Source organism: Castor canadensis, chromosome X (assembly GCF_047511655.1).
Source record: "Castor canadensis chromosome X, mCasCan1.hap1v2, whole genome shotgun sequence".
NCBI classification, from domain to species: Eukaryota; Metazoa; Chordata; class Mammalia; order Rodentia; family Castoridae; genus Castor; species Castor canadensis.
The window spans coordinates 16,643,400-16,715,488 of NC_133405.1; positions in this window are offsets into that span (position 1 = coordinate 16,643,400).

Below are 72,089 nucleotides of genomic sequence, written 5' to 3' on the forward strand. Positions count from 1 at the left end.
TGGAGGTTGAACTCAGGGCCTCTCACTTGCTAGGCAGGTGCTCTACCACTTGAGCTACTCCCTCAGCCCTTTTTGTATAGGTTATTTTTGAGATAGGGTCTCACTTTATACCTGGGCTGGCCTGGACCGTGATCCTCTGATTTGTGCTTCCCTGTGTAGGTAGGATGACAGGTGCATGTCACTGCATCTAGCCATTGGTTGAGATGGGGTTCTCCCAAACTTTTTGCCCCAGCTGGCCTTGAATCTCCACCTCCCAAGTGGCTGGAATTTCAGGCTTGAGCCACTGCTCCTTGTGGCACGCCAGCTCCCATCACTTTATTCCAGTACTGGGGATGCAATGCAAGGCCTCACACACGGCATCATTGAGCCATGGTGCCCCTTATCCAAGAGCCCACAGACTTGTCAAGTTCTGGCACTCAGAGCTGACCTGGAATCCCAAAGCCAACACTACACTGCTCACATACACAGTAAAGTGTATGTATTTGTGTGTGTGTGTGTGTGTGTGTGTGTGTGTGTGTGATATCTATATATTGTTTGGTTTTGGTATAGAGATGTCAGTAGTTGGAATAATATAGTAATGTAAGGTAAAACCCCTAGAGTTGGGCTTTGACTTACTTTTATTCCCTGACATTTCTCCAGGGCTGGAGGGAATGGCTGGTGTATAGTGGGCACTCCATGAGTGGTTGTTGAATGAATGAATGCTGTTTTAAACTTTTAGAAAAAACATCAATACTTGGGGACCATTACTTGCCTTTTCTGTCCCTAAATCTTCCATCCCCCTTCTCTCCCAGAACACCATCCTTGTAACCCAAGCAAGCCTGGCCATGGGGGCTACCCATGGGAAACTGTAAAAGACCCTGCAAAGATGGCAGGTACCCAGAGGTCTGTGGCTCTCAAGACCTCCCTTTAGTATTTACTTGAACTCTTTAAAGCGAGCTAGGTGTCCCACAGGTGGTGTCCTGTGGTGAACAGTAGTTGGAGACAAATGTCCCGTGTTTGCTTGAATCATGACTCCCACTTTCTAAATGTGTGCTTTGGGTGAGTTCTTTAACAGTCTCTAGCTCTTGGTTTTCTCATCTGTAAAATAGGAACAATAAGAGTACCTACATCACAGGGGTGCTGGCAGGCTTAAGTTAGTTTATACACTTATATAGTAACAGCTGTAGAAATGGTTTTGACGATTTTCACACCATTGGGAACTTGCTAAAGGCCAGCCTTGGGCAAATTTCCCCTCTGGGTATTCTCCCAAACTGCCGTGTGGCACATTCAGCATAAATTTGTCCTTCCTGCCTAGCTTTTCAGGGGCCATCTCAAAGGAGACGACATTTGAACTGAATCCTGAAAGAAAAAGAAGGAATTAGAACAAATCTGAAAGAGTGGTCAAGGAGTCAAGAGCCCTCAGATTCTGGGGCTCAACCCTGGGTTGAAATTCATTTATCAAGAATGGATCATGCTGGAATCTTTTCTATTTACTATGCACTCTGGCACACTTTATGTTTGGCAGTTTGAAGTGACTGAAAGTATCACTTTAAAAAATCTTTAGAAGCAAAAATACTGAATAATGACTGGCAGCAGTGTGCAGTGGTCATGAACATGGGGCTGCCTGGTAGAACTCTAAGCTCCACCATTGCTGGCTGTATAACCTTGGGCAAGTTCTGTAACCTCTCTGCCTGTTTTCTTCACCTCTCGAGTAAGGGTAATGGTACCTGCATCATGGAATCATCAGAAAGAGTAAATAAGTTTATACCTTGCAAAGTGCTTAAAACAGAGACCAGTAAGTATCTGATAAGTAATAAATGAATGGTGACAATACTCAATAGTAAAACAGAAATATAGAAGAAACTGTTTATGCAAAGAAACATACTAGCGTTAAACCAGTAAAATCCTACAAATGAAACCTTGGATATCTTTACTATCTCCCCACCCGACCCCCGGTACCTTGTCTGTATGTGAGGGAATGTCATTATCAAGACTGAATTTATTTTTAAGTTATTCTTAGTTACATATTAGGAATCTAAAAAAGTCAAATCAGAAGGGAGAACATGTCTTTATTTGCTGCTATTTTTGCTCACAAATGTGATGAGCCATCTGTGCAAATAGGTTTGGATGACTAATCAACTTGCTTTTACCTCTTTGTAAGAAGCAGTTCAGAAACCTGGCAACTGAGTAGGCAAAACGGTCTTTTATTAGTCCATGAAATGATCAAAACGAGAACAAAAAAAATCTATGAAAACACCAAATTTATTTTTTTACCACCACCATTACCTTTAGTAGGATGAAAAATACTAGCCAGTAATTGGCATAGTGTGAAGAAACAGCGGCTTCATTTACTTTTTATGCCCCTAAAATTATCCAACTGGGGCAAGATGCTATGAATTCCAGCACACTCTTGAGTCCACATGGTGTTGGCCTTCTAAAGCCACTGTAAGAGGTTCCAAATTTTGTTTTTTACCTTCCCAAATTGACTCAGATTGGAGGTCACACTCTGAAGTGCAGAGGGAAGGGCTGGGATACGTGAGAGGACTGGAAGCTTCTCAAACACTTTGTTGCCTGAGGAATTGCGTGCTGAATAGTTGGGGTAATTAGGCAGACTCCGGAAGTCAAGTTTGAAAGGCACATACTAAAGTGCACCCACAAACAGGTAAGCTCCCTTGTAACCCTGCAGATATCACTCAAATGCAAAGATCTGGAGAGAGTTTTCTTTCCAAAGCCAGCAAAGATATCACCGGAATCAAGTGTTCTGCCCATAAAAATAATAAAGCATCTGTTCTTTGCAGAGAGCAACAGCTGGGGACAGGGTGCTGATGGAGGGGGGTGAATCTTATAGTCAAGTAGAGCTTAAGTCTCATGAGCACGACAATAGGCAGAGCTCAATGCATTTGCTTACAAGGATGTAGTCATGCACTAGACCACCCACTCCCCCCACAACTATGCACCCCACACTGAGTCCACATACCATTGCTAAGCAAGATTTGTAGAACTGGCCTTGTAATCTATAGTAACATCTGTCTTGCTAGCTGGTACTGTGCCAACAGTAAGCATTGTGTTGCAGAAACCACGTTCAAATCACAAGGATAGAAAAATGGGACTGCCAGTGAATCCTGACTCTTTAGCCTGCCATGCTGACTTCATCGTGTGTGAGTATTCCGTGGGATAATGGATGAGGAAGTTACAGCCAGGTGTGTTAGTCAGCTTTTCATCACTATGGCAAAATAACTTGAGATAATCAATCTACAAAGAGGCAAGGTTTATTTTGACTGATAGTTTCAGAGATTTCAGTCCATGAATTGTTTTGGGCCTGTGGTGAGGCAGTATGTCATGGTGGGAGTGGCAGGTGGAACAAAGAGGTTCATCTAATGGTGGCCATGAAGCAAAAAGGAGGAAGAGGAGAACTTCCAAAAATCGCCTTCTAGGGCATGCCTCTAATAATCTAACTTCCTTCCATAGGCGCCACTTCCTAAAGGTTCCACCAGCTTTTGGTAAAGCCATAGGTTGGGGACAAAGCCTTTGCTACATAGGCCTTTAGGGAACCTTGAAGATCCAAACCATGGTACCCAGTATACATTGATGGCCAAGCATGAGGGGTAATGATTGTTAATACTTAGAAGGTTCTCTGCAAGAACTAACCCCATACAGACTATTAAGAAATGTCACTTCAAATAGTCTTGAGGCTACAATAGGTCTCTGTGGCCTTAATAGCTGTAAATAATATTAATTTATTACAGCCATCTGAAAATCAGCTGGCAGTATTAAATATTGCTTTGTTTCCTTCCTCTCACCATCACACTTCTTATATCCGTATTTCCTGTCTATATTTCTTTATACTCCTTTGTGGTTTGGTTCCTGCCCTCATAATCTTATTCAAAATACAGTATGTTAGTTATCTATTGCTTTGTAACAAATTACTCCAAAACTGAGTTAGTTCAGATAACATACAGTTATTATTTCACAGTTTCTGCAGGACAGGAAAGTGGGCGTGGCATCACTGGTCCTCTGGCTTATGTTAAGTCTTTTCACAGCTTGATTGGGGAAGGATTCATTTCCAAGTTCAGTCATATAGTTGTCGGCAGGATTCAATTCCTCATAGATGAAGATGAAATGAAGGCCTCATTTTCTTGTTGGTGGTTGGCCAGAATCCACCCCAGTTCTTTATTACATGGATCTCTCCACAAGGCAGCTAATAACACGGTAGCTGGATTTACCAGAGTGAGAAAGCAAAAAAGGCAAGAGACAGAATGCATGTAAGATGGAAGTCAAAGTCTTTTAAAACTTAACCTAAGAAGGAAATATGCCATCACTTCTGTTTTGTTCCATTCATTAGAAGGGATTCTGCTTGTTAGAAGCTAATTATTAGGTCCAGCCCACAGTAAAGGGAAGGAGATATAAGACAAGGGCATGTATACCTGAAAGCAAGAATCACTGGAGGCCATTTTAGAGGTCTGTCTACCATGGGTGGGTCATTTAGATTTCATTACCAAGTCCAATGAGCTTCTGCTGTGATTCATCCACTTCAATGTCCCCAGCTTGAAGTGCCCTCTTCTCTGGCACTGCATAGCACTTTACTTACCTCCCATCTTTATCACTCCTTCCTTATCTTCATTTCTGTTTCTCTACTCACTAAATTTGTAACTTAACTCAAAATAGGCACACTAACAAAAACTGCACATTGACTGAATAAGTACAAGTAGCTGCCAAGGGTTGGTCCTTAACTTTCACATCTTCATCTCCCTTTTTCAGTGTTTTTGTCCTAACAATCCTATCCTATCTCTCCTATCAAAAACAACCCAGCCTGTTTCACAGTCACCATGTTGCCCAGGTTGGTGTGAAACTCTTGTCCTCAAGCCATCCTTCTGACTCAGTCTCCTGAGTAGCTGGGGCTATAAAAGCATCCATTCAGTTATTATCTCTGTGGAATAAAGTCTGAAATCTCTATCTGCAATGTCAGTGTGTCTCCTGAGCTCCACTTCTGTCTTCCTCCCTGCCTGCAAGACATCCAAAAGCACTGTGTGCTGGGATCTCCAAGTCAGAATGCCTTTTCCCCACCTTTCTCAAACCCTGTCCTTCTCTTATTCCCAATTCTTGACATTACTGTCTATCCAGTCACCCGGACCTAAAACCTCAGCATTATATTTGATTCCTCCTCCCTGTCACATCCAACTAATTACTAAATCTCCTCTGTATCAACTGCCTCTTCTCTCTGTTCCTATGGACTACTATAATGGCCTCACAGTGGTGGTCTTGCCCTGGGCTCTACCCTCTCTTTTCCTTCAATGAGGCACTTCTCTGATCAGTCTACTCTTTGCTCACAGTTCAGCACTTGCCCACTGACTACAGAATAGAGTTCAAATTCTTTTGCTTGTCCTTCAAGGCCATCTGCCATCTTGTCCCATCCTTGGTCCCTACTCATTTCATGCACTGTGGGCTCTAATTGTGTGAAATCTCTATCTGCTTCTTGTAGAGTTCTCAGATTCCCTGCCTTCATGGCTTTGTTCTTGCTCTTTTTTTTCCTTCAGCGTGAAATTCTCTGTCCTCCCTTTTTATCCTAATTCTTCATAGTCAACTGTCCTTGGCCTACCTTAAATTACATTGACACAGAAGATTCTCAGAATATTTGCCCTCTCCCAAAATTTCACTAGAAGGTAAGGCTTCTGTGAATTCCCAGAATCCTTTGCTTCTCTATTTAAGGGCACCTTACCTAGGTAATTCTGTTTATATTTTATCTTTCCTCCTAGACTGAGTGCTTCTTGATAGCAGGGCATGTGCTAATCCTTTTTTTTCTTTTGTCCTCTATTCCCTCTATAACTTTGCACATCCTTATCATCATAGATTTTAAATCTTTTTATAATACCTTCATTAACTGTATGTATCTGTTTGCTTTGTGGTCACAGACGACAGAATATTCCTTCAATACCTTATAGCTCATTACTTTATTTTATGTTCTCCTTGATTACATCTGATTTTTTTCTACAAAGGATAAGCAATAAACATTGAGATTTTAAAGCATGATGTCCACATTGTCCTGTTAGAAATACTAATAGATGTATGAGCTCCAACTTTTCATGGGAAGATAATCATTATATTTATTTCTATAGTCATTAGGCAACTACAGTAGATGGGTAAGAATCAGTCAGTTACATAAATAAAATGTGGCAAATATATAATACATAATACACAATACATAAATACATATATAAAATGTGGGAAATACACACAATGGAATACTGTTTGGTCATTAAAGAACAAAATCTTACCATTTGTGACAATATGGATGGAAGTGGAAGATATTTTGATAACTGAAATATCACTCACAGAAAGAAAAAGACAGCATGATTTATCTTCTATAAGGCATCTAAAATAGTCAAAGGTATATGTTTTAGTCCATTTTCTGCTATTATAACAAAATACCTGAGACTGGATAATTTATAAAGGGTAGACGTTTATTTGGTTCACAGCTCTGAGGGCTGGGAAGTCCAAGACCATGGTGGCAGCATCTGCTTGGCATCTGGTGAAGGTCTTCTTGGTGCAGTCACATGGCAGAGGGTATCACGTGTTGAGACAGCAAGTTTCTACATTGAGTGTCCTTCCTCTTCCCAAGCCACTAATACCATTTTGGCACCCCATCCTCATCTAATGCTAAGTACCACCCAAATACCATTAGAATACAGCTTTGGGGATTAAATTTCTAGCACATGAATTCTGGGGGACACACCTAATCCATAGCAGTATACAAGTAGACAGCAGAATGGTGGTTCCTGGGAGCTGGGGGAGCAGAACACAGGTGGTTACCATTCAGTGAGCATCAGGGAATAGTTTTATAAGCTGAATAAATTATAGATATCTGATACACAATATAGTGCTTACAATCAACAACAAAGTATTGTACAATTAAAAATATAAGAAGATAGATCTCATGTTAAGTATTCTTTTTTTAAACATTTTTATTAGCATATATTAGTTGTACAAGAGGGTTTCATCCTGGCATTTCCACATGTGCTTATACTGTATCTTAATTAGATTCATCCCCTCCATCATTTTTCCTCATTCCCCTTCCCCTTCTTAGAACAATTTCAACAGGTTTCATTGTTATATTTTTATACAGGTATACAAAGTTCATCCACAATATTCCCCCTCCTTCACCCTCTCCTTTTGCCCTCCCCCTCCCACTGACATCCACCCCCAAACAGGACCTCTTTTACTCTCTTGTCCTTCATTTTTAAAGTGTATATTGATTGTTCAATGGGGTTTTGCCATGGTTCATATAGTGCTCTTATCTCACACACACACACACAAAATGGATACAAGGATTGTTGTGACAGTAGCAAAGATGTGTGTATGTCCCAAATCATCAAACTGTATACATTAATTTTGTTCAGGCTTTGTGGTTACAAATTACACCTCAATAAAGCTGGGGGAAAAGCCCCAGTCAGTTATAGAGGCTTGTGCATGGCCTCCTGTGGTTGATCTCTTTTACCTTAGAGCAATGATTCTCAGCAGGTACCCACACTGAGAAGCCTCAGCATTGCTGGGAGCTTAGGAACAATGCAGATTCTGTCCCCTCCCACCTACTAAGTTGCAAACCCCATTGGTGAGACCCAGCAGTCTGTCTTAGCCAGCTCCTCCAGGTGATTCAGATGCACACTACAGTTTGAGAAGCAATGACTTAGGATGTTACTCAATCTCTCCAAGTTCTCCCAGTGAGACTTGCTCCATCTTTAAACACAGCCCATTGGTCTTCAAATTGTAGTCTATATTTTCCTAGGGGTATTTGAGGTCTTTCCAAAAAATTTTAAGAGAATTCAGTTGCTGATCCTCAAGTTCAATATGTACTTTCCCCTGTAACTCATCTGCTTGAGAAATATCCTTGGTGAAGGCAACAAACCAATTTTCACCACCAGCCTTCTTTAACTTCACTAAAGAAAGGCTAAATCTCTGACTCTCCCTCTGGTGCTTTGCCCTGGGAATGTAAACACCTCTGGGAAAACAAACAAAGAGGCAATTTGAAATACTGTGCTGGTGCTAAAAAAGTAGAGTGTTCTAATCAAGACTGGAAACAAATCTCTTTGCAAGTAGGTGGTGTCCATTTTTTTCCTTTCAACAAAATTGAAGAAGGGCCTCGTTACATTTATTGCCAACTGATTGATCACTAAAAATAGGTCTAAAATGATAAAAATAACAATAATAATGGGACTTGAGTGCAAAAGAGACACAGTGGGGGGTATTCAACAGGAGGAGATGGAAATGGAGTGTGTGTGTGTGTGTGAAGAAGATCAAAGTATGTTACACATATATGTATGGAGATAGCAAAAAGAAAACCCATCAAATATTGTTTTTAAAACTAAGGGTGGAGAGAGGGGGGTTAAAGGAATTTAACAGTGGGGGTAGGCGTGCTCAAAATTCCCTGTATGCATATATGGGACTCTCATATGAAACCCCTTTGTACTAAATACTAAATAAAAATAAAATGCCTATTTACTGAAAAAATTTTTTCAATGTAATTCTGTGTGCTGACAGTGGGAATGTAAAATGGTGCAGCCACTGTGAAAGATAGTATGCCAATTTTTAAAAAATTATATATAGAATTACTATATGATCCAGCATTTCTACTTCTGGGTATATGCACAGAAGAATTGAAAGTATGTACTCAAACAGGTACTTGAACTCCCATGTTCACATCAGCATTATTCACAATAGCCAAAAGGTGGAAGTTACCCAAGTGTCCACTAAAAGATGACTAAATAAACCAAATGTGGTATATGCATGCAATGGAAAATTATCCCACCACAAAAACGAAGGAAATTCTGATGCATGGTGCAGCATGGATGGACCTTGAAGATATTACGCTAAGTGAAAGAAACTGAACCTAAAAGAACAAATATTGTATCATTTCACTTATGTAAGGTACACTTAGTAGTCAAATTCATAAGCAGAAAGTACAATGGCAGTTTCAAGAGGCTGGGAGGGCAGGAAAAGAAGAATTAATGTTTATTGAGTCTGAAGTTTTACTTTGGGAAGATAAAAAGTTTCTGGAGATGGATGGTGGTGATGCTTGCACAGCAATATGAATGTACTTCCTGCCACAGAACTGTATGTCAAAATGGTCACAATGATTAATTTTGTGATGATATTTTTACCATAATAAATATGCATCTCTCTATGATAATAATTAGGCAATTTGGGGAGTTTGTAATATGAAACAGACTTTTAAAAAGCAGGTGATATGGCACTAGCAAAATGCCACTCCTCTTTCCAGTTCAATATACTTATTTATGTAAATAAGGTTTCTTTGTACTTACAGCTATACAGACAAAAACAGAAATAAAAATCCATATTGAATCCTGTCTCATTCCAGGAGTAAGCAATAGTTATCTTGGGTACAACATCCATTTCACTGGCATGTTTTCCCAACAAAAATCTTCCTTTTAAAATTAAGTGAAGGACTGGTGGAGTGGTTCAAGTGGTAAAGTGCCTACCTAGCAAGCATGAGGCCCTGAGTTCAAACCTCAGTGGCACCAAAAAGAGAAATAAATAGATAAAATTAAGTTATTTATTAGAACCTGTAATATATATATGTTGTTTTAATCAACTGTGTACCATTAATAGTTTTAATAATAAATCAATCCAAAAAAAATTGACACCTATAATCTATGGATACACACATTTAAATATTTCTAACATAAATTTATTTGTAGCTGATGGATAAAAACTTAGTACCCATGGATTAATCTCTTCCCATCCCCACCTCCTCCTATCAGTAATTTTTACATTTTGATCTCTATATGTGTTTTTTTGTTGTTGTTGCTGAGTGGTATTGTAGGTGATTGGTCAGAATTTCAAGCTTAAAAATACAATAAAGCAAAATTCTATGAAAGATGTGGAATGTGAATTTAAGGAGAAATGGAACAATATAATATTTCTGACTGTAAATGAAGAGCTAGAATATATATATATTTTTGGATTCCTGTGAGTATGGAACAGTTTTATTTTCAAAGGTAATAATTTCCAACCTGCTGAAAATTGCATCCTTTACAATTCTTTAAAGTTATGAAGAAAACAGTTAAAGTCAATTAAAATATGTCTGAAGGATATTTGTTTGTTTTTCAAAATATTCAGAGAATCAATCAAGAAAAAAAAATAGAACATTTCTGCTGTGGGTCCTTTCTTGACAATTTCTCCTCACTTAGACTGCACATGCCCAGAACAAGTCTGAGTTGTTTTTCTCAGCTTCCTCTATCCATGGAAAAACTGAGTACCAGGCAGGCTTCTTGATTTCTGATTGAAACCATCACTAGCAGGGAAACTCACTGAAATTTCTGGATTCTGGAAGAAATGGTTTTCAGCAAGGGACAGCTTTGATTATCAATTTCTGGAGGCATTTTCAGTTGGGGTGACTATTAGGATCTAGTGGGTAAAGGGCAGGAATCTTCTAAACTTTTCACAATTTGCAGGAGGGCTTACTCTGAACAAAGAACTATCATCCTCAAAAAATCAATGGTGTAAACCTTTTGTTATGCACCTTTTGGTTGAGCAAACCTTTAAGGTATGCATTCCTGAATGAAGGCACAAATGAATAAATAAATGACTGATAGTGTGAATTAATGAACAAATGAATCAACGAATAAATGTTAGCTCAGGTAAAGTCTTGAACCAGTATTGTGGTAGGTTCTGAGAATATACTGGTACATGTGAGCAACCCCAGGCTGCTTTAAAGGGTCTTCTGGTTAAGAAGCCAACCTAACTCAGTGTCTTTTTAGGAGAGGTTTAAAGAGCAAATACCTTTCCTTTATTCAGACTTATATTCCTCTTGCCTATGGAGTGCTCTAAAAGCTCCCACTTTTCAATTGCTTAGGTTAAGGGGCAACATCTGGGTCACTTTTCCTAGGTAATGGCCTCAAGGCTCTCATTTGCATAACACTCCCTCTTCTGTCAAACACTCTCATGGTTCAACAGCATGACTCCTGAGCTGTTGCATTCCACCTCACTGGTTCCCATCAGCTTACTGCGAGGGAAAATCCAGTGTGATCAACCCAGGGAAAGGCTCTTTGCCACCAATGTCTCCTAAGAAGTCATATGCAAGGTGTATAACCTCCCTAACCTACTTGATCCCTGGGTTTTTAAAAACTACATTCAAAACAATGCCATCTGAAAATGTTCTTCCTTCCAAATAGTTGGTAAATAAGGTCGGCTGTTTCAACAGTAACTGTAAGACAGACACTTCAGGGCTCTAAGAGGTCTATGTTTCCTTTTGGCCTCCTGTCCCATCCTGAGTTCATAGGGCCTACAGATTCTATATTGATAGTTACAGGCTAATGAAATCCTTCTTCTCCAGGCTGTGCAAATTTTGATTGTCTTGGATTTTAAGGATATTGAGTGTGTCCTTAAAACAAAAAGTTATTAACTACCCTTCTCTAAGAAATATTTCTGACTCTGTTATAGTGAATCATATTTAATAGACAAGTTTAAGGTGCCGTCAACCCAGGGAAAGGCTCTGAAATGCATGTTACGAACACACTCTCCCTGAGAACTGCTTCTTACCTCAAGTCCCTGGTGAAGAGATGAGCCTAAGGTGTCCAAATGATCCCTCCCTCCTGCCCTCAGCTGACTGAGCCTAACTCAAGTTGGACCTATGCAATCCTGTTCATTGGAGTTTGGAATTGAGGTCCTCAGAAACTGTACCATGTAGCCATGAGAACCAGTCCTTTGAGGATCGTCATGACGCTTTATGTGCAGAGCATTGAGTGGACTGAGAATGCAGTTCTGTAGTGAAAGGTAGCAGATCAGTGGTGCCATGGGAGAAAGACCATGTGCTTTATGCAGTGTCAATTCCTAATGGCTTTCCAGCCCCTATGAAGCCTGTCTTTGGGTCGACAACCTCTTACATCATTTATTTTCAGTAATTTCACCTGTATTTGAATTAGATTGGATGAGCGTCTGATCCTTGAAACCAGGGACTTATGACTAAAATAAAACTTTCATTGAGCAGCTACCAGACAATCTTTTTTTTTTTTTTTTTTTCTTTTATTATTCATATGTGCATACAAGGCTTGGTTTATTTCTCCCCCCTGCCCCCACCCCTCCCTTACCACCCACTCCACCCCCTCCCGCTCCCCCCCTCAATACCCAGCAGAAACTATTTTGCCCTTATCTCTAATTTTGTTGTAGAGAGAGTATAAGCAATAATAGGAAGGAACAAGGGGTTTTGCTGGTTGAGATAAGGATAGCTATACAGGGCATTGACTCACATTGATTTCCTGTGCATGGGTGTTACCTTCTAGGTTAATTCTTTTTAATCTAACCTTTTCTCTAGTTCCTGGTCCCCTTTTCCTATTGGCCTCAGTTGCTTTAAGGTATCTGCTTTAGTTTCTCTGCATTAAGGGCAACAAATGCTAGCTAGTTTTTTAGCTACCAGACAATCTTACCAACTCTGGAGTATCCTGATCCACTCTGATTGACTCTCTGAGAATGGATAAAGCTCATGATTTGTGTCTTCCAAGCCAGTAGTCAGTTGTCTACTGTTATCATCCACTCATTTAATCAGAATATGGATTGGTTGCCAACTATGCACCCAGGGCTCAGAAGATCACATAAGGGTAAAATCTGACCCCTGCTTTTAACAAGCTTACAAATCCATTAGGAATTTTGAAGTCCAAAGCTGGAAAAATTGTTAGTGTAAAAAAAATGCACAGAAAGCAAGATTTCAGAGTAGGGTGCAATTAATTTTCACTTGAAAGTGTGGGGAAGGCTTCAGAAGAATCATCTGAACTAAAGTTTGAAGTATAAGTGAAAGTTTGGCAGGCAAAGAAAGTGGGAAAGAAGAGCAAGTTAGTCAGCTATTGTAGGGCCACAGTCTTGCTATGTAACAAACCACCAAATGACTTTAACTAGCAATCATTTATTCTCACTCATGCCTCTGCAAGTTGTCTAGGGATCCACAGATCTAGGCTGGGCTCTGCTGGGCTGGCTCCAATTTTCCAAGGGGTATGTGTGTGTGTGTGTGTGTGTGTGTGTGTGTGTGTATGTAGTCCAGCCAACTATTTTTAAAGTTACCCAGTTTTATTTTTTTCATTTTGTACTAGTATATATTTGTTGTATGAAGGGGTTTCATTGTGATGTTTCCATATATGTATACAATGTACACCAGTCAAATCCATACCATCTATTCCTCCTTCCCCTTTCTTGGAACAAATTCAACAGATTTCATTGCTCTGTTTTCATACATGTGTGTAGAATGCTTCGACCATATTCACTCCTCCTCTCTTCACCCTCCCTCCTCCTGCTTGTACCTGCACCCAAACAGTACCTGTTTACATTCTGTCATTCATTTTTAAGAACTAGAATCTGCATATGAGGAAGAACATGCGATATTTGACTTTCTCCATCTGGGTTATTTCGCTTAACATGATGATCTCCAGTTATGTCAATTTTCCTGTAAATGACATAATTTCATTCTTCTTTATGACTGAATAAAACTCTATTGTGTATATATGCCATATTTTCTTTATCTGTTCATCAGTTGATGGGCACCGAGGCTGATTCCATAGTTTGGCTATTGTGAATAGTTCTGTGAGAAACATCTCAGTGCATCTCAACTGCATGCTGACTTACATTCTTTTGGATAAAGGCCTAGGCATGGTGTAGCAGGATCATACGGTAATACTATTTTTAGTCTTTTTAAGGAACATCTATACTGGTTTCCATACTGGAGCTGTGCTGTGTGTGTATGTGTGTGTGTTGTGGTGCTGGAGATGGAACCCAGGAGCTTGTGCTTGCTAGGCAAGAGCTTTCTCCACCCTTTTTTTTTTCATGTTCTAAGAGAACTTCTGCCATGAGAGAACCACTACCCAAAGCTCTCCCCATGGCCATGGCAGAAGTGCAAGAGAGCAAGTCCAACCACTTCAGCACATTCACATGCCAGTTTTACCTCACATCTGTTAACATGCCATTGTCCAAAGTAAGGCTAACTGAGCCCAAAGTAAAAGAATGGGTAAGAATATCCTGCCCCTAGTGGAACTGCCAAGCCATACAGCAAAGGGGGTGGATGCAGGGAAGGCGAAAAATTTAAAACAATCTACCACAGAAATTCCAGACAGAGAGTTCAAACAGACAATCAAAGGCATAATCAGAGGTATGATTTTTTTTATTGGAAGATAATAGTGCTAAAAATTAAATGAAATTTAATAAAAATTTTTAAAGTTTCTGGAAAAATGGTAAAGAATGCTAAGTCATGCCACGCTAAGGAACATGAGCTTTATTCTGCAGATTCCAGGCAGCACTGGGATTCATGGATTTTAAATATTGAAAGTAAGGAAACAATTGAGGGACCTGTGTCATATAGTCTAAAAATGGGAGGAAGTAGAGGTGACATATTTAGGAGGTTTTAAGATACACACACAAATTATTTGATACTCCTCCTTTCCAGAGGTGGAGCTTCACCCTTCCCTCCTTGAGTGTAGGCTGTACCTAGTAACTATCTCTACTGAATAGGATATGTGTCACTTAAAAGGTATAAAGCATCCCCCGTGTCTCTTGCATCACTCACTCCAGTTGGAGCTAACTGCCATGTCATGAAGTCACTCAGGCAGCCCAATGGAGAGAACCATACTGTGAGAAATTAAGACCACTTGCCAATAGCTGGGGAGGAACTAAGGCCCCCTGCTAAGGGACTGCAGATCCAATCAAGCCTTTATATGATTATGTCTTCAGCTGCCATTTTGACAGTGATCTCCTGAAAGCTCTGGGTCAGAACCATCCAGCTAATGTGCTTTTGGATTCTCCAGTCACAGAGATCCAGTGAGCTAATAGATGTTTATGGTGTTAAGATGCTATGTTTGGGATCTACGCAGCAATAATATTACAGGTTGGATGTAGAAAGTGAAGAAAAAGAATAAGTCAAGGATGATTCCCAAGTTTCTGACTTGAGTCACTGTATGGGATGGTTTCCTAAGAAGGAAAGAAAGGAAGAAAGGCAAATTTGATGGATAAGGATAGGAGAAATAGAAAAAATGTTTATTTTTGGATAGTGTTATGAACTAAAATTGTGACCCCCTCCAGATTTCTATGTTGGAAGTCCTCACAGTCAACGTGACTATGTTGGAGATAGGGCCCTTAGAAAGTCAATTAAGGATAAACGAGGTCATAAGAGTGGGTCCCCAACCTGATAGGATTGGTGATTTTTGTCCTTACAAGAACAGGTAACAGCAGAGATGTCTCTCTCCATATGTGTGCACAGAGAAGAACCTATGAGAGTATACAGTGAGAAAGCAGCACAGTCACCTTGATCTTCAGTTTCCAGTCTCTAAGACTGTGAGGAAACAAATTTCTGTTGTTTAAACCACCAGACTGTGGCATTCTGTTGCAGCAGCCCTGGCAGACTAATAAAGATTTTGGCACTAAAATTTGGAATTTTGATACTGAAAGTGTGGAAGTGATGGGCAGAGGCTGGAAGGTTTTGATGCACATGCTAGAAAAATCTGAACTTGCCTTGAAGGGGCCGTGATAGGAATATGGGTGCAAGAGTGCTTCTGATGAGGTCTCAGATGCAAATGAGAAATATACTGTTGGAAACTGGGGGAAAGGAGATCCTTGTGATCAGCTGATGAAGAACTGGCAAAGGATGAAATGGGATACTTAGCTGAGGAGAGTTTCAAGCAAAGTGTGGAAGGTGTCGCCTGTCTTTTTCTTACTCTTTAGAGTAGATAGAAATAAATCTGAGGAATACTTATGCAAAAGAGAACCAGAACTTGAAGATATGGAAAATTCTCAGCCTATGTATATTGTAAAAAATGAGAACGCTTGCTTGGAAGAGAATGCCAAGGGTGGGGCTGGCCTATCACTCCATAAGGAGATTCAGTTATATCAGCAGAAAGCAGGAATAGAGATAAGATTGTAACAGCAGAGATACTGCCAATTGGAACCAAACAAAACAGAGATGACCCAAATAAATGAGTGCCTTTGAACTTCTGGAATTCTATATGGAAAGACAATATAGCTATTCAGTTGAGAGTATACTTTATCCCTCCAGAAAAAGGAAGAATGATCTTGAAGGAAATCAAAAAATCAGACTGGAAGCGTGGTTCAAGCAGTAGAGCAGCTGCTTTGCAAGCATGAAGCCCTCAAACCCCAGTCCCACCAAACAAACAAACAAACATCAGGGCTCCCATTTCCATCACAGGCTCATGTGGATAGATGGTTTCCTTCTTAGTTTCAGAGAGTGAGTATACCCCCAGTGTTTTAGAGGGCCAGGAAGTACTTGCTCAGTGTCTTGGGGCTAGGTCCCTTGCATGAGCTAGCAGGGAGGGGACGTGGCAAAGTACCCTGTGGGAGGGGCTGGCATGCAGAATGAAAGGTGAGAACTTCTGCCTGGAGCAATGAAGGGCATGCTGCTGCTCAGTGGGCATGGAAGGCAGAGTGTCCATCCAACAGGGATCATTTCCAAGCCTTAAAATCTAAGGAAACTTGCTTTGCTAGGTTTTAGACTTGGTTAGGTCCCATTGCCCCGTTCTTCTTTCAATTTCTCTCTCTGGAATGGGAATGTTTATCCTCTGATTGTCCCATCATTATATTTTAGAAATACATAACTTGTCTGGGTTTCACAGTTGGAGAGAAATTTTGTCTCATGCTGAATGCATTACTTATATCTGATTTAGTTCATATTTAGATGAGACTATGGACTACGAATTGAGCTTGGAATGGGTTAAAACTTGTGGGACTATTGGGATTAGATTAATTTATTTTGCATGCAAGAACATGAAAGGGCTGGTGGGGTTGCTCCCATGGTAGAGCATCTGCCTAGCAAGCACAAGACCCTGAGTTCAAGCCCTAGTGCCACGAAAAAAAGAAGAAGGAAAAAAGGACATGAATTCTATAAGGCCAGTGGGTGAATGTCATGAGCTGGGTCATGATGCCCCTAATTTGTATGTCAACTCCTTAAAGCCCAATGTGACTATATCTGGAAATAGGCCTACTGTGGGCATAATTAAGGTTAAATGTGGTCATAATGGTGGGACCCTTCTCCAGTAAGCCTGGTGTCCTTATAAGAAGAGGAAGAGAAAGCAAAGATTCTCTCTCTCCCTCTCTTTCTCTGTGTGTGTGTGTGTGTGTGTGTGTGTGTGTCTGTCTGTCTCTTGCCACAGAGAAATGACCATATGAGGACATAAGATGAAACAGGCCACCTTCAAAACAGTACAGAGAACCCTCACCAGACAAATAACGGTGTTAACGCCTTGATTTTAACTTCCAGCCTTCATAACTGAAGAAATAAATTTCAGTTGTTTAAAGCACACAGGCAGAAGTGCTTTGTTATGGTAGCCTAAGCTGACTAATACAGACAGGCTGAATTTGAGATAGCACGTCATTTACACTGTGGATATCTAATGTGCAGTTGCAAATACACCTAGAACTCAAAAGAGGCAGGCGTTTTGGGAGTCATGTGATCAGGTGGGTCAGAGAGAAAGAGAACATGGAGAAAAAGAGATAGGGGCTCCGATAGAATTGGGAGGAGGAATGGTATCTATAGTTGATTCAATGTGGAAGATAGAGTGATGGCTTCGAAGGTACTGTAAGAAAAGTAAAAGTGATCTGAAGCTCAGAAAATTCACAGAAGGAGACCAAAATGAGACTGCTAAACTTTTTAATTGGGGGTTCACTCGGAACCCTTGCAAGAGGTATATGGTTGGTTCTGAAAAGCTAATTATAGTAAGGTGTGGTAGCCACCTAGATCACATTTCAGTGAATTTGTTGCTCCATTGACAGGAGTGTTCTCTATGCATGGTCTTCAGCAGCTGGTCTCTTCAGAGATTGCTTCACCTCCTCCAAGGTCACTCCATGATAGTCAACTTTCTGATACTGTAACAAAATACCTGAGATAACCAACTTAAAATAAGAAAAAGTTAATTTTGGCTCATGGTTCAGAGGTTTCAGTCCACGGTCACTTGACCACATTGTTTTTGGGCTTGTGGTGAGGCACAGTATCATGGCAGGGAGCATGACTCTCTCATGGCACCTGGGAAGCAAAGAGAGAGATGACAAGACCAGTGTCCTACAATTCCCTTTGAGGATATACCTCAAATGACCCAAGACTTCCCAGTAGGACCCACCTCTCAAAAGATTTCACCACCTTTCAATACCATACGATAGGGACCAAGCCTTTGATACATGGGCCTTTAGGGTGGGGAGCATCCCATATCCAAACTATGGTACTTCCCTTTTCTGGGTGGTGCACATTTGATGATTGGTTTATATGGAAGTATAAAGGTGTCAGTGTAACTCAGCTCTGAAGGGCTGTCTTCCTCAGAAGAGCCCTGTGAGGTTGGCTGAGCCTGCATCACAGTTTATCTTCTCCCTTTAGTTAATCCTGCCCTACAGATGTGAATCCCAAGGAGCTCATTAATAAATATCTGGCATTCTAAATATCTCAGAACTGCTTTGTGGAGAATCCAATTGGAGATATATGGGTTGGAGGAGAGAAGCAGAAGTAGACCGTTCTTCCAGGAACTCAAAGAGTCAGTGTCAGATGAGCCATAAACCCAGGGCTAGGATTTTATCCTTTAACCTCTTGTCCATACTAGGCACAGAGTTGGACATGCAGTAGGTGGTTTTGCCTTGACTGCAGAACTCCAGGAAGAAGATAGAGTAAGACACTCAGTGGCCAGTTCTTCAGAGGTTTCCATATTTCAGTGGAACTTTCAAATATTTAAATGAAAATCCAAGGACAAGCAGTCTTCTTCCTTGCTCCCCATTCTACACACACACACACACACACACACACACACACACACACACCCCTCTCATATCTCCTAGAAATAACTTCCCGTTTGCTTCTTCTCTGTGACTGCATGGTCTATTTCTCACAGCCAAGAAGGTTACAGGGAAAGAGAAAGAAACAGATGAGTGCTGATGAAACAGGAGCAGCTTTTAGCATACCTTGGGTTCGATCTCCAGCACTATAGGAAAGACAGGAAAGGACAAGAAAAGAGAAAAGAAAACAAGAGAAGCTTTTTCTGCTGGGGACAAGTGAACCACTAAACTTCAGACTTGAGTCCTTTTAAACTTATTCCTCAGATGACAGAGACTCAGTCTGCTGGAAGTCAATACATGTCTGGGAAGGTGTGTGGGGGAGACATCTAGGAGAATGGTGGGGCAGGCCCAGACGGAAGCTATACTATTCTCAGCAAGCAGCCCTCCAACATGACAGACCCCAAGCCTCCTTGCTGGAGAAAATGGGGCAGAAGAGAATGCTTAATGAGGTGAGCTGTGATCACTGACGAGGGAGCTTCCCCACTAAGGCCCCAAACCTCCACTCAAAAGGCTCCCTTTTTCACGCAGTGCTCTGACTGGAAGTCAGTGGGGGCTCTGTACTTGAGTGCAAGAAACACGCAGGGAGACAGGTGGGGGCCATAGATGTCATGATTACTCGGCACCACAGCCTCATAATGCAGGCACTGGAACAATTTAGGAGGGGCAGATGCTGACTGCAATCTGCCTAAACCCGAAGTTAAGGACTCTGGAGAAGCAGAGCTAAAAGAAGACATACAGGAAAGAAAACAAGGAATTATTCCACAGGACACTTTGCACTGCACCTGCACAAGCAAAATCGTTAACCACTAGAAGCTTATTAAATGAATCACAAGGAAAGAACTGAGAGATGAAAGGCTGTAAGACTCGGGTATATTTAGTTTTAAACAATTCCCCCGGAAATGCTAAGGAGGAAAAGGACATGCTTCAAACATATTCCAAGTAATTCTCCTCAAAATATCTCTGATGGTAATGTTTTGTATTTGAAGGTTTGGAGGGTGCTATCCTAGAAAATGCCAATGTGCAATAGGTAGGAAAAAAAGACGGGCCAAAGCCACAAAAGCTGAAGGAAAAGGAATTACAACCCCTATAGAGATCTAAATGGAGTTGTCATTTCATATCTTTACACTTGGAGAAAGAATCCTTCATTCTTAGCAATTATCTTTAGACTAAAAAGCTATTTTTAAAAACCCCAAACCAAGAAATAAAACAAAAAGCATTTAACTCCAGGAACTAAAAAGTAATTGTTTTGCACACAATTATTTCTATGCCCTAATTTTACATGGTTTGGTCTCTCCACATTATTCTTCCTCAGATTCAATAGCATTTTTTAATCTGGAGAGTAGGGGCTGAGACCTTGGCTCAAGAGGTGGGGTGCCTGCCTAGCAAGCAGGAGGTTCTGAGTTCAATCCCCAATAATACTAAAGTGTTTTTATTACTGTATTTTAATTGTACAAAATAATTAGTTTCATTGACATTTCATACACATATATAATGTACTTTGATCATGTTCACCCCCTATTATTCTTTCTTGTTCTCCCCTTCCCCCTCCCATAGGCTCCCTTCCTCTTTCTTAATAGCCCCCCTTCTCCCATTGTCTTTTATATTTATGTAGATTCTGCAAATGAGAAAACATATGTAATATTTGTCTTTCTGAGTCTGGCTTTTTCACCTAACATGGTGATCTCCAGTTTCCACCCCCCCCCCATCTGCAAACAAGATGACTTCGTTCTTAATGGCTGCATAAAACTGAATTCTGTATGGATACCACATTTTCTTTATTCATTCATCCATTGATGGGCACCTGGGCTCCCTCCATAACTTGCTGTTGTGAATAGTACCGTGATAAATATGGGTGTGCAGACATCTCTACTAAATGCTGGGATGCTTATTTTTCCCCATCTGTCCAAGAGTTTCGTCACCCACTCAGAAACATTATCATTTCTACATGTAGCCAACATAAAATTGTTAATGTGATATTTCGCATTCTTTTTGGTACCAAGTGCTTAAAATCCAGAATGTATTTTTCCAATTATAGGTTACCTCAATTTATATTAACCACATTTCAAATGCCTGGCTAATCTACTAATCTATCTGTAGTTTCCTGAAACTATTGCCTTGGGGATTTAATCTTCAACTCATGCATCTTGGAGGACAAATTCAGACCACAGCAGCTTGAAAGTGAGGTGGATGGCGGCTGGGGCGGGGGTGGGGTGGGGGGAGGAAGAGAGAGAACACAGTAGCTCTTAGGCTTTTGGAGACTTCATGATTTGTTTTTCAGTACTGGGGTTTAACTCAGGGCCTCACAGGAGCTAAGCAGGTGCTCTACCACTTGAGTCCCAATCCCAGCCCGGATTTCATGATTTCAACTATCTACAGCATGTACCCAGCCAGTAAGCAAGTATAGCATCCATAGCTTCACATACCTCTGCCATTGTCAATGTTAGAAATGTCATGTCAATTAAGGAGTGGAATAACAAAATCAGTGGTGACTCTATTCTTTGTGGCAAACAAGTCTAGACAGCAACAAGAAAACCAAATTTAAGGAAATGCTTCAGGTGTTCAAATCAATGCAAAATAGCTCATTAGAGGACAACCAGAACGTCAATGTAGATTGAATAAGGCCTAAAGAACACAAATGAGTCTACAAAAATTAACAATAGTATTCTTGAATATGAAGGTTCTCAAAGGTCTCCAGTTCTATCCTAGAATGTTAGGGTCCGCTAACTTTAGCATTCTGGTCTCATCTCAAGCTCTCAGCCTCCCTAGGGTGAAGAGTGCTTTGGTCTTTGGCTTTTTTCCCTCAAATATTTCTACTTACAACTTATTTGCTGCCAGTGTCCAGACTGAGAGGATCTTGACTTTTATCATTTCTACCATGTCAAACCAAGTATTGTTCACAGAACAGCTGTCAGGTGGGATAAGACAAAACAGCATCACAAATTGGCCAGCATTGCTTGCTACCTTTATTCCTTCCAACACTCTTTAAGAAATCCTGTTTGTGATTCTAGAATATGAGAATACATTTTAAGTGGACACACATTTCATTTTGTTCCCAGAATCACATACTGTGAGAAGGGACCTTAGATGCAACCTAATTCCAGTTCCACTTCTTAAACTGAGAGAGAGGAGGTGACTTACCTTAGAACTTACTAGAAGGTACCAGAATCAAGGGCTTTCCATGTCATGCCCAGTGTTCTTTATAGCATTCCCAGCTGCCTCTTGATTTTGAGAGGGCCCAAGTGTTTCAAGGTATCAAGGACAGACAGACAGCAGACCTCAGGTCTTCAAGTCAGTGAATCCTTTGACCTCAACCTCATACCAGTCAAATTGGGACTTTAAAAGGCCTGCTTTTCCAGTCATGAGACACTTCTTTTGAGGAACTCCATGAGTATAAGACATAACAGGTCTCCTCTTGCTTTCTTTGTGTTTCCTTTCAAGAAATAAGTTATTCTCATTTCTCAGACCTTCATTGGAGCCCCATTCCATTGTGATTACATCCACCATTCCTGCCCTATCTCCCCTTGTCACCTCCAAATCTAAAAATGGGGTTTGACAGTGACGAGTGCGCCCTCTGCTGACTGGATGTCTGCTCTGCGGTCATGTCCACAGAACTCACAGAAACAAGAAAGGAACATGGGCTTCTTTCCTGCTTAGAAAGAATCTTATCAACTGTGTGGCAAAACAATGTCTCTGAGACTCATTATCTGTTCTTATAATGAAAAAGCTACCATTACAGAAGTTTTAAGTTCTGGTTTTCACCGATTTTGCCAGAAAAGAGCATTTCTATCATCTACCATTCTCCCACTCTACACAAAAAGTTTAAACATGTACACAGCACTTTCAAATGTGGACTATAACTCAGCACAATAACAAGCTTTTAAAATATAACTTAAAAGGAGCTCCTTTTCTGGGAGCATGAAAAGTAATTAGAAATTTTGAATCCTTCCTAGATCCACAGCTCTCCCGGGGTGTGCTTTAGGAAGTGTCACTTTTCTCATACTCCTCCTGACCTCCCCCAGCAGAGCCTCAGCCTCACTCTCAAACCTTTTCAGCTGGCCACCTCCTTTTGCCTTCCCAGCATTGCTTTCTACCAGGACCTCTCTTTCCCTATCTTCCCCCCCTCCTTCCCTTCCTCCCTCCCTTCCTTCCTCCCTCCCTCCCTCCCTTCCTTCTTTCCTTCCTTCGTTCCTTCCTTCCTTCCTTCATCACTGCCCCAGATCAAGAGAGCCACCTCCAAGGTTACAAGCCTACAGGAAAAGAGCTTGGCACCGACGCTGGAATGTTTGCCACCTGCAAAGATGAGACAAGTACATACCACCGAAGAACAAATGCCAACCCATTTGGAAGCCCCTACTTGGTAGCTCTAGTTGAGAGTCGGGTGAATCTGTCTGCACATACCTTAAACTGTCCTGGGGAATGGACGAATCCACAGTTCTGCTTGAGGTTAAGCTCGGGAGATGAGAGAACAGGAAAGCTGTTCTGGAGGAGAAGGGAGCAGGAGATGCCTTGGGATAAGCCTCTGGATTAGGCAGGAGAAGAAACAAAGAAAATCATCAGAGCAAGAAGATGAAATGAATTGAGGAGGACCCAGATGGAAGGTCCAGAATGGGGAACAAAACCTGGCTTCCCATTCAACACCCAAGGCAGTAAAAGCAGGGCTTCACCAGTCACTGCCCCAACTCACACCTTGCTACTTAGGTGGCAAATGGCCACCACCTTGAACTCCTAGCCAAGCAGCTGGTGGTTACTGCTTCTGAAGCTGTTAAAGGACATCCCCAAACCTGGTTAAACAGGACAATCTCAAAATCTATGTTGGTAATTCAGAGCATGGGCTCAGCTTGGGAGACTGGTAGTGAATCAAGACATGTTAGGAACAGGTGGAGAAACTCTTGGATCCATGCCTAAGTCAGATTCTCTTTCATACTTAACTAGAATCTGGAAAAGACTATCAAAAAAAAGTTTAGCATCAATCTTCTTGGTGAGAAAAACTTAGGGCTGGGTTGAAGAAAAAAACCACATGGAGTGAAGAGGAGGGTTGAGTGGGTAGGTGGAGTGAAGCTGAGAACTGGTGGCTTCTGCTGGGTTGAGGAGGAAGTGGAAATTCATGCCAGCCTAGGGGATCTCCAGGGACAGTTAGAGGGGTAGCATCACCCCCACCTCCAGGACGCTTGTAAACTTGGTGCTGTTGTTGCTTTAGTTAGAGGTTTCCTTCATTTGGTGACAACAGTTGGCAACTGGAGAGGGTGAGAGTGAGGGTAACAGTGAAGATGGGGGGGGAGCGCTGACGGGTGGGCCCCTGGGAATGTGTGTGCGAGCTATGCCCCAAGCTAAGAAATGGGGGTTGTCTTCTCAATTCGTGAAGCTGGGCTGAATCGTGCCCGGCGAATTTGTGCCAACTCAGTGTTTAACAGATGTTGCTGAGACTTCGCTGGGAAATTTCAGGTCCACCTTCTTCATTAGAAATATAAAGTACGCCAGGAGCTAGGCGAATTGCGACGCCCTCAAGATCTCATTTGCTGTGCTTGGGAACCTGTTTATTTCAGTTGCATGAGCCCCTCACTCCCCGCCCCCAGACCTACTCCCCACACTTTCCGCCGCATCCTCCAGGCCTTGGCAGGCGCCTGAGTGGTCCCGGACTTCAAACCCCTCTCCCTCGTCCTATCTACCTGTGACTCTGTGTCCCCGGAACCCCAGCCTGTCCGGTATAATGAGTGTGTTGTGGAGCTCTCTCTGTTGATTTAACACAAGTGCACCGTGAACGCGAAAAAATAAATAGAAGGACGGAACATATGACTCTCAGTAGTGAAAAGTCTTTTCTAATAAATAAAAAAAGAGGCTGAGTTTTCACTGTTGAATGTAAATTCCTTTGAAGTGGAACTAATCATTTCAAGGATAGTTCACGTTGTCCTAACAACGCGGGTGAATGGCAAGGGCCCTTCTTTTTGTTAAAGATATGTTTTCTTTCTTTCAGTCAAAACTGATGATGATACCCCTTTCACGCTCTGTCCTCCAAGATCGTAAATCTCCACTCCCAGCTACCCAAATCGCACTTTCAGAAGCCAAACCCCCGCGGGTGACGGCTTCTCTGGCGGAGTCCGGAGCGCATCGGCTTGCCTTCAGCCACCCCCTCCCGCCCGCCCCAGCGGCTCCCCACGCCCAACTGAGCCCACTGGGGTCCAGTTCCCGGCCGTAGGGGGCGCTGCGGCCGGGGTGCGCGGGCCACCCGGAGCGGGGTGCAGCTGCGCCCAGGACGGTAAAGGTCCTGGGGCGCACAGGCTGCAACTTCAAACTAAGCTTGGTACCGCCCCCCATACCCTCCGAGGCCCCTGTCAATCTTCCCCTGGCCCCGGGAATGTGAAAACTGCTCACAAAAGCTGCGTGCCCCTCGCCCGCGCTTATCGGCAGCTGGTGCCCACTTATTGGGGAGAGAAGGTCATTCTGAAACAATCCCGCCCAGCCAAGCCGCTCAAATCCTAACTTTTCTTTCCCAACGGGGCCCCTCTCAACAGTCCCGGACCCTTGTGGCCCGGGCCTCCCCGGCCTCCCTGCCTCCCCTCGTTGTAGCCCACCCCTTTTCCGACGCCCCGGGATCTCGAGGCCACCGTTTGTGCCGAAGCGGACAGAGGGGCGGGCTGGGATTCGCGGCCCTAGAAAGTGTAGTTGTGACTTGGGGCAGGGGAAAGTTGCTTCCAGTTCACCTACTCCGAGCCCGGAGGTGGGGGAGGGGGCTCCCGACGTCCCTGCGCTACTTCTTAGGTCCCAGAAACGCTATGGCGGGGACTAGGGCGGTTAGCTGGGTTCCCCGTGCCAAGGCTAGGTGGACTAGCCCCCATCCCTCTGCGTCCGGAAAACCAGGGGGAAAGGAGAGGCTCTTCGGTCGGAACATCGAATGTGGCTGTCCCTGAGCAGCGACAAGGGTGGGCCTGCGCTGGACGGTTCCAGAGAGAAGCTTGGTGAGCGGAGCTTCCCCGAAAGGAGCAGGCTGGGCACAAGTGTGATCGGGGACCGGATTGCATTTCTGGAGGCCCGGTCCAGGCGGACTTCATCCGCTTTCAGACCCTCGGCAGAGCACTGTACACTGACCAGTCAGAAAAGTCGAAAGGGAAAGCGGAAGGCTGATTTATTCTCCTTCCTTGGCCCTGGGTCAGGCCTCTCTCCGGGAGGGGATGCGGCCTCGGTCGGGTCCTAGGGTTGACCATTTGCATTTGCCTGGGTTTTAAGCTCTTCCCCGCACCCTTGGGCGAGACCCAGCTTGCGCGCAGCGGGCGATCTCTTAAAAACACAGATAGGGTGCAGCCTCCCCAAGGGGGGCCTTCCACTTGCTGTCCAACGGCGGGGCGGTCACCACCCCCGCCCCTGCTCCGCTGTGGCCTGGGAACACTTTGGGACCCAAATTAGTGGCCCCCAGACCTAGGAGAAAGTTCGTTAGCGGGCAACTCCGAGGAACTTGGAGCCAGTCCTGAGTTTAGCTCAGGCTCTGATTACTCTTTCTTTTAAACAAAACGAAACAAAAATTCAAGGCCGCAGACCTTACGCCGCTAACTCGCTAACTTGGACATACGGACTGGGTCCTGCGGCTGATTCCTACCCTGTCCTTTTGTCTGCTCCCCTCCCGGACTAAGTTATCCTGGAGAATATTTGTAGGGCCTTGGGGGAACATCGGAAAGATATTGCGGGAATCTTCCTCCTCTTTGCAGAAGAACCAGGCTTGGCCGATGGCCCAGGGTAGCCAGGGCACATTGCTACCAAATGTCCTTCCGGCCTCAGTTTCTGCATCTGTTAAAGAGGAGCAATAATAACCTCTTGTCCGAGGCTTGGCAAAAGGGAGCTAGTGTGTGTGAAATGTTTTGTAATGCACAGTAGGTGTTCAGGAAATTCTCATTCTTTCTGGCCACCCTTATTTGGCTGGTCAGAAAGGTTGAAAAGCAAAGCCTGCGGGAGTGCAGAAGGCGGTTTTATTGTCCGAATTAAATTCTTGCTTGTTGAGTGGGCTCGGGGCCCCACACCCAGAATCTCTGGCCCCGTGGTGCTAGCTCCTACAGCCCTGATCCCCCACCCCACCCCCAAGCTGCAGACTAGGGGCCAGGACTCAAGGGAAAGCCTCGGGGGGGGGGCCCTTCTTTCCTCCTAGCCTCCCAGCTTCCGGCTAATAGGGCCAGAGAAAGGGGTTTTGAGCACTTCGAGAAGCTGTGGCACAGGTCCTCGAGGCAGAGCCCTATACAGCCTCTACATCTCGGAGTTGTCCCCGGCCCACGTCTGCCGCTGAACTGTGCACATCAGGCTGCAGTGGCCAGGTCGCGGAGCTTCGTTTGGCCGGACAGTAGGCTAGCGACAGGCGGGAGGGAGGCGCTGTCCTGGTGGCTCCTTCCCGCCACCGCGCCGGCTGCGGAGGTAACATCTGTGCCCACCCCCTCACCCCCTCCACCCTCCGCGCCACCTCTCTCTCTCTCTCTTTTAATAGAAAGAAAACGAAAAACCAACCTTCCTTTCCCTCCACAATAGACGCACCAGGGGGCCTTTCACTTGGCCAATCTCAGGAGTTTCATATGAACTTCATTAAATCAATTACTCGGTGAACACATCACAATTTATTTGCAATTAGTATCAAAATGTCTTACTTTTCTTAATAGGTCGGAGCAGATGTAGCTACAGAAGGGACAACGCGTTTTCGTGAAATCTATCTCTTGCAACATATTAAATCTTCTGGTCAGAAGAGAAGGAGAAGAGTCAATGATAGTTTAGAGGAGGAGTGAAAAACCACGCTGCAGGCAAATGCGATTCGTGCAGGTGTTGGCGCAGCTTGCGTTATAATTGTATCTAGAGAAAAGGTTGCCTTTATTACCCATAATGATCGAACAAAAGTCACCGTAATTAAACGTCTGGTTTTCTCCGATGACTGAGAGGTGCGTGTCTGAAAGGCGCCGGGTACAGCGAGGGACTTCAGAAATGGTTAACAAGACGCCTCGTTCTTTGAATAGTGGCTTTGTCTTAAAGGGGGAGGTGGGAGACGAGACAGAAAGAGAGAACAGTTATCTAATTTTCATTGCCCCAAACCAGAGATTTACTGATTGCGACAACAGTTTTATTGTACTGGGGGAGGGGGTTGCTACAGGTTTATAGAAACTGATTTACTTTCGTTTGGATGTAAAATCATATGCAAGTCTCCGGTTGGAAGGTTGGACCTCAGCTCCTTGTTAATACCATTAGTGACACAGGATCGAATTTCAAATGAAGCCTGGTGACAATTACAGACGGAAACAGATGCCCTTGGAAATTTAGGTCAAGTGTTCAAGATTCTGGTTTCATGGTCAAGGTTGTCTTGGGGGTAGCCTTGAAGAGACGCTCATAAATCTGTCGTCCTCTCTGAACTAGGGATGAGCCTTCCAGGGACGGGATGCAAGAAAGAGGAGGGGCAAAATTTTTTATTTAGAGAGTTCCCAGGTCGCCTAAAGAAAACTTGGCGAAGTGTTGTAAAACCCGGCTTGTGTGCTGGGCGGGCGGGGCGGGGGCGCCGGCGCTGCAGAGATGTGGACTCCTGCGTGCCACTTCATCCTCAGCAGGCAGAGGTCGGGACTGTCACTCAGCCTCAGAGCCTTTTTTTAACCCATCCGCAAAATGGGACTCGTGGGCCGGGTCTGGTCTGTCTGGAAGAGCGCCTTCGAGGATTGAGTGTGAAACGGAATTCGAAAGCGCCTAGGTTTTCAAATAGAAGGTTTTATTAGGAAAGCGCGCTCCTCCCTGGGTTTTTTAATCCCTCGCCCCTGGGCTAAGTGACGGAGATGTGCTCCCTCCAGATCTCCCTGTGGGAACCAGCCCTGAGAACCACCCGCCTGCCCAGGCTGCACCCACGCCTTCCTCCGGGATGGAAAACCACGTTGTCTTTCCACCCGGCTCTCCATCCCACCCGGCGCCTTTAAGCGTGACAATCTTTGGGGTTTACGTCCCTCTGGTGGGTGTTTTCCACTTGACAACTCTTTTAAAGACGCAGAACCATATTTTATTTACTGCCTACTATAAATTATTTACTAGCAGGCTGAGGTAATTCCATTAAAGCCGTACGGTTTGTTTATACTAAATAGTTATCTGGGGACTGCTCGCTCGGCTCGGGAGAGGTGGGGACGGTCTGCCCGGGCGAGATGCCCACGGAAAGGAAGAGGTCCCTTAGAAACGAGAACGGTATTATGTCGCTTGATGATTCATAAAAACTTAAATACAGTCTAATAACCGTCGTTTTGTTTGGTGTGACTTGTCATTACCTGTCCGGTTTACTCACCCCCCCCACTTACCCCCAGGTATGCGCTAGCTTCCTCTGAGCAGCAAGATGACTTCTTTCAAGGAACTAACTCCACGGTGGCATCAATGAGACTTGGGGGAGGATGGAGGCTTTAGCTGGAGGAAAATGCACGGGGCCATTCTTGGGATGGAGGGGGAGGGGAAGACGGGCGCTCCAGGCAGGGGAAGAAAGAACTCAGCGAACTTTGCCTCTGGTCCCCTCCCCCAACACATGTATCCAGGCAGAAAAGAGAGAGTGGAAAACCCCAGCCTGAGGGAAGGGAGGCACTGGGCTTTACAGATTGCGTGTGTGCGCAACTGTCCCTCTCACCAAGATGGTAGCTTGAGCTACTGCTTTCTGCTTCTCTGACTGTGTGCCTTATGTGTATAAAACAAGTGATTTGGATCTTTCAACGTAGGGACGTGTGGCTCCGGAAGCATCAGACAACCCAAGAGATACACTGGCCTTTGGAGAAGTTGGAGGGAGCTGGGTGATTCCACCTTAAATTATGTTTTTATCTGAATTTACGGCCTTAAGTTATGTTGGCCTTGGCAGAGGGAAGGGATTCATCCACTTCTGTGGAAGTCTTTTTTTTTTTTTTCAAGGGCTGTGCAGGGATGTAATAATGGTGTGTGAGTTTCTCACCTGGTTTTACAGATGGGGATTTCAGAATGGCTGGGTTATTACTGTAAGACAGGGAGAGAAACCTGGACAAAAAAGAAGTTGTCTGAAGCAACTTGGAAATGATGTAAAACAAATAGAAAGCTCTCTTATTCCATAGTTTGTTTTCTCCTTTTCTTTCAGCTGATAGACAGGAAAAAACTCATGCTGGTCTCTTACTGAAAGACCTACTGCTGTTCATTACAGAGCATTCTTAGCAGTTAGGTTCAGCAAAAATTTAAAATTCAATGACATATTTTTAATATTCCTAGATTATATTTCTCAGTAATTTGGTTACCTTTATTAGTTTAAGTTCAGTTTTACAAAAACGGGGGAGAAGAACATAATATGTATTAATACCTTAAGGGTGAAAATGGGCACCAGACACATGGGGATGACTGACGGACATGAGGTTTCACCCTGGCAACATCAAGTTGACTGACTGTATGTTATCTCAGCACATATTTCATTAGCCCCATTTACAGAGCTTCTTATAAAAAATGAAAAGTGATGTACATAGCATAAAATCAATCATTTAAAAATGAACAATCACTGGTATATTCACAATATTACCCAGCCATCACCAAACTAGTTACAAAACAGGTTTGTCTAACCAAAATAAAACCCCATATCTAGCAAGTCCTCACTTTCGTTCTCCTCCTCCTTTGAGCCTCAGACAAATCTTTTTATTGGTGCTTTTATTTCTTAAAACAAATATTTTCCTCAGCAGCAAAATTTCTGTGTGCTACTATTTCCTTAAGATGTATTTTATCACATTCTATTTCATACAACTTGATACAGATGCAAAGAGACAGGGAATAAACGACATAACTGGCTTATTTGTATTTGTTCTAGAAGCCAATAGGTTTCCAGATTGGTATTTGCAACTTGAGCGGTGGGTCCCAGGCAATACTTATAAATACTTGGCTAGTCATTTCGGGAGGGACCTGAGTTCGAGGCAACAGTTGATCTTGCTGTCATCAATAGAAAGTGGATTAGGGTGGTATTTTCTCTTTTGAAATGTAATTCATAAACTTTAACAAAGCAATAGTTACAGTCAACCTTTTGGGGAAAAAAGACTGCTAGGATGAGTTGTTGCAAACCATTTGTTTCTGGTCATCAAAATTGTGCCCTGAATTCACAATTATGGAAAAACATTGTGACTAGCTTAGAATTGCCTGACTTCCATCTCCTTGCTCTTGTGTGTGCTGACGCATTCATTTATTTCACACAGGCTCACCACAAAGACGAAAGGAAAGATGACTGTGGCTTAAGAATTTTAATCAAAATTGAAGCTACCATTCATGTAACTAGGACCAAGCGTCCCTTGCTGGTAGAGAAGCTATTTCTGTAAGATTGCAGTGAGAGGTCAGGATTGGCCCAGAGTCCTGAGCTCAGACAGATTTTTGAACCCTGTCTGTCACCCTGGATTAATCTAGAATTAAAGGAGCAAAGAACATATTGGTAGATGAAATCATGGTGGTCAGTCAGTCCTATAGTTCAACATTTTGCTTCATTTTGTTTAGACAACGTTCATTTTCAGAGGAGATAGCCAATGTTGACCCTCGCTGATACACAACAAAAGACATACTTTTCATTTCATCTTTGGAGTAAATCCATCATGACAAGGAAACAGAAAATGGTACCCAGAACTCTTCTATTCCTTTACTGCCTTAAACGTGCTTTCTCCAGCAGGGTTTTTCAACCTTTTCACTGCTGACATTTTGGACTACACGGATCTTTGTTGTGGGAAACTGCCTTGTACATTCTAGGGTGGCTGACAGGCACTCTTGGCCTCTCTAGCCCCGCAGTAAACAGTAGAAGTAGTTCCGGCACCTCACCTGGTTGTGACAATGAAAGGTATCTCTAGAATTGACAAATGTGTCCTCAGGACCAAAAGCTCTGGTTTTACAGTATTTTATTTGACCTTGAGACAAACTGTTCTTTTTGTTGATCATGGACTCTAGGACCTCACGCATGCACTGAACCACACCCAAACTGTTTTTTTTTTTTTTTGCTTGATCTTTGTAAAACCCAATCTTATAGTCAGAAAAGACCTCAGAGACCCATTATTCATCCCCTACGGAGGCTGATAGGAGCACAGACTTGGGCATAAACCCTACATACTAGTTCTGTGACTTCCTCCTAGTAAAAGGCCACCAAAAGACCCATGTGAATTGAGTCTAGAGGTGTAGTTCAAGTAGACTGCTTGGTTAGCATGCGTGAGGCCTTGGGTTCCATCCTTAGCCCTACAGGGGAGTTTTTTTTTAATTTTTTATTTTTTTGGTGATACTGGGGTTTGAACTCAGAGCCTCATGCTTGCCAGACAGGTGCTCTACCACTTGAGCCACTCTGCCAGTCCCAAGAAAGATTTTTTTAGATCAGGTTTCACTATGTAGCCTAGGGTGGACTCAAACTTGCTGTGTAGCCCAGGCTGGCCTCCAACTCAGGATCCTCCTGCCTGAGCCTCTGAAGTGCTGAGATTACAGGTGTGTGCCACCATGCCTGACTTCTCAGCATCGCAAATAATAATAAAGATTCATGTGAGGATAGAAGAAGGTAATGCATGTTCAGAGCTTAGCACAGTGCATGGCATACAGTAGGCAAGTTACTGGAGGCTGACTGTGAGTCAGTGCCAGCCTTCATTTTTGGACTCCAGTTCCACAACTGGGACAGAAAGGGGTGGTCAGGGCTCGGCCTTCCTCACTAAATCAGTGAGCAACAGGCATGCCTGTTATCTGAAGAAGCACTGACAGGCTGCGGTTGTGTCTTCAGTCCTTGGCTCTTTCTCACTTTGTCAGGTCCTTCCCTTGGATTCCCAAGGCCACTCTCATGCTTGGGCCCAGTTCTGTGCAAAACTCCTTTTCTGTGTTTGCATTTAGCACAGCTGGAAGACTTGACATTTTCCAGGAGAACTTTACTAATCACTAAGGAGAAATAAAAAGGAACAAACAAGCAGCATAAAAATAGATTCTAAAACATAGTTCTGTGATCCCTTAATCCCAGTAAAGGCTACAAAGAGTCTTCTGGGCTCCAATTCCTAGGAAGACCAGTACAAACGCTCCCTCATTTAACAAATCCTGCCGGGTGGCCAAACACAGTGCAATCAAGAATTGTAGTAAAATTGACTAGATGGGGTAGATGAGTGCAGGAGTGCTCTCCTACTGATCAGCATGCGAGTTTTGACCTGCTCCGTTTCCAACCTAGGCTGGTTCACCCCTCCTTAGGCAACCTGGTTCCCCCACTCCTGGGAGGTCACCGTATTGATGCCAATCGGTATAGCCCACTGCAGCCCAGAACTCCTGGACTCAAGCCATCCTCCTGCCTCAGCCTCCTGAGTAGCTAGGACTACAGGCACACGCCACCATGCCCGGCAGGAGTGCTATTCTAAAAAGAAGGTCTTAGGCTGAGGAAGGTGTGTGTCTAATGAGAACCTAAGGTAGAATGTTCCAGACAGAAAAATCAGCAAGTACAAATGCATGGAAGCAGGACTGGGCTGGGCATTATGATAATATGGTTCACTATATCCCAAGCAGCATTTGAAGAACTTTTCATGTACAAATTCACTCAATTCTTTCAAGTAAGGAGGTTGGTACCTATGGTTTAGAAACTATTGCTGTTCCATTTTACAGATGGGGATAATTGAGGCACAGAAATCTTAAGCTAGTTGCTTAAGGTCACAGAGTTACTAAATGGTCAAGTCTAAGCAGTCTGACTTCAGAATCCAGGAAGTAGTAACCACTCTCCTCCATTGCCTGGGACATGGAACGAGCAAGGAGAAATGTGGTTTGGGAGGAGATCAGGGAGTGAGTCAGACTGGGCCTATCCATGTGGGTACTTTGTAGGACTTGGGAAAGAATTTGTTTTTATCCCATAAGCAAAGAGGAGCCCCTGAAATGTTTTGAGCCAAGGAGCGACGTGATCTGGTTTATATTTTCACAAGATCACTGTGGCTTCTCGTTGAGAACAGACTGTAGGAGCTGAGAGTGAGGTCAGCGAAGCCAGATAGTGGCATTGCTTTTATCCAGATAGGAGGTGGGAGGGTCTGGACTAAGATGGTGACAGTGGAGGGAAATGGAGGGATTTAGCGACTGTACTGGAGAAAGAGTTGATGGGACCTCCGGGTACACTGGATGAGGAAGTGAACAAAAGGAGCAAATCAAAGATGGCTGACAGGTTGGGGTTTGAGCAATGAGGTAGATGGCAGTATTTACCTTCTTTCTTGCTCTTTCGCCCTGTAGAATCTGGCTGCCATCTTCCCTCCCTAGGGACTGTCAACTACTGAATCTTGTTCCTTTCCTAAGACAAATGCCAAGGCTTTTTTCATCCAGATTGCTCAGAAAACCCAGATTCTACTCATTCAGTTCCAGTGGTCAAGGTGAGCAAACACCTAGTTCTGAGCTAGTTTGCCTGGCAAATATCAATATCCCCAAGAAATTCTTCAGCTCATTCCTAGAGCATTCTGGGATGACTCCATTTTACATGTGTAGACACTAAGGCATAAAGAAAAGAAAAGACACAGACATATTTAAATCCTCGCACCACCACTCTTGGTAAAAATCCCCGCGCCGCTACTCTTTGTATTACCTAAGACAATATACTGAAGTTTTCCAAGCTTTACTTTCCTCATCTGTAAAATGGGTATAACCACTTTCATTGTTAAATGAAAGGACATATGTAAAGTACTCGTTAAGTACCTGGCACATCACATCTGTTGAACTTAATCATTATTATTATTATTATTTTTCACTTACTAGTTTTAATTCTTGCCTGGAAGCAATATAATTCTTCTTCCTCTAAAGCAGCCTTTGGCATATTGAAAAATGGCCACCTTTCTACATTTGCTTTTGTGAAAAGTACTTAATTCTCTAAATTCTTTCACTCCCTCTACACCCTTAACTTAGCAATGTTTCCTTGTCCACTCTTGCTCATTCACAGCATGAGAAAATCTCCATCCTGCTGAACAGCCCTCTCTGATTCAGTAATTAGGATAAAGCTCTAACTTTGGAGTGAGAAGATCTGGAGGCTCCTGACTGCGGGCACTGTGTAGCAGGGGAAGTCACTGAAACGCACCGTGATCTAGTTTCCTGGTAAAATGGGGATCCCACTGCCACTGACTTCACAGGAGCATCGTCAACACTTGATTAACTGTGGATGATCTAAGTAAGTGCTTTGATTCCTTACAACTGATAAATGTATCTGACAAATAAGTCGTCCTAAGTTGCATATGAAAACTTGGGGCACCAAAGTTGAAGTGAGACAAACTTCTAAAAGATTACAAAAAATCAAAATTCTAACTTTCAGTGGCATAACTGAAAGAAAACCATGAAGACAAAAGCATTGTGAAGTTTAGCTAACTCCCAGAATACATATTCTGTGGTTTCAGGTGTCTATCACCTGGCCTAGAATTCAACCTTGACATGCAGAGCACAAATGTCATCCTTGAGTCTACATTTACAAATTTAACTCTCCTCTATAACATAAGAAAAAACCAAAAAGAACATGGAATGCTTTTGTGCCAGGCATTATAACAAATCAAATATTTATTTATTTATTTATTTTGGTGGTACTGGGATTTGAACTCAGGGCCTCATGCTTCCTAGGCAGGCACTATACCACTTGAGACATGCCTCAGGCCCTTTTTGCTTTGGTTATTTTTGAGATAGGGTCTTGCATTTACACCTGGGCTGGCTTGGATCATGATCCTCATATTTAGGCTTCCTATGTAAGCGGGGATGACATGTATACACCACTGCATCCAGCTTTTTATTGGTTATATTGGGGTCTTTGACTGGACTGGCCTCCAACAATGATCCTCCTGATATCTGCCTCCCAAGAAGCTAACATTACAAACTTGAGTCACCATGCCTGGCCAAATACTTATCTTTAAAAATTGAAAATTAATATGTACCATGAATTAAAAACATATGTTATACCTATTAATATAACTTATTCATAGAATTGTAACAAAAATAAAAATTGTTTTAATTAACAATATAGCCATGTTTTATGTAAATGCTTAAAAAGAATTGTTTCAATTACATTTTTCTCAGGTTGCTTTAAAAATATGAACTTAAAATAAGTCTATCAGTCTCTTTTTCTGTCTCTTTAAAAATTTTTTTATTTTATCATCTTTACATTTACTCACATGTGTATACATTGTTTGGGCCGCCTCCCCCCTTTTTTTATTTTTTATCAAGATCTTGGAGTCTAAAAAATGTTTGAGGTTTCACTTCATCTGCTTTCTACTAAAAAGTTTCAACATTCTTTGTATTGTTGAAGTTGCTCCAAAAGATTTTTTTTTTTTTTTGCGGTGCTGGGGATTGAACTCAGGGTCTGGCATATGCTAAACAAGTGCTTTTCTATTGAGCTACTCTCCTTTCCTTGTTTTCTTAAAAAAAATGATTTAATAGGTCTATAAAATGCGTCTGGCCAGGTATTAACAACTGCTGAATGCAGATAATGATAATATTCTTTTAAACTTTTTGTTGCTTTAAAATTTTCAGAATGAAAAGTTAGGGACATACCTGCAAAATAAAAATTCTGATGATCCTTACACATTTCAATGTATATTAAGATGATTAAAAGTTAATGTGTAAATAAATTAAAAATGATTTGGTGCAATATACATTAAATGTACTTTGAGATGTATGGATTCACAATTAACCTAAAATAGTATTTGGAAATGCATTTTAAATTTTATTTGGCTACCCTGTTTTTGCTCTTGAAAATATTTAATACCCTTCAACTTCTGCAGCCCCCCCTTCCACAGACATTTACTGAGTTCCTCCACCATAGCCAGGAATTATGTGGGCGCTATGTGACATACAAAGATCTAAGACACAGCCTGTGCCTGCGAGGAATTTACAAGCTAGAAGCAGTATCCCAGTCTTCAAAAAGCTTCGACAGTGTAAACAGGCACTATAAAAAAAAAAAGCAAGGAAATCTACTCCAGAAGTCCATTCTGCAGTATCACTTCCTCTGGTTCTGCAGCTGTTCTTCCTTTTCTCTGCTTCTTCTTCTTCTTCTTTCTCCTTTTTCTACCTCCTTCATTGTTCATGTAATCACATTTTTATGTATATGTTTAAAATGTTAGAAAATAGTTTTGTTTGTTTGTTTTGCAGTACTGGGTTTGAACCTAGAGCCTGTCACTTATTAGGCAGGTGCTCTACCACTTCAGTCACTCTGCCAGTCCTAGAAAATAGTTTTTGATCCTTAACATCATTTACGATTTTTATTCTTTTAAATAGCAGGAAGGACAAAAGCACTGAGTATAATTGTTCCATGTATATTAAAAATTAAGATAATATAAGCAATATTAGCTTTGTACAATCAATGCTTTTTTCCCCACTGTGTTTTATTGCTTTAGGTAAAGATCCAATAGCATGTTAAGGTATTTTAAAATAACGTGCTAAAAAACGTTCTTCTTGAAAAGAACACTTTCTTGCTGGTCTCCATCACTTGCTCTCCTGTGCCCATCTTCACTGTTTTATGAGGACATTGGGCTTTAAGAGTCTCACCATATGGGTTGAGAGGCGTGACTTTTGCATATTGCCAGCAGTCATCACCGGATGTTATTTCTTTTTTTTGCTCTGGAGCCTATTCTCAAAGGAAGCAAACTGATCTACCACCTGCTCTCTGCTGTTTGCTTTCAACCAGAGAATGACATCCACTTTATGTCAGCAAAACCCTGGGGCCGGGAACAGCAGCAAACAGAGGGGTGGGGAAAAAGGTTAATGTCCCTACATGAGATTCAACAACTGAAGAATTTTTAAAGGAGGAAGAGAGGACAACAGAAATAAGAAGTAAAGACAGTGCCTGCACAGCTCGGTTCTCCCTTGCTCTTTTAATACCCTGCATAAGGTGGGCGGGTTAGAATTTATTTAGCCATTCCTTCAATCAATGGATATTTAGGTGATAGCATTTAGATTTTTTCCTAATTATCTTGCTATCATATACAATCCCATGCAATCCTACGCAATGGCACACAGCGTTTCACAAGGTTCTCTCTCCAAGTGACTGCTTCTCTGTGTTCTGTCCCATGGATGGCGGTTACAGAATGTCGGAACTGAAAGGGACTTGACACATCTTCCTCTCTCTCCTCAAGCTCCAATTCCTCCTGTCCTTCTTGACCTTGTTTCCTAGTTCCTTGAGAAAAAGAAGTAACTAGAAGAGATGGTTCCTAAGCAAATGACGCCACATGTACACATCCACCTGCAGTTAGCATGGATGAGCCGCCTTCAGGCTAAAGGCAGTGCACACCCAAAGACATGGCCCTATCAATTCTCCCGTCTTTCTCTACACCAGTTTTCTGTCTGTAACCCTCAGTCTCATTAGCATACAATAAAATAGTTTCTGCCCGGTATCGAGGGGGTGGGGGGAGAGGGAGGGGGCGGGGGAGGGGGTAAGGGAGGGGGAGGGGACAGGGGGGAGAAATGACCCAAGCATTGTATGCACATATGAATAATATAATAAATAAATAAATAATAAAAAAATAAAAACCCAAAAATAAATAAAGAAATAAAGAAATGTTAAAAAAAATCGTGTTGCTGTTTCTCCTATCTTAAAAAATATACTCTTCCTTGAACCCACTTTTGCTTTCGATGCTGTCTTCTCTCTTCACCCTCTTCTGCAACTGAATTCCTCAAGAGTTGTCTGTTCTCAATCAGTGATAAGGAAGGCTTTGCATCTGCCATTTGCTATTCGTTTTCCATATGTTTTATATCTCTTTTGTTCCTTTATTCCTTTTATGTTAAATAAATATTTTCTCATGTACTATTTTAATACTTGTGCCATTTCCTTTATGGTATTTTTTGAGTTATTTTCTTAGTGACTGCTTTGGGATTTGCAACTAACATCTTATCATAGCAATCAAGTTCAGATTAATAGCAACCAAATTTCAGGAGCACAGAAAAACTTTGTTTGTAAGTATCTCCTTTTCCTTCCTCCTCTTTTGTGATGTTACTGTGATACAAATTACAACTTTACTCACTGTTTTTTTAATTGTTTTATTATTCACATGTGCATACAATGTTTGGGTCATTACAACTTTACTCACTGTGTGCCTGTCAAAACACATTCATAATTGATGCTTTATGCGGTTGTCTTTTAAATCAGGTAGGAGAAAAATTGAGTTATGAACAAAAATACAACTTAAAAATACCATCTCAATACCCACATTCAAAAATGGATAAAATAACTAGAAGGCTAACTAACAAGGAAACAGACACTTGAACAACCTATACACAAACTAGAACTAATACACATCTAACATCCTAACTAACGTAGCAAACACACTCTTACTGTTCCATAAGATGAAACATTAGTCCACAGAACATTAAATTTAAAATGATTGAAATTACAAAATGTATGTATATTCTTGACCGAAATGGGATATAATTAAAATAAACAATATGGGGTAAACCATGAATATGTGGAAATTAAAGACCATATTTCTAAATAATCGGTGGGTCAAAAAAATTTAAAAATACTTTCAGATGAAAGAAAATAAAGCACAACATACCAAATTTTATGTGATGTACTGATAACAATGCTGAGAGGGAAACTTATAGCTCTTACACATATATTTTAAAAAACAATCTTAAGTCTGGGGATGTAGCTCAGTTGTAAAGTAACTGCCTACATGTGTGATGCTCTGTCTGAGTTCCATCCTGGGCAACACAAAAATATAAAAAAGAATTTCAAGCCAATAACCCAGTCAATGACCTAATAAATAAAAAAGATCTAGGATCAACAACCAAACTTCCACTTTAAGAAACCAGAAAAGGAAACAAACTAAACCCAAATCAAACAGAAGAAAATAATATAGAGTAGAGCCACCAGGCACAGTGGCTCAAGTCTGTAATCCAAGCTACTTGGAAAGTGAAGATTGGGAGGATGGTGGTTCAAGGCCAGCTTGGGCAAAAATTTGTGAAACCCCATCTCAACCAGTAGCTGGGCATGATGGTGTGTGCCTGTCATCCAAGCTACACAGGGAAGCAAAAATAGTAGGATAGTGATCCAGGCCAGCCTGGGCATAAAATGAGACCCTATTTAAAAAATAACTGATGCAAAAGGGGCTGGAAACTGGCTCAAGTGGTAAAGCACCTGCTTAGCAACTACAAGGCCCTGAGTTCAAACCCTAGTACTGCCTGGATAAAAGGAAAAGAGTAAAAATACATGTAATAAAAAATAGAGAAAACCAATGAAATTGAAAGTTGGTTTTTTGAAAAGATCAACAAAATTGACAAACCTTTAGCTATACATATGAAAAAAAAAAGACTCAAATTCCTAAAGTCAGGAATGAGAGAGGAAACATTTCTGCTGACCTGAGATAGCACATTAGATAACTTGCATATGACCCAGCAATTCCAGGCCTATATACCCAAGAGAACTGAAATACGAGTGGAAGAAGCACAAAAGTCCATCCAAGCCATGGATGGATAAGCAGATTGTGGTATCTGCAGACAATGGGTTATTTGCCCAGAAAAACAAATGAAGTACTGATCCATGCTACCTACAGCATGGGTGAGCCTTGAAAACTTTATTCTAAGAAAGGAACCAGACACAAAAGCTCACATATTGTATTATTTTATTTAGATGAACTATCCAGGAAAGGCAAATTCATAATCAGAAAGCAGATTTATGGTTAAAAGGGACTGGAAATGGGAAGCAGTGGAGAGTGGCTGTTAATAGGTATTGTGTTTCTTTTGCATGGCAATTAAAATGTTCTGAAATTAGTGGTGATAGATAGACAACTTTGTAAATATGCTAAAAAATCACCAATTTATACACCTTGAATGGGTGAATTTCATGACACATAAATTAGATCTCAAAAATTTTATATAAAAATGTACAAAGTCAGATTTCCTGGATTTGAATCCTGCCTGTTGATATTAACGGTCACATTAGCTAGCTGTGCTAGGTTCAATAATTAGTCCTAATTGCATCAGTAGTTTTATCATATATATCCACACCCTCACATGGGCATTGTCACCACAATGGATTGGATTAGACATAATGGTGAATGGATTATACGCTCCTCCCTCTTGACTTTAGACTTGGCTATGTGACTTGCTTTATGCAATGGGAGGTTGGAGGATATGATATGGTAGTTATTTTGAATATTCCTGGGCAGATGGGGCTGCCCTTTCCATGAGAAGTCACACCACATTAAATAACTTTTCATATAGCCCAGCCTGTGCACGAGAAGAACATACCACTGATAGCTGCCAGTCCTCTGTCCTGGGCTGTAAAATGAGACTCATGGGGCAGAACTGCCCTATTGACCTGCCTACTTAAAAGCAAGGAATAAATGTTTATTCTCACACACTGGAGGTTGTTTGTAACTGCCAAAGATGACACACACAAGATCCAGTAACCCGAGCGTTTTGGTGGTTTAAAAACACAAAGGTTTCATTCTCAGTCTTGTTGCATACACTACGTGGACCGACTTCAGTCCTGCTTCATGTTTCATTGTAGGACCTAAGATGAAGGACCAGCCTCTCTCTACATTGTTGGTCTTCTGGATGAACGAGAAAAGGACACAGTGAACCCTGAGCCAACCTTTCAGATCTTTGCTCAGAACAATTTGGCTTCTGTTCATATGTCACAGGGCAAAGCAAATTCCATGGAGAAGATGGACGTAAATGTGGAGGGATCTGGAAGTCTTCCTACCTAGCGGGGCACCACAAATTACATAGCGAAGGGTGATGTCAACAGAGCAGGGATGTATAATCTTCCCACGTAGAGGAACATTTAATATTTTAAACCATGCTACAATCCATAGTGGCTCCCTTGAGCATTTGCTTGATCTTTTCATGCCTTGCTTTTCTCATCTCTAAAATGGGAGTAAAAAATAGAGCCTATCTTGTAAAGTTTTGAGAATGAAAAAAAAAAGTACTGATACAGCATTTAAAACAAATGCTTACTTTTTTGTTATTGTCTTTTTTAAATTGTTGTGCTGGGTGGGGAGACATTATGGCATTTATAAAAGTTCTTACAATATATCATACTTGAATTCACCCCCTCCACCATTCTCCTTCATCCCCCCTCCCCTAACAAATGATTATTTGTTAAATAAAAATAAATGTCCATAAATTGTTTCCTTTTGTCATGGTGAAAACAGTGTAGTCAGTGATTCATTGTCACGTGCTTAGAAAAAAAGAACTTTATTTTACAGGTATTTTAAAAAAGTTTCTATCTTTAAAAACCTATGAGTTTAAGATCAAGCCGTCAACAGTTGTATGATTGTTTAAACTCCTTAAAGATACTCATACCATGGACTTGCAGTCTGATTCGTTCTCTCTGAAAAAGGGAAGATGAGCTTCTGTGTGGTAGGAACAGGACAGCAGGTGGTGGTAGCATAAAACAGAAGAAATCCTCACAGCTGAAAAAAGATGGCAGCCAAAAGGTCCAAAAAGCTGCCCAGGGCTGCGATGGATCCGCATCGGAACCCAGGTAACACGGGCTGCTCTTTGAGTCGGCATCAGCGCTGGGAAAACGCCTTTCCAGTCGCATCAGGCCTTTCTCTGCTCCCTACTGTACTCAGTGCCAGTTGTCTTTTGACTGCAGTGCTTGGCTCACTCAGCAGGCCTGCTAATGCCTGCAGCAACATTCCCCACACGCTTGGGATTTGCTAAAAGCATTGAAAGTTTTTTTTTCTCAGTTGCCTTGCTTCCTGAGTTTGAAAAGGCAACAATTGATCCACACTTGAAAACAAATGGGAAAAAATAGTAACTACAGACAAACCCAGCTGTTCAGCACCTCTTCTCCCTGCCAAGATTACAACTTCTTGTGTAAAGACAGCAAGAGGGAAGGTCTGAACAGGGTTTTCTGGTGAACACCGCCCTGCACAAAGAAGAGCTTAATCAGTGGCAATGACATTGCACGTTTCATTTGATACATTCTGTATCATCTCTATACCCTGGGATCTTTAAGTTGTTTTCCGGTCCTACAGAATCTCACAGTGCTAGAGTAGGGAAAAAATTAGGAGGGAGGTAAGGAGGGAGGAAGGAAGGAAGGAAGGAAGGGAGGGAAAAAGGAAAGAAGAAAGGGAGGGAAAAAGGAAAGAAGGAAAGAAGGGAGGGAGGAAGGTAAGGAAGGATGGAGGGAGGGAGGAAGAAAAGGAAGAAGGAAAGGAAGGAAGGAGGAAGAAAGGAAAGAAGGAAGAAGGAAGGAAGGAGAAAGGAAAAAGAAAGGAAGGGAGGAGAAAGGAAGGAAGGGAGGGAGGAAGAAAGGAAAGAAGGAAGAAGGAAGAAGGAAGGAAGGAAGAAGGAAGGAAAGAAAGGAAGGAAGGAAGGAAGCAAGAAATAGAATCTCCAAAAAGTACTGTAAATTTATCAAAGTTAGCATATGGTGTTGATTGAGTGCATGGGTTCTGAAATTAGACTGCTTTTTAAATTCTGACTTTGCTATTTACTAGCTATTTGAGTTGTTCAGTTTAAGTGACCTTGTACCTCAGTTTTCTTCTCTTTAAAGGTGTTGTGAGGATTAATGAGTCAGTGTGTTAATTGTAAACCACACATGACACACAATAAGCATTGTAAGAATGTATGTTAATTTGGCAGCTATTCATGATCAAAATTCTTAGCAAAGTAGGAATGCAGGGGAAATTCCTCACTTGAAAAAACATCTACAAAAGGAGAGGGTGAAGGGAAGGTGAGTGTGATGGAAGTGTTTTATACATATATATGAAAAATGGAATAATGAAACCTGTTAAAATTGTTTTTAAAAGGAGGTAGGGTTGCAAAAAAGGGTAATGGTGGGGTGAATTTGATCAAAGTACATTATATGCATGTGTGGAAATATCAAAATGAAACCCCTCTGTACAATTAATATACATTAATAGAAAAGACCTTCTCCCAAAAGAACATCTACATAAACTAGAACTAGCATCATATTTAATGGTGAGAGACTGAATGGTTTCCTATTAAGATCAGAAAAAATCAGGGACATCTGCTCTCACATTTATGCAATATAGTACTGGAAGATTTAGTTTAATTACATCCACAAAGGAAATAAAATGCATAAAAATCTTGAGTCAGGCATGGTGGCACATGCCTGTAATTCCAGCCTAGGCAGGAGAATTGTGAATTTGAGGCCAGCCTGGGCTACATAGTGAGACACAGCCTAAAAAAAATCCATATGTATCACAAAGGAAGAAATGAATCTCCAGGGAATTATACTCAGTTAAAAATGCTGATCTTGCTGGGTGCTGGTGGCTTACTCCTGTAATTCTAGCTACTTGGGAAGCTGAGATGGAGAGGATTACAGTTCAAGGCCAGGCCCAGGGGGAAAAGTTTGTGGGACCCCCATCTCCAAAATAAAGCAAAATGGACTGGAAGTGTATCTCAAGCAGTAGAACACCTGTTTTTTGAGCACAAAGCTCTGAGTTCTAATCCTGATTTCACCAAAAAATGTTAATCTCAAAAAGGCACATGCTGTATGGTTCAATTTAAGCAACACTCTTGAAATAACAAAATCTTAGAGATGGAGTACCGATTAGTGGTTGTCAGGGGTGAAGGATGGCGGGAGGAGTGATGTGGATATGGTTGGCAAGAGGTAGCAGGAGGGAGAGCTTTGTGGGAATGAAATAGTTCTTCACCATAATTGTAGTGGTGGTGATGTGAATTTACAAGTCATAACATGACCTACGCCTGGGGAGTAAAATGTCAACCTTCTGGTTTTGATATTGTGCTATGATATGCAAGATATGAGTGCTGGAGGAAACTGGGTGGAAGATACACAGGATCTTCCTGTATGTACTTTTTACAACTTTCTGTGACTCTACAATTACTTCAAAATAAAAAGTTTAAAAATTTTTATTAACAAATAAAATGTTGAGAGCAAGCTGGGATTTGAATGTTAATTTGTCTGATTCTTAAGTCATGTAATAACCATGAACTTGTATTGTGTTTACTGTAGGCTAGATCCTGTTAAGTAGCTTCCAGATGTCACACAATCAGGAAGTGATAGTGCAGGACCAGGACCCACGTTTGTTTCTGGACATGCATTTTAATCACTGTGCTGGTTCTTTCTGAATCATATCAAGGAAGAGGGTCGTGACAATAGGTGGAGGGAAAGAATGGGAAATGAGAAAAAAGGAGGACAAGGTAGTAAATTTAACTTATTGTCTTCAGGGAAATAAACAATAAATCCATAATAATATATCATAAAATAACTAGCAGATTGACAAAAACTAAAACGTCTAACAATACCAAATGTAGTCAAGCTGTAGAAACTGGGAATTCTTATTATACTCTGGGGATGAGAGTGTAAATTGGTACAACCGCTTGGGAAAATAGGCATAGGCTAGTTAAAATGATTCCATGCATAACCTATACCTAGCAATTCCACTCCTAGTTATATGCTATAAGGAACTCGTGCACTAGGAGACATTTTTATAGAGCTTTGTTTATAATAGCAAGGTAAAGCTATAACTCATGAAATTGCCCAGCAGTAACAAAACGAATAAATAAAAATGTGGCATAGGAAATTAGGAGTGAGAGAACTTGAGAATACATTAAATCAGTGAGACCTATTTATTTACATAAGACCTCCCATTCAATACTACAATACATTCTTGTCAAGGGCACATGGAACATAGTCCAGGATAGACCAGAGCATATGTCACAAAACAAGTCTCCCCAAATTTAAAAGACTGAAATCTTGCAAAGCATCCTTTCCAATGATAATGAAAGGAGTCTATAAATCAAGGAAATCCAGAGTGTCCCTAAATATACATAAATGAACAATACACTCTCAAAAACCCAAGTGATCAAAGAAGAAACCAGAAAATGTTTGGAGACAAACGAAATGAAAACACAGCACACTAAAAGTTATGGGATGCAGTGTAAGCAGTGTTCAGAAGGAAATTTATAGCAACAATGCCAACATTTAAAAAAGAAGAAAGATTTCAAGTAAATAACCCAACTTTATGCCAGGAACAACTAGAAAAACAAGAGTAAACCAAACCCAAATCTGGCAGAAGGAAGGAAATAATAAAGGTCATGCTTGAGATAAATAAAATAGGAAAGAGAAAAACAAGGGAGAGAATCAAGGGACCTCAAAAACTGACTATGAAAACATCAACACAATTGACAAACTTTTAGATACAATGACAATGACAAAAAGACACAACACACATATAACTAAAGTTAAAAATGAAAGTGGGGATATTACTGCCAGCCTGACAGAAGTAAAGCTGATTGAAAGAGAATAATATGAACCTTTGTGCTCCTCAGATTAGATGACCTAAACAAAATGGACAAACTCTTAGAAATACACAAATTTTTAAAATGGATTGAAAGAATAAATAGAAAATCTCAACAGATTAATAGATCAATAGACTGAATCAGTATTCAAAAACTTCCTGACAATGAAAAGTCCAGGACCAGATGGCTTCACTGGTGAATTCTATCAAATGTTTTAACGATAGCTAATACCAATCCTTATCAAATTCTTCCAAAATACAGAAGAAGAAGGAATACTTCCTAATTCATCTAAAAGGCCAGGATTACCTTGATACCAAAGCTAGATAAAGATATCTCAACAAAAAAATTACAGATAATTGTTCCTAATGAACAGAGATGAAAAAATCCTCAACAAAATAGTAGCAAAAAAACAGCATATAAAAAAGATTATGTAACATAACCAAGTGGAATTTATCCCAGGAATGCAAATGTGGCTAAATGTATTATAAAAATTAATATAATACATTATAGTAATGAAATGAAAGAAAAAACATAAGATTATCCTAAATGATGCAGAAAAGGCATTGGAGGAAAAGCAGAAACACTTTTGTGATAAGAAAAAACACTCAGAAAACTATGCATAGAATAGAACTTCCTCAACATGATTAAGAGCATTAAAAAAATTTTTTTCTTTCATTCATATGTGCATACAATGTTTGGGTCATTTCTACCCCCTTCCCCCCGCCCCATCCCTTACCCCCCTGCTCCTTGCCTTACCCCCCCTTACCCCTCGATACCCGGCAGAAACTATTTTGCCCTTATCTCTAATTTTGTTGAAGAGAGAGTATAAGCAATAATAGGAAGGACCAAGGGTTTTTGCTAGTTGAGATAAGGATAGCTATACAGGGAGTTGACTCACATTGATTTCCTGTACACGTGTGTTACCTTCTAAGTTAATTCTTCTTGAACTAACCTTTTCTCTAGATCCTGGTCCCCTTCTCCTATTGGCCTCTGTCACTTTAAAGTACCTGCATTAGTTTCTAAGAGCATTTTTTAAATTAAAAACAAAACAAAACCAAAAGCCAGCCACCCACAGGTAACTACCACACTCAACCATGAAAGACTGACAGCTTTCCACATAAGATCAGGACCATGACAAAGATGCTCACGTCACACCACTGCTATTTAGCACTGTGCTGCAAGTTCTAGCTAGAGTTATTAGACAAGAAAAAGAAAGAATAAAAGACATATGAACTGGAAAGGAAGAAGTGAAGCCATCTCTATTTGCAGATGACATGATCCCATATATGGATCAAGAACTCACAAGAGGGCTACAAGAGCTAATAACTGAATTCAGTCCAGTTTCAGGATATAAGAGCAATAAACAAATCAGTTTATGTTTCTGTATGCCTACAAAGAACAATCTGAAAAGAAAACAAATAATGCAATTTCATTTATAATAGCATATAAAAGAATAAAGTACCTATGAATAGCAGGAGGTCAACTAGAAAACATATCTGAAATAAATTAAGCACCTAAGAGAATAGAAAGACATCCAGTGTTGAAGATTAAGACAACAGTATTGTTAAGATGTCAGTACAACTGAAAAGAGTCTATAGATTTAATATAATCTTTGCCAAAGTTACAAAAGCTTTATTGTTATTCTTCAGAAATGGAATAGATGGCCCTCTAGTCATACGGAATTGCTAAGGGAACCCAAATAGCCAAAACAATCTTGAAAAAGAACAAAGTCGAAGGTCTCACATTTCCTGATTTTAAAACTTACTTCAAAGCTAAAGAAAAAAATTTAAAGTGTATGGTGCTGGCATAAGGATAGACATACAGTTTAACACAGTAGAATTGAGAGTCTAGAAATAAACCCTTAAATCTACTCTTAATTAATTTTCAATAAGGATGTCAAGTTCCCTCAGTGGGTAAAGAACAATTTCTAAAACCATAAACTATTAGAAGAAAATATGAGTTAAAGATTCATGACCTTGAACTTGGCAATGGATTTTGTGATATGACATCAAAACTTGAGCAACAAAAGAAAAGTTGGACACCATCAAAATTAAAAACTTGTGCATCAAAGGATGTACTCAAGAAAATGAAAAGAGAATCTACAATGTGGAAAAATATTTGCAAATTGTATATCTGATAAGCATTTAGCATCAAGAATATATAAAGAACTAAAACTCAACCACAAAAAGACAAATAGCCCAAATGTAAAAATGGCAAACAGCCCGATGCTGGTGGCTCATGCCTGTAATCCAAGCTACTCAGGAAGCACAGATCAGGAGGATCGCAGTTGGAAGTCAGACTGGGCAAATAGTTTGCGAGACCCTATCTCGAAAACACTTAGCACCAAAAAGAGCTGATGGGGTGGTTCAAGGTGTAGGCCCTGAGTTCAAGCCCCAGTACTGCAAAAATAAATAATAAATGGCAAGCTGGGCAAAGTAGGTGTACCTATAATCCTAGCTATTCAGGAGGCTGAGGTAGGAAGATTGCTTGAGCCTAGGAGTTCGGGGTCAGCCTGGGCAACACAAGGAGATTCCATCTTTTTAAAGAAGAGCGAAGGACACAAATATGTGTGTTTTTCCAAATAATATATGTCAATGGCCAACAAGCATATAAGAACATGTTTTTTATTCTTGAATTAGTATATTTATTAAGAATGATTATTAACTTAATAATAAACAAATAATTTACTAATAATTGTTTATCATTATATGTGTTAATTTCTTAGAATAATTGCTAATAATTTTTAATATTTATTAAGAATAATTGTTTCATTGTGATAGTTTCCTAGATGTACCTTGAATAAGTTCACTCTCTCCATTATACTCCCATACCTTCCTCTCTCCTCCCCCTTTTCAAACAGTGTTTGGTGAGATTGATTTTGCTGTTCTCGTATGTATATGTATGTTTGCAATTTCACCCCTAGGTATAACCCAAAAGAACTGAGGACGGGGACTCAAGCAGACACTTATACACCAATGTCCACTTTGGCACTTTTCACAACAGCCAAAAGACAGAAACAACCTAAATGTCCATCAACAATTGAATGGATAAACAAAATGTGATATATACACAATGGAATATTATTCAGTCATGTCAATGGTGACAGAGTTTCTGTTTGAGATGATGAGAAATTTGGGGAAACTGACAGTGGTGATGGCTATACCACACTATGAATGCAGTGGCAGCCGCTATATTGAATAGTTTAGAATGGCTAAGATACAGGCTTAGAAAACAAGTACTCATACAAAGGTTGATCTCTAGAAGTAGAGTATAAAAGCTGATACCAGAGGCTGAGAAGGGTAGAGGGGACGGATGATAACAGTTAGTAAGAGATTAAGTTCCAGTGTTCTGTAGTACATTATGGTGATTACTGTTAACAAATGTACTATATATTTCAAAATAGCTCGAAGAAAGGATTTTGAGTGTTTCCGACATGAAGTAATAATAAATGTTTGAAGTAATGGTAAACCTTATTCCATCATCATGCATGGTATGCATGAGTCAAAATATACTTTACTCTATGAATATGTGTCAACTAAAAACTTAAAAATAGTTAAAATGACAAATCAATTATATATATATATATAATCAACATTTTTAAGTGTGGTATAATACATCTATATATAATCTCGATTTTTGGAACGCTTTAGCTGTTCTGTCAACATTGGAAAAAAGTCTCAGTTTACCTTGTTGAGTTGGCAATTAATAGCCTTATTTGTTTAAAAACATTACACTTAATTTTTTTCCATTTGTATAGGAGTAATGCACTGTATTAAATATGTAAGGGCTTATCTGAGTGGGTTTGGTTATAGAAACTAATAAAGTATTCTGTAAATAATGAAAAATGTGATATAATCATGCAATTGGGTATTATACAACAGTGAAAATGAATGAATGACAACCATTCTTATCAATATGGATGAATCTCACAAGAATACTATTGAGAGACAGAAGCAACTTACAAAGGAGCACGTGTATTATAATTTCATTTATATAAGTGTAGGCAATCTTAAACTGCAGTTTTTGAACACATATATAGGTTCAAAACTATAAAGAAAAGCAAGGCAGTGATTACCCCAAAACCACCTGAGTGGTTAACTCTGAAAGTAAGAGGGGAAGGATTGATGGAAGTCTATTGGCATGTTGGCAGTGTTCCCTTTCTTGATGTGGATGGTGATTATGTGGGTGCCTGGTTTCCATGTGTCATTTCAACCCTTGCTACCAGAAGCATTGATATCCCTCAGAAACTTGTTGGGAGGGCAGAATGTCAGGCTTTCCCAGATTGGCATTTCCACAGATCCAAGTGATTGCTGTGTACATTCAAGTTTGGGAAGCGCCAATGGGAAATTTACATATGTTTCCCACACTCTGTACATAATCTATGTGTCATAATTAGAAAATATGATCCTAGTTTGTTTCAGGTTCCATCAGGCTATTGACTGGACAGTTTATGTGCTGTAATGAGAGTGATCTACTCATATAGTAATGACAGTGCTAATAGTGAACATGTAGGTGCCAGGGACACAGACTTCATTTTAAAAATTGTTATTAGCATATATTGTCCAGGGGGATTCCTTGTGACATTTCCATATATGCTTACAATGTGTTTTGGTTAGATTCACCTCCTCCATCATGCTCTTTCATCCCCTCTCCCCACTTCTTAGAACAACCACAGCAGGTTTCATTGTTCTTCATACTCATATACGAAGTACATCAACCATTTTCACCCTCCTTCACCCTCTCCATTCACCCTTCCTCTTCTCACCAGTCCCCTCTCCTAACATGGCCTGTTTTACATTCCTGTCCTTCATCATCTAAGTGTGTATTCATTGTTCAAAGAGGTTTCACCAAGGTATTTCACCTGTGAATATATTGTACTTTAATCAGTCTAACCCCCTCTATTTCTCTTCCTTACCCTTTCCCCCATATTCTATTATTCAATAGTTTTCAGTGCATTTCCTTATGTCTTCCTCCTACACAGATGCAAGGTATTTCAATATTATCCAATCTCTGTCATTCTCTTTTCCTCTCTTTCCTCCTCCTAGTGTCCTCAAATAGTCCCACCATTGAAAACATGTTCTACACACATTTGTATGTATGTACGCATGCATGTATATACGAGCATGTCTGTATTTGTGTATATGTTTATCTTTTGGATCTATCTTCTACAAATAAGAGAAAACATGCACCTTCTGGCCTTCTGAACCTGGTTAACTTCACTTAAAATGATGCTCTCCAGTTCCATCCATTTACCTGCAAACAACAAAATTTCATTCTTTGTGGCTGAATAAAATTCCATTATATATAAATACCACATTTTCTTAATCCATTCGTCAGTGGTGGGGCATCTTGGCTGTTTCCATACCTTAGCTATTGTGAATAGTGCTGCAGTAAACATGGGTGTCCAGGTGCCTTTATAATAAGCCGACTTACATTCCTTCAGGCATATCCCTAGGAGTGGAATTGCTGGAATATACGGCCGTTCTATTTTTAGTTTTTTGAGGAGACTCCATACTGTTTTTCATAGTGGTTGTACTAATTTATATTCCTACCTATAGTGTATGAGGGTTCCTTTTTCCCTGCATCCTTGCCAACATTTGTTATTGTTGGTGTTCTTGATGGTAGCTATTCTAACAGGAGTGAGGTAGAATCTTAGTGTGGTTTTGATTTGCATTTCCTTTATGGCCAGGGATGGTGAGCATTTTTTCATGTGCTTTTTAGCTATCTGGATTTCTTCCTTTGAAAAGGCTCTGTTCAGTTCATTTGCCCATTTCTTCATCCGGTCATTGATTTTTTGGGAGTTCAGTTTTTTGAGCTCCCAGTGTATTCTGGTTATCAGTCCCTTGTCTGATGTATAGCTATCAAATATTTTCTCCCGTTCTGTGGATGGTCTCTTCAGTTTAGAGACCATTTCTTTTGTTGTGCAGAAGCTTTTTAAGGTCATGTAGTCCCATTTGTGATCCTTTCTCTCAGTTGCTAGGCCAGATGAGTTCTATTCGGGAAGTCCTTGTCTATACTGACCGAGTCTTAAAGCAATCTGGAAGTAGAGCTTACCATCTTCATTCTACATATCAGGAAGGTGAGATGTGGAGTGGTCAGGTGGCATATTTGGCTTCAGGGACACCTCTGTTAATCGCCAAAACCCTCATTCTGAAACCCCACATGAAGGCAGGGAGTCTTGGGGTTGGTGGAGCAGGAATGAGGGGTGTGGGCAGCTGCTGTGGTCACAGAAGGTTGCGGGCATCACAGCCATGGTGGCGCCCAGGGACGCAGCCCTTAGACTTGTCACAGCCAGATTGGTGTCCTTCTGCTCTGCAGACCCAGTATACAGCCCCCAGTTGCCTGGGAGGCGTGGGGACAGGTGTCGCTGTTAACGCTGAGTCCGCCTGCCACCGCACCTGCCTGCTTTGGAACACAGGAGCAGCATAGACAAAGAAGACTTGGACTCTCCGGTGGCTTTGTCACCTAAACTCCCGGGTCCTCCACTGTTTGTGCCTACCTAGAGCCAGGCGAGTGGCACCCTGGTCAAACTGGAGCAATTTGGGAGAGGAAACTCGTACCAGGCTCGCAAAACGACGCTGGAGTTCATGGCGACACTCGTGGCACCACACAAGGCTGGGCAGCGGGTGCAGGCCGCAGGGGACTCCTCATCCCCCAGAGGAGCAGGCTCTGCCACCCAGAGCTCGGATCGCTGTTGCCAGCCCAACTGCTGGATTGCCACCATCATTTCTAAAACTTCAGGGACTCCGTGATTGACAGAAACTTTGTGCTTTGTCCACTGCCCCCTACCCCATAAATAGCTGCAGTTTCTTGATATCCCCCTCCCTCACCTTTTGCTACACTAACTCAACTTGAGTCCCAATTCGTATAATGGAACGTATTTGGCATTTAAAGATGCTTTCAAAATTATCTTGGGTTAGTGCCATTGGTCAATACACAAGATATGGCTTTATTTTCAAAGTGTGAAGTTATCTCTGGTGAGATGGGAGTGAGAATATATCATTTTTGAGGGAAAGGCTTAAGTGCAAAATGCTTTGAAAAACCAATACCCGTACATGGTAGCTTACTATAGGAGGCAAGATGATCTTTCAATTGGTTCATTATTCATCACAGTGCGACTTAAAATAAGGAAGTGTTCTTTCTTCAAGCTGTACAAATCCAGCTGTTTGTTTTCCATATTTTTGTATACTTATTAGTTTTAATTACACTAATAACTTCCCTGGGTTCTTAAATTTACATTAGCATTTAAAGTATAGAGAAAACATTCCTCATATAATTTAATCATTCGTGCAAGTGGCAGACAAGGAAGTTATTGGTTTGTATTGTAATTATTGTCATCCATGTTTTGAGCTCATTTGTACAATTGCTAAATTAATAATTATCATTTACGTAAGCAGATTAGGTCATCTGCACTCATTTGCAATTATAATTCAGAAATGATTGGATGCGTTTCAAATTTCCCAATTTCTTTAATGCCCTTATTAAAATGGTACATTAAAGAATTTTCCAATTAAGTCTATTATCATAAGTAAATTTGGCTTAGTACATATAATTACTCCCATGCTATTGCATATAAATTTCCAATTAATCCATCTCTTTTCTGAAGTGTATGGCAAAACAACTTGATTGTCATAATGTTGTTTGCAGCACTCACTTAAAAGCCATCCTTGTTAAAATTCACACTGCCAGACCACTATGAGTAGAGAAAATAGTATATGTAATTATTCTGTAAAACAGGTAACAGTAATGCACCAGGGATTATGTGAATGTTCCTTGCTCTTTATTTACTGCTTACTGCAAATATTTCCCAATCCCACAGAATACCAAGGAATACTTCAAATATTTAAAATCCATACATAGTTGAAAAGACATTGACTCTTTCCAAATTACAGATATAGTACATATTTGTTGTGTGGCATTTAGTAAATATGGAAATGCAAGTGAAGGACAAAAGATCATATATAATTTCACCAACCAGAGATAATATTTATTAATATTTTTGGTTTTGTCTTTGAAGAATTTATAGCCAGAGTGCCTGCCTAGGAAGCGTGAGGCCCTGAGTCCAACTCTTTTTATCTACCTGTCTGTCTGTCTATCTATCATCTATCTATATTCTATGTATCTATGTATCTATCTATCATCTATCCATTTGTGTCTGCAACATACAGTAACAAAATTGGGGGTGCGCGGTACATATGGCTCCAAAGAAAAGAACAATGCTTTCTTCTATTTTGTCTTTGCCACAGAAGTGACTTTCTTTTGGATTTATTCTAAAACTTCCATAACTTGAAGGCTTTCTTTGTAAACAAAGGAATTTGGTTTCTAACCATCACACTTAACAGCTGGGGGATCTTGGACAGGACACTTCATCACCCTGTGCTTCAGTCTCCTCATTGGTAAAATGGGGATAATAGAATATCTGATTCTAAGAATTGGACAGATTGATTTAATGGAAAGTTCATGTAAGAGTGCTGACGTGTAATAAGTGCTTTGTGTTTTTTGTATTGTTTTGCTATCTTTCTGTGGGTTAAATAATTAGCTTGTTAGTAAAGCACTGAAATCTTGCAGATTTTATTTTAGGGGAGGAAAGACAAGTAAGAAATCATTTTAGAGTCAGTATAGAAAAAGCAGAGATTGGTTGGGTGTGGTGGTGTACACATGTAATCCTAGGTACTTGGGAGGCAGAGCATGGGTGGATCACAATTTGAGGCTAGCCCAGGCAAAAAGTTAGCAAGACCCCATCTCAACAAAACAACTTGGGCATGGTGACCACATCGGTAATTACAGTTGTATGGGAGTTATAGGTAGACCATTACTCTCTGAAGCCAGCCCTGGCAAAAAACATGAGACCCTATGTAAAAAAAAAAAAATAACTGAAGCGGAAAAGGACTGACAGTCTGAGAGCGCCTGCCTTGTAAACAGGAGACTGGCAGTTCAAGCCCTACTACCACCACTGAAAAAAAAGTGAAGATTAAAGGATACCTTTTTAGATAGAGAGGTATTAACAATGGGTTTATCCAAGGCACTAGAACAACTCTTGTTTAATGTTCGCGTCGGTGCTCTGAAAGTAAGAGTGCATATTTAAATATCTGTCTTGACAATGACACTAAATTCTTCTATTAGTGAAAAGTCAAATTAGCAGACATAAAATGAAGGGACATCTTAGTAGCACGAAAACTGTAAAATAAAACTTTTTAAAAAGTGAACTTCAGGGAGGTGTAATTTACACACAATACACTGCATCAGAATTTAAAAGACAGTTTGATAAGTTTTGATAAAAGTATTCATTGTAATAATTACCATCCAAATTACCTTCACTCTACCTCAGTCCAAGACTCAGAGAACCATTGATCTTCTTTCTGTCACTTAGTTTTAGTTTGCAACTTTCAGAATTTCTAAATTCTATGTCCAGATGACGCCATTGTAAGTTGAAAAAATCTTAAGTTGAACATGCAGTTAATAGACCCACCCAACATCCTAGTTTAACAGCACAACTGACTATAGAGTGACAGTTGTTTTCCTTCTTGGTGGCTTGGCTGACTGGGAGTGGTGCCTCTCTGCTGTCGCCCAATGTGAAGAAAAAGGATCTTATCCTCTATTGCTTGCCTGGGAAAAGATGGACATTCCAGCTTCCAAGTGTGATTTCCAAAGAAGTGGAATCACCATGGTAAGTTCTAAGTTGGGGATCATTTGTGAATGGAATCATAGAGTGCGTGCTCCCCCATCTGGCTTTCTTGCCTTCAGCACGCTGTCTTTGAGGCTCATTCACCTTGTTGCATGCATCAGTAATTTATTTTTCATTGCTGAATGTCATTCCATTGCACTTAATACACCACAATTTCCTTATCCACTCACATTGATAAATGACAAATATCAGAGTTACTTCCAGTTTTCAACGACACATTAGTGCTATACTGAAGCTGTCTAATGCAGTGATGTCAGGTGAGTCAAATCAACCATGGTGGGGGAGATAGTTACATCAAGGACATTGATGAATTTGGGTGCTTTTTCCCAGGGAGCCAGTTTCCCTGTACTCCATAAGCTACTATGAAAGGGATGCTATGAATATTTGTGTATTAGCCTTTGCATGGAAATACGTTTCATTTCCCTTAGATAAATACTTTGGAGTAGGATTTATGGATTATAAAGGGGGTATTCAATTTTACACGAACCCACTGAGGAGTTTCCCAAAGTGGTTATGCCATGCTACATTTCCACAAGCAATGGATTCAACTTCTATTTGTTTCACAGCCCTGCCAGAACTTGGTATAGTCAGTCTTCATTTTAACAACCCTAGTGGCAGTGTAGTCGTATCTGGGTGGAGTTTGAATTTGCCTTTCTGTGAAGACCAGTAATGTTGAGCACTTTTTTGTGTGCTTTTTAGCTATTCTATATGTTCTTTTTGGAGTTTCTGTTCATGTTCTTGACTATTTGGTGGTGGTGGTGGGTTTGTTTTCTTCTTATTGAACTATAAAGACTTCTTTATGTACTCTTGATAGAAGTCTTATATAAGGTATATTTACTTCTAATGTTTTCCTCCAGTCTACAGCTTGCCTTTTCCTTTTCTTTATTATATCTCTCAAAGAGCAGAAGCACAAAGCTGGGTGCAGTGGCTCACATCTGTAATCCCAGCTACATGGGATGTGTAAACAGGAGAATCATGGTCCAGGACTGCTGGACATAAAAGTAAGACTCTATTAAAAATTATGAAAACAAAAAAGGCTGAGGTCATGGCTTAAGTGGTAGAGTCTGAACACCCCAATACCACTAAAAAGAAAAAAAGAGAACAGAAGCTTTCAATTTTTATAAAGCCAATTTTTCCCCTATGCTTTATTCTAGAGATTTTCTGTTTTTAGAGTTTTACATTTAGAGATAGGGTTCCCTTTGAGCTAACTTTTGCATATGGTGTGAGATAAATATTGGTGTTGGTCCTTTCTCCATATTAATAGCTAGTAGTTGCAGCATTATTAAAAGACTCTCTTTTCCCCAAATGAATTTGTCAGACAGTGTTGTTGAAAATCAATCGACTCCATATTTGTGGGTTTATTTCTTGACTCTTCTATTACATTCATCTATATGAGTGCCCTTTTAATAAATTTTACAGTGCTGAGAATCAAACCCAGGGCCTGGCACACACTGGTAAAAAATTCTACCATTGAGGTCCACCCCCAGCTCATATGTGCCTACCATTGACTAATGTAGCTTTCTAGTAAGTCTTGAAATCAGAGTTTAAATCCTCCAGCTTTGTTCTTTTTTTTTTTTTTTGCCTAATTTTTAAATCACCCTTCTAGGTCTTTTATATTTCCATATATATTAAAGATTCGGTTTGTTAATGTCTATATAAAAGCATGCTGGAATCTTGATTAATATTGTATGGTATTCCTAAATTAATTTGTGAGAATTGATACCTTACATTTTGGAGGCTTATAACCTATGGACATGATTTATTTCTTAATTTACATGAAATTTCTTTTGATAATTTAGAGTTTTCAACATATAGGTATGTTCATTTTTTATGAAATTTATTCCTAAATATGCTATGGTTTTTGTAAATTGTTTTTCAAATCAACTTTCACTTTTTTATTGCTAGAATATAGGAATACAATAGCATTTATATTATCTTTGCATTATGTTATCTTTCTAAATTTATTTATTACTACTTTAGTGGCATTTATAGCTACTTTAGAATTTTTCGAAAATGTACACAACCATGTCACATGCTAATGAAGCCAGTTTCACTGCTTCCTTTTTAGTCCTTTCCTTTTTTTGCTTTGCAATGATTAAGATATATACCACAGGGTTAAATAAAAGGACTGTCATGTTCTTCATCTTCAAGAAAAAAACATTCTGGCTTTTTACCAGTAATTCTGGTGTTTACTGTAGATTTTTACATGAATACTCTTTATTAGATTATGCTCCTTTCAATTCATAGTTTGCTGAGAATTTCTATGATGAGTGAATATTGAATTCTGTCCAGTGCTTTTTCTGCATCTGTTAAAATGACTTTTTCCTCCTTTGTTCTGTTAATATAGGAATCATGTTTAATGTTTTGGGATTTTTTAAAAAGTTTTTTTGAGACAAGGGTGCTATGCAGCCTGGGCTGGCTTGGACCTCATTAGCTAGTCCAGGCTTGCTTTGAACTCATGCTTTTCCTGCCTCAGCCTCTCAAGTGCTGGGTTACAGCCAGACACTACCACACCCAGCTACTGATTTGAATGTTAAACCAACTTTGGACTCCTTGAGTAAACCCTACTTGGATATAATGTATAATCTTTTCTGTATGTTGCTGGTTTTAGTTCCTGGTACTTTAAAGAATGTTTGCCTCTGTATATCTATGAGGCATATTGGTCTGTATTTCTTTTCTTGAAACAAAGATGAAATATCTTAGTGCTGTTCTAGAACAGACTCAGTAAACTATAGCCTATAGACTTTGGTCCATAGCCAAGTTTTATTGGACACAACTATGCCCAATCACTAATATGCTATTATCTATGAATTATTGTGTATTTGTGTATATGTTATAGTTTATGGCTGATTTCATACCACAGTGGCAGATTTGAGTAATTTGTGACAGAGACAATGTGACCTACAAAGCCTAAACTATTTAACTATCAGGCCCTTTAGGGAAAATATTTCCTGAATACTGTTCCAAACTATGGTGCATCTTCCTGTGGAATTCTGGAAACAAATTCAATCATTACTCTGCAGGAAACAAAGTGAGGTTTGGGACAAATGGAAAAATTCCAGAGAAAGGAACTAAAATGACTAAGATATTTGGGAGTTTGGGGTGTTGAAGGGATGAGAGATGTTAATAGCTATCAGGAGGACAGACTCATAAGATTAGAATTTTTATTCTGGAGATAATTAAGACCGAAGAGACTTTTAATAACCAAAATCTATATGAGTTATGAAAATGTATTCTATTTTCTTTCTTTTTTTGGTGGCACTGGGGTTTGAACATCCTGAGAGTGACTTTAGGCAAGGCTTACCCACATTCAGATCCTGTGCAATTTCTGTAGTTAGTCATGGGGGCAATTAGGACAAAGCAAACACAGCATGAGTGCTACAGGACTACTTACACCACAGGGTGGGGAACTGGTTTGTTGATTGTTTGCTACCAAGGTGAAGAGCCTTTAATGCTGGGTTCTTTGGCTATGGCAAAAGCACATGTAGCCACCCTCCAGGCCCATCACATTGTCCCATGGACTTAGGAAAGTTGGTCTGCCAGGCTCCGGATCTTCAGTGTGTTATGAGTAGTTGTGCTGTGATCTGTTGCGTCTCAATGTTTACTTTTGGCACCTGTGACAAGCTAATGGTTTTTGTTTGTGGTCCTGAGGATGGAACCCAAGACCTCATGCATACTAGGCAAATGCTCTACCACTGAACTACATCCCCAGCCCTAATTTGCTTCTTTCATAATTTTTAGTCTTATTACTTCTTGTAACCTTCTATGAAGTTGAGCTTCTGACTTGACAAAACTTACTTGCTGAATTCTACAATATCTGGCAGAAGGGCACCCCTGAGGTTTAAAATAGACATGTTCTGGCTAATAAAAGTACTTCTCAATTCATATAGAATGAGCTAGAGTTTTGAAAGCAACTAATTACTCAAAAAATTGGCAAAAGTAAAAAAATTCCCCCCTCATATATAAGATTGATGTATGACTATTTAACATGACATTATTTAGATTCTCAGTGACTTCTTAGACTGTGGATCTTAGATGTGTGGATCAGACCCTAAGTTTTCATTCTAAGTACAATATTGTTTTTCTAACCATCTTATATGCATCACTCTATAAACATTTCTGTAATGTAGGTAAATCAGTGTTCTTTTCTCACTCTTCACTTGGGTCATCATGGCTGGGTTTGACTCTGCTTGTGACAATGATCTGAGTTCTATTCTAACTCTTGGGCACTTCCTTCCAAGGCTGTATGTTCTCCTTCCATTCTGAGGTACCCGGCTGCTTTCCCCTCAAAGATGCCATCAATCTCAGCTCTCATTTCTCTGTTATTTCCAAATAAATTTCCACCTTTATCTCTTACCTCACCTGCATGGCATTTCCTCTTTTGTGCCTCTGACATGTATAATTAACAGTTTTCGAATGGAAATGATACTTTTCTTTTGCAATCCACATCTATTGGATCCAATAGATCCAATCCCCATCTATTGGAATGGCCATAGCATTTTTCCAGGTCCAGTCACTCCAAACCACATTCCATGTCCTCATCTTCTTTCCAAATAGTCCCCAAGCCCTGTTTCATTTCATAGGGTTTTTTCTATTTAGTCACATTGGCACTCTTCTGGCTCAAAGTAGTTTTCCCTCCTACTCTCTATTCAAGGCTCATCTGAAGACCACTCCCCACCCAGCAACCACTATTAATGCCTTTCCTAGATATAGCTTGTACTCTACCAGAAAATAATCTGAACTTCTTAATTTAGGACCTGATTGTGTATAGCTTAGGGATGTTTAAACTATTCATTGGTTAGTGTCACTACTCCCCTCCTTCCAATTAAAGCCCTCTGCAATGACTTCCCATTTTACAGAGTGAAATACAGACTCCTTTCCATGTTTTACAAAGTCCTATATGATCTGACTTAATCTGTCCATCCTAACCCTAAGCCACTTTACCCATTGTTCATTACTCTGCAGCAACACAGGCTTTCTCAATTCCCAGAATGTCATCAATCTCTTTCCTACCTACAGGCTCTCGGCCTGCATGTCCACTTCCAATCTTGCATCTAAATCTTTGGCCACCTCCTACCCTTCAGGTATCTGCTTAGAGTGCACTGGCTTTGTGGTTCCTATCTCAATTAGCCTTATTAGTTAGTCTTTTTCATAAAATCTTACTCTTTCCATTCAAGAACTCACCAGAATATGTAAGTAATATATAATTTATTTGTGCTGTTACGATGTCTATTTTACTCAATAGACCATAAGAACATGAAGGCAGAGACTGTGTCTTTCTGTTTCATTTCTGAATCATTAACACTTAGTGCAGATAGTAGGCACTCAAAACAAATGCTTATTGAATGGGAGATTTTCAGCTGTAACAGAAAGTTTCTTATTTGTCTATCTCCTTAATGAAAACTGAATCCTACTTAGCCTAAGCCATACATCTCTAAGCCTTCCGTGTGCTGGAGACTAATCTCATTAAGTTGTTTTGACTATAGGACTAGCAGACACCTGCTCCTGGCTTTATTAGGTGAGATTATGCCAGTCCCTTGTATTCATTTCCTATAGTGTTTCTGAGCATTTCTGCAGGAAATAGCTTTATGTTTTCCTTTAACGTGATTTCTGGTTGATTCACAGTGCGTCCACTATCTGAGCCACACCACTGTCATCCCTGTCCATGCCATCTTCACAACTATACTGGACTTATGCAGTCAAATCAAACCCTAAATTTAAGATATCAACCCTTCTAAACACATTGAATTTTAAATTAAATTAATTGATTAAGTAAGTAAGTAATTGACTTTATTTTGGTGGGACTGGAGTTTGAACTCAGGCCTTCACACTTGCAAAGCAGGTGCTCTATCACTTGTGTCACACCTCTAGTCCATTTTGCTCTGGTTATTTTGGAGATAGGGGTTTCAGGAACTATTTGCTCAAACCGGCCTTAAACGTGATCCTCCTGATTTCAGCCTCCTGAGTAGTTAGGTGTGAGCCACCGGTGCCCAACTGAAACTGAATATTTTAGATCCAAGCATTCAAATTTATCTCTTTGGAAATTACATACGTCCCTTCGACAGAGGCTGAAAGTGTAGGAGTCTCAAGTTAGACATGTGGAGAGGAGATTAACCCCACAAAAATCTTCTAGGTCCCACCTCCTGAAGGTATGACTAAGGTCATGAGTTTATCAGCAATAAAGGTCAGAGAGGGTAGTTTTTCCTGATTTAGTAGAATTGCTGTCTTCAGGCTCAAGCCCTTCCACATTTGGCTTGTCCTTATAAGTCTGCCCTTCTTTTTCCACTCACAAAACATCTCACTTGAGGATATGGCTTAGCATATATAGTGCCTCAGACGGGACTCCAGAGTTAGACTGTCAGATTTCAAATCTTGGCTTCAGTAACTATTAGTGGTGTGACCTTGGGTGAGCTACTTAACCTGGCTGTGTACTAGTTTCCTCATACATAAATGGGGGATAATAAAAAATAGGGGTAATAGTGGTTCCCACTTCATAGAGTTGTAAGCAAATACAAGGAACTTATACTTTTAGTGCTTGAAACAGGGCTTGCCATATGTGAAATATGTTATTACCTTTTTTTTGGTTTTCATTTTAAATGAAACTCTTTCCTCAAAAACAGTGTGTATACAAGAATTTGCCCTTCCATTCTTGTCATTGACTTTTTAATTTAGAAGGCACAAAAAAGGAGGCAGAGCATTATCTAGTGTAATAGTCCATTACAATTTCATTTTCATAAATGAAATCCCTCCCTTGTCATTCTTCTTGTGCGTAGGGTGACATAAGACAGCTATTGTCCACTGGAATCTAAGGATATCCCATTCTTGTTATTGATGTTTTGCAGACACCCAGGCCTTTTTGGACAGATCCAGCACACACCAGTCCATAAATAGTCTAGATTCAGGGCATTGGGCCCAAGAGTCTATGTTCTGTTGTCTAGAGTGACCTAGCATCTTGGTTTGCACAAGATATTACCAGGCTTAGCACTGAACATTCTGTATCCCAGGAAACTCCTTAGTTTCAGGCAAAGTGGGACAATCAATCACGACATTGGTCACTGCCTTTTACTTGCCCTGGAAGACCTCTCATGACCTTTTACCTTATACATGCTTCTCTGATACACAGCTATTGATCTCATGTATGATCTCAGTGGTAGTTAAACTCAACTTTGATTGTACCCTATTTCATGGCATTTTTCCACTTGTGCCATCTTACTCCATGAAATGAGAATACAATCAAACTTATTCTCCATATTCTCTCTTCTTTTAATTTTTTTATTGAGATACAATTCACATACCATGAAAGTTACCTTTTATAAAATGAACAGTGCTGGGATTGATGGCACACACTTGTAATTCCACCACTCAGGAGGCTGAGGCAGGAGGATTGCAAATTTGCAGTCATCCTGGATTACAAAGTGAGACCCTGTCTCAAAAAAATGTGAACCATTTTGTGGTTTTAGTGTATTCCATCAGCACTATCTAATTCCAGAATATTCTCATAATTCTAAGAAGAAACTCTGTATTCTTTGACAATGACTACCAATTGCCCCACCCCCATACCCTAGGCCCTGGAAATCACTTACATTCTTTTTGTCTCTACAGGGTTTCCTATTCTGCACATTTCAATAAGTGGAACCACATAATATGCAGGTTTTTGCATCTGGTTTATTTCACTTAGCATAATGTTTTCATGTTTCATCAAAGTTGAAACACCAATCTAGCTCATTCATTTTTATGGCCAAATAATATCCCACTGAATGAACATACTGTATTTTGTTTACTCGTTCATTAGATGATGGGCATTTGTGTTACTTCCACCTTTTGGTTATTTTGAACAATGTTGCTATGAACATTTGTGTGCAATTTTTAGAGTGGAGATGTGTTTTCACTTCTCTATGTTTAACACGTTGAGGAGCGGAAGATTGTTTTCCAATGTGAAGTTATACTCCATCAACAGTACACAAGAACTCTGATTTCTCTAACACTTGTTATTAACTCTCATCTTTTTTTTTTTTTGCCACACACTCACAGTCCGTTTTGTGCTCGCTATTGAGCCCAAGGCTCTATGCATGTTAGGCAAGCACTCTACTACTAAACTACACCCTCTGGCCTTGATCTCACTTTTTGATTATATGTGTCTCACTGGGACTGAAGCAGAACCTGACTGGATTTAATGTGCATTTCCTCATGGCCAATATTCTTCAGCATCTTTTCATGTGTCAGTTACATATCTCTACTATGGAAACATCTGTCCAAATCCCTTGCCTATTTTTAAATTGGGTTAGTCCTCTTTTTTATTGAATTGTAACTGTTGTTTAAAAAAAATTTAGATACAAATCTTTTAACAGATATATAATTTATGAATATTTTCTATCCAACTTTGGGTTGACTTTTCACTTTATGCAAATAACATTTTTAATTTTGATGAAGTCCCTTTCATCTATGTTTTTGCTTTTGTTTTTGGTGTCATTGTAAAGAATTCATTGCCAAATCCAAGATTTATCCCTGTTTTCTTCTGAAGAGTTTTATATAGGTTGAGTATTTAGGTCTTTGATCCACTTTTGGGTTAATTGTTGTTTATGATACAATGGTAAAAGACAACATCATTCTTTTTCATAAGGCCATCCAGTTGTCACACACCATTTGTTGAAACAACTAATGAAAAGACTCATTGAAGGATGTGGGCATCCTTGTAAAAATCAGCTGACTGTGGATAAGTAATTTTATTTTTGGTTTCTCAATTCTATTCCTTTGATCTATAGACCTATCCTTATGCCAGTATCACACTATCTTGATTATTATTGATTTGTAATAAATTTCAAAGTCAGAAAATGTGAGTATTCCATTTTCCATTTTTTTCCCCAAGACTGTCCTGGTCTTTCTGGGTCCCTTGAATTTCCATACAAATTTTAAGAACAGACTGCCAATTTCTATTAAAAAAATCAGAATTCTGATAAGGCTTGCCTTGAATCTATAGATTAATTTGGCGAGTTTTGTCATAGCAACAATATTAAATCTTCCAGTTAATGAACATGGGGTATCTTTTATTTATTTAGATATTCTTTAATTTCTTTCAATAATCTTTGGTAGTTTTCAGTGTGTAAGTTTTGCAATTCTTATGTTAAATATCATCTCAGTCCATTTTGTGTTGCTATAATAAAGTAAGTAAGGGTGGGTAACTTAATAAGTAAAGAGGTTTGTTGGCTTATGATTCTGGTGGCTGGCCCACACAGCATGGCACTAGCATCCTTGTGGGGGCCTCTTGGCTATGTCATCACAAAATAAAGAAGAAGAAAAGAACCAGTCACATGTAGAAGGGGCTAAATCACATGAGGTGGCCTTATTTTATAACAAACTAATCTAGTCCCACAAGACCTGACCTACTATATTGAGAGAGCATTTTTTTTTAAAAATTCATTTTGTATTAGCATATATTAATTGTACAAAGGAGTTTCATTTTGATATTCTTATAAATGCATGTAATGTACTTTGATCAAATTCACCCCCTCTATTACTCTTTCTTACGACCCCTCCCCTTTTAAAAACAATTTAAAAGGTTTTGTTATTCTATTCTCATATATGACTGTAAAGTACTTTGATAATATTCAGTCCACTTTACCCTCCTGAAACAGCATTAAGTCATTCTTGGAAGTGGAGCTCTCATGACCTAATTATCTTCCTTTAGGCCCCATCTCTTAAAGGTTCCACCACCATCTCAACACCACTGTACTGAGGACCAACCTTCAGCACATGAACTGTAAGGGACAAACAATATTCAACCACAGCAGATGTTTTCCTAAATACTTTATTCCTTTTGATGCTATTGCAAATGGAATTGCTTTCTTGATTTTGATTGTTCATGCAGGTGTGTGGAAATACAGTTAATTTTTTCAGATTGATCTTTTATCCTGAAACCATGTTGAATCCATTTAGCACTACTAGATTTTTATTGAATTCCTTAGGATTTTCTATACACACTTCATGTCGTCTGCACATGGAAATAGTTTTACTTCTTGTTTTCAATTTGGATTTTCTTGGTACTATATATTTTGGGTTAATTTCTTAGTTTACTTGAGAATTACAATGAATGTAACAATGCAGTTTGGATTGATACTATGCTAATTTTAATGATTTACAAAAGATTTGCTCCTATAGAATTCCATTCTTGTGTACAGTTATTGTCATACAAATTGCATATTTATACATTATATGTCCAACAACACAGATGTATAATTGCTGCTTCATGCATATATGTGTAAATTTATGCATGTGTAAATATATATATATGGTTTGGTTCATCCCCTCCATTATTCTCCCTCTTCCCCGACTCCCTTTCTTGCAATGACTGCAACAGGTTTCAATGTTCCATATTCATATATAAATAGAAAATACTTCAACCATATTCACTCTTCTTTACTCTCTTCATTTGCTCTCCCTCCTTACTAGGACCCTCCCTTTAACGGGACCTGTTTTACATTCCTGTCTGAAGTATAGTTTTTCTTGATAAAGAGTTCTCATGTGACTTTTACAAATTGACTATGTCATGCCACTTACTTTTAGAATCCATGGTTTCTGATGAGAACTCAGCTTGTGATATTGTTGTGGATCTTTTCACATGATGAGTTGTTCCTCTCATTACTTTCAGGATTCTCTCTGTCCTTATAGCTTGACATTTTGATCATCATGTGACTATGTGAGAATCTCTTCAAGTTTTTGAGCTTCTTGGATAGGTAAATCACTGGGTTTTAAAATTTTAATTTGGGGAACATTTCAGCCATTATTTCTTTTTTTTTCTTTTATTATTCATATGTGCATACAAGGCTTGGTTCATTTCTCCCCCCTGCCCCCACCCCCTCCCTTACCACCCACTCCACCCCCTCCCGCTCCCCCCCCTCAATACCCAGCAGAAACTATTTTGCCCTTATCTCTAATTTTGTTGTAGAGAGAGTATAAGCAATAATAGGAAGGAACAAGGGTTTTTGCTGGTTGAGATAAGGATAGCTATACAGGGCATTGACTCACACTGATTTCCTGTGCGTGGGTGTTACCTTCTAGGTTAATTCTTTTTGATCTAACCTTTTCTCTAGTTCCTGGTCCCCTTTTCCTATTGGCCTCAGTTGCTTTAAGGTATCTGCTTTAGTTTCTCTGCATTAAGGGCAACAAATGCTAGCTAGTTTTTTAGGTGTCTTACCTATCCTCACCCCTCCCTTGTGTGCTCTCACTTTTATCATGTGCTCATAGTCCAATCCCCTTGTTGTGTTTGCCCTTGATCTAATGTCCACATATGAGGGAGAACATACGATTTTTGGTCTTTTGGGCCAGGCTAACCTCACTCAGAATGATGTTCTCCAATTCCATCCATTTACCAGCGAATGATAACATTTCGTTCTTCTTCATGTCAGCCATTATTTCTTCAAATATTTTTGTGTTCTTTTTCTCATCACTCTCATTCTGGAACTACCAAATCATATACCTTATGATTTCCCACAGGTCTCTGGGGCTCTATTCATTTCATTTCTTTTTCTTTCCCTCCCTTAGACTTGATAATCTCAGTTCCCTATCTTTAAGTCCACTGATTCTTTCTTCTGCCTGTTCAAATCTGCTGGTAGACTTCTTTAGTTCATTTTTCATTTCAGTTATTGCACTTTTCAACTCTGAGATTTCTACTTGGCTCCTTTTTTTATAATGTCAACCTTATTATTGGTGTTTTTATTTTGGTGATACACCATTCTCATGCTTTCTTATTTCTTTAGGCTTGCTGTTATTTAGCCCTTTGAATATGCTTAAAATAGCTGGGTTAGAATCTTTGTCCAATGTTTTAGCACCTGCAGGGACCATTTTTGATTGACTTTTCCCCTGGACCCATTCATAATATTTTCTTCACATCTTGATTTTTTTGGTTAAAAACTGGACAGTTTACATAACATAATGTGGTAAATCTGGAAATCACATTTCTTCCTCAGGCTCTCTTGTTGTTGCTACTTATTGTTGTTTTTACTAATTGTTATTTTAGTAACATTTCTGAATGAATTCTCGGAAGTCTGCATTTTTCACTGTGTATGTTCACTGACTTACTGCTTCGTTATTATACTGGTCAGCTAATAATTGGACAGAGATTAACTTAAATTCCTAGAACTAATAAGTATCCCAATCTTGTCATAAGGCTCTACATACATGTTAGGGCCAAGTGTTCAACCCTCAGCCAGGTATAGAATACCCGGCTGTTCCTGCTTCAAACTCATAGTCATGCTAATGGGAAAAAATAATAATACATATGCTGTCATTATTTTCTGGTGTGGCTTTTGTGCTTGTTCTGAACCACAATGGTAAGCTATAAATGGATTCACTGAATGTTCAAAGCATTAAAAATCATATTAGAGTCCTCATGTGTTTTATTAATAGGAAGGTGGTAAAACTATGACATAGTTCAATTCTAATTGCTCCAACTTGCCTTTGTACTAAATTCAATGCTACAGAAGAAATGATTCATTATGGTTTGCTTGCTTATAATTCAGTTTATTCCTTTAATTCTAGAAAACTATCTTATTGCACATTAAATTGCTATCTTTTCTAAAATTATGTTTTTTCTGGTGTTTGTAGAACCCAGGGCCTTGTACATGCTTTACATATACTCCACCACTGAGCTACACCCCCAGCCCTAATATGGTTTTAACAAATTTTCCAGAAATCTAAAATAGTAAAGGGTCACTTTCATTTTAACTTACCTCTGATACTGCCAATATAAATTCTCTGATTTTGTTTTATTTAAAAGTGAAGCAAATTGTGAAAAGCTTTTAATCTACAGTAGAGTTAGTCATAAAAAAGGACCTTAAAATTTGGTAAACAAAACTGTCTGATACATGGAAACATTTTGGAAAAAAACTTTCCTTGGCTTAAAACTGGGAAGTCATTTGAGTTAGTCTACTGTGCAAATTAATATTCTTGAGTTTAGTGAAGGAAGATAAGCAAATGTCTGTGAGATTAGCAGTTAGAATTATAAGTGATAAGGAAGGGTGGCAAAGTACAAAGAAAAATGATTGAATTTAGTAGTCCTCAAAGAACAATGTTCCAAATTTTGCTCAAAAGTTTTCCAACTACATTTTTTTTAGTATTGTGGTCATTTATGACATTTGAAACAAGTAGAACAAGAATTGATCTAACTGGAAAAGAGTCATTCTTTCTTTTCTTTTTTTTCTTTTTAGTTGGACTGGAGTTTGAACTCAGGGCTTCATGCTTGTAAAGCAGGCACTCTACCAGTTGAGCCACACCTCTAGTCCACTTTGCTCTGGTTATTTTGTTGATGGGATCTTTCAAACTATTTGCCCTGGCTGTCCTCTAACCATGACCCTCCTGATCTCAGCCTCTCAAGTAGCTAAGATTATAGGCATGAGCCACTGGCACCTTGCAGAAAAGTCATTCTAATTGAAAAGGAAGGTATAGAAATTATTTTTCTTATTTGAAATTTTATTCAGTTACACATTGATTCAGCTGTGTTCCTATGATAAACAGGAAACCTCATTGCTTTAAAATAAGAATTAGTTTATAAAATATATATGCAAATAGTTTTTAGGAACATCCAATTTCTGTCTACAGTAGGGTAAGTTTTATTCTATGTAAATAGCCTCAATAAACCTGATTTTTTTTAAGGTAGGGAACTAAGGAAAGTAAAGTTGTTCTCTGAAGATTACATTATAAAACATACAGACCAAAGCAGAGTTAGGCAAAGTCACGGGAAAAGCAGTGCCAAGCCAATAGGCATTGACTTCATTTATCATCACTCAGCAAAGCATTTCTTAGCACCTTCTGTGTGCCACTCTCTATCATAGGCACTACAGACACTGCGATGAGCACAAACAGCAAGGCCCTTGTTCTCATGGAGCTTATGTTCTAGAGAGGGGAAAGATGATAAAAAGCAAATAAATGACTTATTCTGGAAAGAATAGAAGGAGGAGGAGAAGAAGAAGAAGAAGAAGAAGAAGAAGAAGAAGAAGAAGAAGAAGAAGAAGAAGAAGAAGAAGAACAAGAAGAAGAAGAAGAAGAAGAAGAAGAATGCTGTGGAGGTATTTATGTTCATGATACCCTGTTAAATTAAAACCGGTGTGTATAGGAAGTAAATTACTGTAAAGATAAGTGTGGTATATATGCATATACACACACAATGGATACCTAAGAATAAAAAGGTTATTTACCATAAACAGTAAAGAAAAGGAAGGTATATAGCCAACAGTAAAATGCCACGTCAGTCTACGTGTAGTAAAAGACCTCATTAGAATAGGGCCCAGAACATGGTAGGCCTTCAAAGTATTTGTTGAATGAATTATACTAAGATCTATATTATGATGAGAACTTTCTGGGCAGAATTTTGTTTGTTTGTTTGTTTGTTTTGCTGTGCCTGAGGAAGAGGACTTGCTGAGTAAGGATGCATCCTTAACATAAAGATTGCTAACCTTGTTGATTGTATAGGCTAACTCTGGGGTATAAAGGAAGGATTTTTGAATATCTAGAATTTAGGTCTTCTTAAGTAAATTTTGCTGGAAATGGGATTGTCTAGCTAGTGATAAGACTCCAGGGACATTTACTGACTCTGGAGGCACATGTTTACATTTCAGGGACAAATGAAGCTACGGACCTTGGAGACATTTCTAGGTCACAAAAGTTGACTTATCTATTCCTTGGGAAGATGAATTTATATTTTTAAAAAGGTTAAAATAAGAATGCAGGCTCTTTTCCATTTCTTTTGAAAAGTAAGGGAAAGGCAGCTACCTCTTTCCCTTATATGTTAAGTGGCGAAATCTGTTTTTCTTCTGTTTATTACCTGTAATGCAGACTTTGTGTAAGGGATTTGGCCTGGTTTTCATTGTGTCACCCCAGGGGTAAGAACCAGGATGTGGGGAACCGAGGTCATTATTTGCTTTTTAACTGAATAACAGTAATCTTTCTCTGATCCAGAACACCTCATGTGCATTCAGATAAAATTAATAAAGATGAATATTAAAAACCCAACACAGATGAATTGTTTTCAAGAACAGTTGTCACAGCAGCATTTGCATTCAAAGAAGAATGTGTGATTTTTTGAAGCACTTACAGGAATCTCAAGTACAATACTTGAAAGTAATAACATGGCAGGTTACAGGGAAAAGAACTTCTGTAAGCCTGAGTTCTCCCCAAATCTGGCCGGCCATTTAATTAATACGCCAAATTACGGGGTTTTTACAAAAATTAAGGTTCATTTGAAATGTATTACTCTAAAGAGATAAGAGCTTCTCTTTAAAAATCAGGAAAGAGTGCTAAAATCTTGAAGGGCTTTATTTTGTTGTCATTAAGATGATCCCATTTGTTTTTGACTTATAAACAACATATCATATCAATTGGGAGATAGGCCTTCCAGGCAGGTACGGCTATAGATATTATTTAATTTCCTGTCCACAAACATTGGAAATAGCTTAGAAAACTTACACAATATTGTGCAATTTGTGGTAAATGTAAAAACTTTGATGTTAGGGCTTTTTGTTACATTTGGATCAAAATGATCATAGATACAGAGGTCAGGAAATGTGGTTCTGGAAATTCAGCTGACTTTGTGGCAGCAGAAAATAACTGACCTACATTTTCATTTTGTTTTGCTGTGACTGCCTTCCAACTCAGACACAAAAACTGTATAGGGAAAGCCAAGGGCAAGTGCAGAAACAAGGCACACAAGTGCCCAGTTTGCTGGCTGTCATGAAGGTTCAAGCTCCTTGGAGTGCCCCACCCCAGGCCCTGATCCACTTGTGCACTTCTTTTTTTTTTTCTTTTTTCTTTTATTATTCATATGTGCATACAAGGCTTGGTTCATTTTTCCCCCCTGCCCCCACCCCCTCCCTTACCACCCACTCCGCCCCCTCCCTCTCCCCCCCTCAATACCCAGCAGAAACTATTTTGCCCTTATTTCTAATTTTGTTGTAGAGAGAGTATAAGCAATAATGGGAAGGAACAAGGGTTTTTGCTGGTTGAGATAAGGATAGCTATACAGGGCATTGACTTACATTGATTTCCTGTGCGTGGGTGTTACCTTCTAGGTTAATTCTTTTTGATCTAACCTTTTCTCTAGTTCCTGGTCCCCTTTTCCTATTGGCCTCAGTTGCTTTAAGGTATCTGCTTTAGTTTCTCTGCGTTAAGGGCAACAAATGCTAGCTAGTTTTTTAGGTGTCTTACCTATCCTCACCCCTCCCTTGTGTGCTCTCGCTTTTATCATGTGCTCAGAGTCCAATCCCCTTGTTGTGTTTGCCCTTGATCTAATGTCCACATATGAGGGAGAACATACTATTTTTGGTCTTTTGGGCCAGGCTAACCTCACTCAGAATGATGTTCTCCAATTCCATCCATTTACCAGCGAATGATAACATTTCGTTCTTCTTCATGGCTGCATAAAATTCCATTGTGTATAAATACCACATTTTCTTGATCCATTTGTCAGTAGTGGGGC